Source organism: Rhipicephalus microplus, chromosome 10, assembly GCF_043290135.1.
Source record: "Rhipicephalus microplus isolate Deutch F79 chromosome 10, USDA_Rmic, whole genome shotgun sequence".
NCBI classification, from domain to species: Eukaryota; Metazoa; Arthropoda; class Arachnida; order Ixodida; family Ixodidae; genus Rhipicephalus; species Rhipicephalus microplus.
In genome coordinates this window covers 25,806,267-25,877,886 of record NC_134709.1, presented here as the reverse complement: position 1 = coordinate 25,877,886, position 71,620 = coordinate 25,806,267, and the positions used below count along the sequence as shown (strand labels likewise).

The window sequence follows — 71,620 nt, the reverse complement described above, 5'->3', positions numbered from 1 at the left end:
ACTGGCTCCAACAGTGCGGAGTATGAAAACTGTGAAAACCAGTCCAGCGAAGCACCGGCCAAACACCACAGAGGAAGGAAGAAAGCATTCCCGTGCTATACCCGTGCCAAACACTGCCACCTTCGCCTTGTGGAAGAAAGCACAATAAATTCTGTAGCGGACAAAGTAGCGATGCCATGCCAAACATGACGTCACACAGACCGTGTTGCCAATAATTCTAGCAAGTGAGGTGAGCTTTTTGAGGCAAACTTTAAAATTCATTTGCAAACGATCAGTGCATCTCTCAAACCTGTGATTTGGCATAAAGGACGAAAATGTGCAAAGGAACATACCCAGCGAATTTCATTGAGATTCATTCGCCTAAAAAAATCGCCGGAGTAGGCCTTTAAGGGGTAATAAAACGGGGAATATACTCGAGGGATTTAAAGGTGGAGCCTAGTGACGTCCTCCCCTTCATAAGGACAAGGTGAAAAAGGAAAGAGAGAGACAAGACTATTTTCGTGGCTTATACCAAGATGCATGCTGCTGCCTTATGCATAATGCACATCGGAGCTGTAGGAGCAACTGCGCCAAATATGTGCTCTAAAATACTTTTTGTTCCTTACCGCTAGGGGACCGTTTGTCCCGTCGGGGAAAACGTCCCCGTCTCCTACGAAAGCGTGCGGGGTGGTCGCGCCCACTCGCTAATCCGTGACGTCGTTATCATGTGATCTGCAATCTCTGCATCACCCCGGCGTATTTGTCCCTCGTGGCAATACCTATTTACAGATGAGCTTGTAGCCAAATTTAGCCCTATTGTGCAAAATTTATCTGGACTGCTACACTAGCAACTTGTGCCGCCGTTTCAGGAAGGTAGCTAATTAGATCATATGCTCTGGCAATGCCCATCATCACATGGCACCATAAAACTAACCAAGCCTAGTGGTGCTTCACCATAAGAAGACCCAATGGTAGGGATGAGCCTGAAGTCGTTCAGAGAGCCTACGATGTGACGGTGTAGCTTATAGCCTGGTTGTCCCGATTTGGCAGCAACCAACTGCGTGTTAATAGCATCTCTTGGGACTAACAATAGAGTTTTAACAATGAACCCTGCTCTCAGGGAAATCAGTATCTCATCACGCAGAAAAGAAATCACATGTGCTGTTCTCTCCGGACACTTGCAGGTAAAATGGAACAGCCAAGCACACAGCAGCAAGAGTTTGCACCTGTCGAAGGAGGAGCAGGAGCAGAAACTGCATCGGTCAGCGAGGCCAGTGAAGCGGCTGCGCCGGCACAGGCAGAAGCAGCTTTCCCCCCTGAGACGACGACCTCGTGTACCAGCCCAAATGCCGAGCAGCCACCGCAGTCCGTGTACCACATCAAGTGGGTGCGGTGGAACAATCAGAAAACGCCCATTGTCACACAGGCAAGGACAATTTTCTTTGCGCTATCCAAGCTGAGAAGTTTGGCAGACTCTCATTGGACAGAACTTGAAGGGAGCCACAAAGTGTGTTCCATTTAAAAAGATTTCTGTGAAATATAAACAAAGCTGCAGACTTTAAGAATATAACCAAGAATTATTATAGACGGCTGTTTAAGCAGCAGTTCTGTTTAAGAGATTTTTGTTTACACACTCGGGTAGGTATAAGGAGAATAAGTGAATGCAGGAACAGCGCGACCTAGAAGTAGTTACTTCGTAACTGCGGAAGCAAAAAAACAAGGACAGTTATGTCCTACCAACTTGCCCAAGTTTCCACCCTTCAGAGAATAAGTGGATGCATGAATATGATGCGTGAATGCGTCAAGATGCAGAATCGGTCAAGTACGGCCCGAGTTAGAAGGGTCTGTCGCATGCTCTAAGCGCTTTCTCCTTTCATGATATCAATTGTACTCAAAGCTACATAGGAGGAAAGGAGATGACCAAGCGACAAGAGCGGCATTATGAGCACATTATGGCTTTGAGCAATTTCTTTTCTTATTTTCATTGAATGCATATGCGGACAACGTATAAATGTTGGCCGCAGCTTCCTAGCCAGTGTTGTGGCACGGGTGCGTCACGACTACCGTAAGTAGGCAGTTCACAGTGCTCATATCAGACTGTGTCCATGGTTTTTGTGTTGACGACAGGGTCGCTTTGGATTATGGCATCATTTGCCAATCGAAGAGCGATCATTTACTAGTCGACATTGAAATTTAATTGCAAATTGCCTGCAATGTGCTGCACTATGTTTGGCTCAAATGCTGCCAGAAGACAGCTACTAGCGACCGGCGGCATTATCCGACCATCTTCATAAAGTGTTGCAAGGCCCCTTTAATATGTGCGCTTAATGTGCATCGCCTGAGAAAAAGCTGTCTAAAACACCTAACCAAACGTTAACTTAGTTTTCTTGTGTCCTCCACAGAACGAGAATGGGCCCTGTCCCTTGATTGCCATCATCAACGTCCTCACCCTGAAAGGTCTCGTCAAGCTTCCACAAACACTCGATATTGTGACCGTTGAACAGCTCATGGAGCATCTGGGGGACTGCATACTGTCCTCTATACCGAAGGTACGCACAGGACTAAGTTACTGTAGGCGTTGCATGTGGGAGTATTCATTTGACTATTTTTTCTCCGACTGTAGGCACTGCTGTGTTGTGTGTAAACTGTAAAAGAAATCGTGTTTGTTAGTAACCCTGTCTAAGCGCAGTTTCACATCAATGAATATGAGCTAAATTTGAAATCTTAGGTTGAGTCATTGGGAGTGTACTTTTGAGAAGAATGATAATATATAGTGTTTGATCTTGAACTTGGTTTGTTTGCAGTGATTGCTTAAGTGGTCACTAATGTGTTAACTTGTTTTCCCGCATACAAAATTGCAATTTGGAGTTCTGTATTTAGTTTTGTGTGCGGCAAATTGAGGCAGCAAGCTCAGCCTAGCATGTAGAACACGAGTTTGGCCTAGTTCGTTCCTACTGCTAATGAACCGTTGCCGAGATTACATCACTTGAAAGTTTACTGGTCGTGTCATGGAGTTCACTCAGACTCTCGAACTTAGAGTCAAACTTTTCGCAGTCGGACTCACTGGCGCTCAAACTAACGAAAGTTTTACTCACCTGGACTCACTCACGAACTGAGACTCGTGGCTCGATCAGAGTCTCAGCGAGTCAACTGATCAGCGAGTTTACCAACCTATGATTAGCAGTCAGTATGCCAATCAATGAGTAATAGTTTTAAACTGCATTGACAAGTTTATACTGAAGTGTGCCATAAGACATTGATGATTATTGATTAATTTGCAGGACATTCCAGAAAGTGCGCAGCTTAATTACGAGCAAAACATGCACGATGCCATTGCCATCCTGCCGAAGCTGCAAACGGGGTTGGACGTAAACGTTCGATTCACAGGGTAAGTTTGTGTATTCACGTCTCCCATTTCATGCTACGTTTCCACGACTGTTGCAAATTGTCGATCGCGCATAGATGTTTGTCCCAGACTCGTGACTATGAGCTTGTGATTTCAACGTGTGCATACCGCACAGTTATGACCTTCAAGGCTTCTTAGTGAATGTTCCGTACATTCAGTTCAGTAGCAGTGAACACATTAGCTATGTAGTGCTATTTGTAATTATACTTGATAATGCAGTAGGTGGCTACCAAAAAAGCGAAGCAGACAGCATGCCAGTTGTACATGTCGTGCTTGTGGATTTAAGCGCAACATGGAAACACTTAGTATGAATCGGTATGTGCAATCGCTCGTGATAACCCTGTCATGTCGCTACAAATCCGGCCGCTAAAGGTAATGTTGGCTCAGATGTAAGTGTTCGAGTCGAAATGACGGCAATGTTATACACAAACTGAAGACCATGCAGACTAAAGCACGTGAGTTGCCTCACCCTTAATTCTCGTGCTTCAACCGCGAGCAGTGTGCTTTCAGTAGTGTCAAGCTCTGTATGTGTTATAGCCTGCTGTTGAAGTGAATACAGTGTTAAAGATCACTCCTCCCTCTAATGTGAATATTCAATGCCATGTCTCCTCGTGACAAATCTCTAGTGCTCGTTTGCCCCTTTCAGTGTAAAGGATTTCGAGTACACGCCCGAGTGCATCGTGTTCGATCTGCTGCGAATTCCTCTGTACCACGGTTGGCTGCTCGACCCCGAGTCACCAGAGATCTTTGCAGCGGTCGGCAGCTGCAGCTACAACCAACTCGTGGAAAAGATAATCAACAACAAGTCTTCTACAAAGCCAGAAATGGTCACTGAAGGCATGTCTTGTTTCATTCCTAATGTTTTGCCCCGATTGATTTGGTGCAGCCACTTTGTACATGTTACTACCGTTGCTGCCAGCATGTCATTTGACGCAGGTAACAATGTTAATGGTCCCTAGTTGTTTTAGGGGCGAAGCTCCTTAGGGCGTGGGCTGTGCGTCCCCTGTAGCCTGTATGTAGCCACCTCTAGTTTAGTTCTTGCAGTGTTCACTAGATGGCGGTACCGTCCCCTGTATCTAGCCACCTCTAGTTTAGTTCTTGCAGTGTTCACTAGATGGCAGTACCGTCTCCTGTATGTAGCCACCTCTCGTTTAGTTCTTGTAGTGTTTACTAGATGGTGGTACTTGTAGCTGATGATGAAAAGATGCAAGATGTTATAAACTAGAAAGCGGTACTTGTAGTTGATGAAAGACGCGAGATCTTATAAAATAGGAATGATGTCACATATAGCGCGTGTCATTGGTTGAAGGCAATCGTTCGATTTAGTGCGGCGACGTACGCTAGGGGGAGCGATGTAATAAAATCGAGTGGGCAAAATGTACAGAGGATTCATGGTTTACCAGGTTTACCTCCGGAGCTTCGCCCACTCATTATCATTCACTTCGTGGATATGGCGGAATTTTTTTATCTCGGCTTTTTCACATAGACATGGTTGTCAATTACTAGTACTTTTAAGAGCACAGTAGTGAGGTCATGACACCAGTTATACCGTTGTCAGTACCAGTTTGCTGTAATTAAGTGGACACAGCAACTGGTACTCATGCGCCAACGAGTACCAGTTGCTGTGTCTACTCAATTACAGTTAACAATGCACATACACTATCCCAGATGCTAAGACAGAACATTTAGCTGTCTTCCAACAGGACTATTGTTCTGCGAGACTAAAAATATATTTTGGCTAACATTCACTTCTTCCTTTCTGCAGCACTGTTAGCTGAAGCTTTCCTGGAGCGAACAGCATCACAGCTGACCTACCACGGCCTGTGCGAGTTGAACTCCACGCTAACGGAAGACGAACTGTGTGTCCTCTTTCGCAATAACCACTTTATCACCTTGTATAAACGAAAGGTAAATCACCATTCCATTTATTATTATTGCTATTTTCATATTTCATTTCAAACAAATTTCATAAGGAAGCTTCATTGTAGCTACACTGTTCAGGACTAGGTCGAAAATATAGCTGTAAAAGTGGTACGCAATGTCTGTCCCTTTTGTCCTCCTATCACAACAGGACCGTCTGTATCAGCTGGTAACGGATCAAGGATTCCTGAATGAGCCAGATGTAGTCTGGGAGTCATTGATCAACGTCGAGGGCGACGGCCAGTTTGCAGATTCCGACTTCATCGTGAACCCGCCCAAGCCTCGGTGCCTCACCACCGAGCAGCAAATCGATCGGGAGTGAGTGGCGAGTCTTTTTACTGCATCATTATGCTTTGGGGGTGCTGTATAACCATTTAAGGTGTGTGTTCGAGAACCCACAAAACTGCAGCCACCTCAAAAGTATTTGTTCCTTGCTGGCAAGTAGGTTCCGGAATGTCTTTTCCTTGTTGTACACCCCCCTGCCCCCCCCCCCAAAAAAAAAAGAAAATGGCAGGCACAGCTCTGTCTCTGCTATTACAAGAGAACGTACAGCATTAAGAAAATGATAGTTATGTACTTGTGCACCAGCTAGACCTGACTGTGAGCCTGCAAGCTATCCTGCGTCTTGCTGGCTTTTTACCGATTTACCAGTGAAATTAAGAGGTCGAAATGCGTGCCTAAATACCAAAGCAGCACCATTTCAGTTTTCTTATCTTGTGATAATAAAATCCAAGAATACAACTTTTCAAACGGGATGTCACTCCAGTTCACACTTTTCAATTTGGAAAAATTATGTACGTACTTCCTGGTTCAAACTGAGAGAAGTAAGGACGAGAGTACATAAATTCAAAACTAGTACTTTTGTACAAATACTTATGCACTGTTGAAGCTGAATTTCGCTTTGAATTACCTGTTAATTTCTGGGATTCAGAGAGAGAGGTGTGCTGAAGCTCTTCCTCACGAACACTTTTGTTGATCAGCCAAAAACAGTTTTTAGAGCCATCCAGTAACATACTATAAATGTGATACACATTTGTGCCTACCTCTTAAACATTGTGCTTGACTATGACTCGTTAGAACACTATGCCCATTAACACAGGATTTGATTGGAAGCTACTAGTGATGAAAAGCTGTCTATACCACAGTAATATCAATACTGTTGATAGCAAGTGATTATTATACTACGATATTACAATAGCCATCTATGCTAAGGTTGACAGCATACCAATTAATACTGACTGTACCACCCAGTATAATACAAGCGACAATGTCAGATTTCCCAACATAGTTTGTGTCAACCCTGCAGCACAAGCTTGTTGACATTCTCCTGTTTTCAGCTACATAAATTGAGTGTTGCCGATGGTGGCTGAAGCATCGTAAAGTTTTAGGTACCATTGCAGAACTAATGCGGTACTGTTAGTTCCAGCGATAGCATAACAAAAGCTACTGATAACACTATCAATAGCTTACTAGTGGGATGCGTATTGCAATACCCCTGAGACAGTCGACAGCCAATTAACCGATAACTCTGGATCATTAAAAGCTATGCATGTGGAACTGAATCAATGCTATATAAGTCAACTTTTCGCAGTTCCCAAGGAACATCTGTATTGAAAGAAATTCACCGCGTCTGGCTTGTGTGTCTACAAATTATTGCTCACTTCATTAATAGCATATTTTTCTCTCGAGTCTCGCATTATAACTGCTGGAACTCGAGGATGAAGACAGTAGGGATACAAATGAACAATGCAACCAGCAGAGCAGGCGATGCGATTCATGTGCAGGAAAGAACAATGAAAACTTTAGAAGATTGTGCATGTACCGTGACAGTTGAATAACGGCAATGCCATGAAGTGCCCTTTTGAATGGGTGCTGACACGAAAATAACATTCCGTGCGTCAATTGAAAGGCTGTGCAATCGAGAGCCTAGGCAATGCACTGGTAAGCCCCAATGCACACTGAAAAAGTAATTGGCGCAGTATGTGTTTAAAAGCTTATAACAAGAAGGTACGAGTTTCTCATGCGCTTGCTCAAGACGTCGCGTCGTGACAGTACGCTTGCTTTTCACGCTTGCTTCATTGCAGGCTCTGTTAGCGATCTACAAGTGGTTGTTTTGAACGTTTTTGGTGACGCACAAGCCAGCATATTAAATGTTTAGTACCGGAGGCCATCACAACTAGCGATACTGGAGCGTGAAGTCACCAGGATTCACACTGCAGCCCGACGTCACGACAGTGTCGATGTCAGTACTAGGTGCGCAATTACGACAGTAGACTTCAGTGCTCAAGCGAAACATCTTATTAGCATTCACCGGGCTTCATTCACACTTAAGGAGGGACATCTCTGTGCACAAGAGATTTGTATGGCAGAGCAAACGCACACGTAAATTGACATCAGTACTCCATCGTGGGGTTCGTACGCATTTTTTGGCGCTTTAGAAACATGTGCCAGAGTGGTAGCCCAAGTGTTTCGGCCCAGCTGAGGCTTGAGCCATGGTTTTTTGCAGTTACCTGGTTGCCTTAAGCTTGCACCACGAGCAAGTGCACCATGAGCAAACGAAAAACGACGCTTTGCAGTCCTTCGTCCAACCTGTTGAGCCACTCGACCACAACGCCATCCGCGCAGAGTAAGCGGAGAAGGGGCCACGGCTGCACGTCACACACCGCTGCACGAGTCCCCCCTTGTTCGACATGAGCATGCGCTGGCTTGGCCGTCTCATCGTTGGAAAAAAAACACATCTCGCTGAAAATTCACAGTTCAATGCATGCAGTGATTGAGGTAGGGGCTTGGGAGAATGCAGCCAATGTGAGGCTTCTTAGACCCTACCTAGGGACACAGAATAAGAAGGCTGACAGCTGCCACCAAAAGGAGCATAAAACCTGCTTACTCTTAAAGGAGGATGGAATAAGTTGTGAAAATAGTGATCAGAGGGAAGAAAACAGGCAATGAATAGATGATGATGGAGACTGGGACAGAAATTGGTAGAACACTGATGAATGCCTATAAATAGTGGCCGTACCAGTTTTCTTCAGGAATGGTGGAGGCACTGACCATGCATGCATGATTTTTCGTCATTCTTGATGTAAAAGTATGAGACGCGCATGCAAAGGACCAAAAGGAATTCGAAATAGTTTACGATTAGTGTTATGCCTAAAATATTTTGCAAAGAATGCAGCTGTTTCTAGAATGTAAGCCAGCAACGGGTAGTGATGACATTCTCCCATCCACATTGCTCAATCAATTCGCTCGTGTCGACAAGGTTTGATTGATGACGACACCCTAGTCAGATGCTTCTCATGTCACATGTGTGCAAGTTTGTGTAGTGCGATCCGTTGTTTTTTTGGTTTTGTCCTGCACCGAAAGTGACATGCTGGCATCGTTCATTGTTGTCCATTTCAACATTGTTTCGTGGCTGCTTGTGTAGTCGCTACACCAGTCACTGGTTTCGTTGTTTTGCGGAATTTACTTTCTTGCTTTTTGGCTTGTGACCCATCACAGCCTGTCGCTGTTCGTTTGCAAGATTTTTGTAGGCATGGTTGTACGTGTGTGTTTTCCTTTTTTAGTTCAATTGTGGACAGTCACTTATTGGTCTGTTGTTATAGCTTCTCAAAAAAGAAATGAATTTTTTTTTTGTTAGTGCCCTCTCGTTGCCGTAACATAAAATTTTTATTTGCAAAGCGGTGTGCTTCATCATTCACCTCCCATGTTCATTTTCGTGTTATTGGCAAATTGGGATGCTTTTAATGGTCAGGGCTTGGCGTGAAATTCCAGGCAGGATAGTATGCAGTGTCAACAAATGTACATCTATACTGTAAAGCTTTCTGCAGAGTGCAACTTATTTTACCATTCTTGCAAGTACAATTTACAATTTTCTCTGTTTACTGCAAAGCACTGAGGAAATCACCCATGAATGCACTAATTGCACTGCTCAGTGTCTTGTCCGCTGAGTAAAAGACAGCTGTGGTTTCAGAAAGTTTTTGGCACGCATTTACTTCGAGCAATTCTGTTTGACTGTTATAAGTCCAGCAGAATTGACGAGACTGCCTCGGCAGCGCATTTCAATGGACGCCGCTTTCTGGATGTTGCAGCGAGGAGCTCGCGAAGCAGCTTCAGGAGGAAGAGCACCACAGGGCACTGTCGCGTCCCCCCACGCGCAACGCATCAGGTTCAGCGCAGGACGCTGTCGAATCAACGGGGCGGCAAAGGCAAAGCAACAGTAGCCCACCGTCCAAGAAAGACGTAAGTTCTGTGAATGCTGCTGTAGATTACACTTTATAATCTTTGGCTGAGCACCGATTTCAGAATCCCCGAGAAGTTCACCAGGACACTCAAGTTTCCCATCTTGAACCAGCAACACAACTGTGTGTCTGGGGGAACTGTCGTAAGCACTCAAGGAATGCTTCGTCACAAAAATGAGTTAGTGCTATTGGGTGGAGCTTGTGTACTAATTTTCTGTGCGAGGGACTGAGATAGTTGTCGGTGGAGCCGGTATCTTTTTGTGCAGTGTCTTCTTTAGATTTGCTGTAGATATGTTGCCTGGTTTGTAATAGCTCATTGCATCGAGGTTCTACTGTGCTACATCAGATGCCATTGCCACTTTGCCTGGAGTTCAAAATTCACGGTGTTATCCATCTCCTCTCTCTTTCAGTGTTCAATCCTGTAGGTGGGCCTCCTCACTATGATGCAAATCATGCCAGAATGCAAACACATCTTCCTCCTCCTGGTGCCGCTGTTGCCATTTACTACGCATTGTACATAGGACAAGCAGGGACACCTGTCGTCTTCTCTGCAATCGAGATTGCTGCGCTCGGAAACCAGGCCAACATGGTGGATGTTGTACTGACAGACAGGCCAAGGGCTCCCAGCTTTACTATAGACTAGGAGTGGGGAGGGGGATAAAACTACCTCTTCCGTGTTGACAGCTTGCAATCGTCGAGAACACAGCAAAGACCAGTTAGCCAGGACAATACGCGGTCGCCGCAGTGCCGTGCCGGTGGTCTTATTAACCGCGAATTATAGAAGTATGATAATATATGGCGCCCTACATATATATGTGTATAAATTAACACGTGGGTTAGCAAAGAGGTGTCTGGGGGCAAAATGCAGCCTTCTGCGTGGTAAGCAGAGCCGTTACCCGTTCCGTTTCTTTGTATCACGTTGATGTTATTATTAAAGCCCATGATTGATGCACAATGTTCTGAAGTAGGCACTCTTATTTCACATCAACTGCACTCCAAATGCTCTAATGAGCCCAGTACGATTATGATTTAAAGAAGTTTTGCAACACGTTTTCAGCGTGGTCATGAAACACGGCTGATGGGTAGTCGAGGTTCTTGAGAACATAAGCCCAACATTAAAGTGCCGCACGCGGCATGGAATTTCTAATCAATTTTTAAAGTCTGCTAGATATCGCTCCTTCTTTTCCTGACAAAGGATGCCACCGACCAAAATGACTGCACTATAAACTCAAGTTCACGCCCGTTGGTCGATTTCAGCACTGTGAGCTTTACAGTTACTGTGGCCACCACAAGATGCCACCACATGTCTGCACACTCAGTCACACTGAAAGTAAGTCACTGGTTCAAATAAAAAAAAGGGAAAAAACCAAGGTCATGCAAGCTTTCGAATGGCCGTATCATCTTGCCACTTTATCTTACTCCTCCCTGCGTAGCTTTCAGCGCACTCAATGCGAAAGGAGAAAGCGCTTGAAGCTTGCAACAAACCCCTGCATTAATTCTGCTCTTACTTGGTGTATTCTAAAAACTTTTGCCGTAGTCGATTCCTGAGGCAATAAGCTTTTAATGAAGCCATTCAATTAATTGGAAGTGTGGCAGGTCCCCTTTAAAAGACGGCTTCTGTTCCTGCTGTACATCGATGCCACAACATGGTACGAACCTCAGCGCTATGGTTTATACCCTTATCTCTTGGTTCGTATTCTAGGCACTCTGTATTTTAATATGTTCAAGAGAATGGCTCCGCTGGTACATACAAGGGACATATGACAGGTTTTGGTACCTTACATAATCACAACTGGTGCATGAAGTCACCAGAATGGACACTCCAGTCCTACGTCAAGCTAGTGTGTAGTTCAGCAGGTGAGCCATGCGAAAATTGGCTTTAATGTCAAAATTAAATATTGTATCGGCACTTACTGAGCTTTCGCTTGATTAGAGGTGTCTCTGAACATAGATTTGTATAGCAAAGTAAACTCGATTACGATAATTGCTGTCAGTGCCCCTCTAAATATCTGCCGAGACATTGCGGGCAAATCTGCTTCAGAGTCCAGAAGCTTACGCTAGGTTCCATTTCAGGTGGGGGCAAATGCTCACTGCAGCGTCCCCTCTTCCTATGTACAGGCTGTACATACTTGAGCGCTGGCATTGCTATGTGACTAGCGATGCAATCGCGTGCCGGCATCAGCTCACGCATGCGCAGATGCTTCAAGGGTGTAGGGTTGAACCGCGTCATCTGCTACGGCAGTGTGCGTGCCGTATTGTGGATATCCCACATGGCGTAGACATTTGCAAACAAAGCTTGGACAAGCCGACAAGGCGCAATGGCCCCTCACATAGGAAGTCTCACGGCAGTTTTCAACAAAGAACACCTGCCACAACAATGCCACGCCGTCCCGCTGCAGCGTCACTTACAGAGCGCAGGCAAGCGTTATTCAGGAGCGATGTTCTCAAGCCACCCACGTCCACTCGTACCGTTCACACAAAGAGGAGGGATCAACCATGGGCTTGTTTCTTTTGTTAGTCGCGACCTAATGAAATATTTATGAAAAAATTGAGAGCTAATGGTAGAGCCTTTAGTAAAAGCTGTGCTTTTTTTGAGATCGCAGAGAAAAAAAATATCGGGCAACTTGACATTTGTGGTGCCAAGTCTGAAGTGCATAGTTAGGTCGGCTTTTCTTCACATTCTTTTGCTCTATACTTTTTTATGCCTTTTTATTTTGTCTATTTCCATTACTATCTACATATTTTTCTTTCTCCCTTTCTTCCCTTCCTGTTTCTCACTTCCTCTCTTTCTATTTCAGTACATTTGTCTCTGATACTTTATCTTTACTTGTATTTCTCTATGCTATGCTTTACCCTTCCCTCCTACTCATCCCCCTCTTCACTTTCCCACGCCGTTACTATACTATACAATGCAAGAGCATGTTAGGCTCAGTAAGTGCCTCTACAGTGGAGCGGTTATGATGCTCGCCTTCGGATCGACGGTACCGAGGCTTGAATCCTACGCATCTGGCTCTGCAAATGCGTGGGTTCGCTCTGCTCGTCGGAAGAGTGCTAATACCCTTCACCTCATTCGTCGCATCTCTCAAAAGATTGGAGATGCCTGTTCTGAAATGGCCCGTGTGTTGGTGCGATCAATCCTACAATCTCGGCTTGTTTATCAAGCTCAGTTTCAACGACTGACATTGAGATATTGAGACTTGCTCAAAACCACCAACCGAGATTCCATGAGGGCGATTACATGCCTTCCTCGTACAACACCTACCGCGACCCTCCAGGCGGAAGTGCAGCTCAACACTATCAAGGAAATTGTACACCAGCGTCGAGTCGTTCGCTACCTATAGAGTCAAGCTGTTCCTGCGGCGGTGGCTCTAGCTCACTACTATAATTCAACACTGCCACAGCCTGATGCACCCTTGGCAGAAGTTCCACCATGACTCAAGGCACAGGCCAGCGATAACCGACCACTGGCCCGTCTGCGACAATCCACCCGACAAGTGGCGCAGGAGGGCGTCTCCATTACCATCGACAACTCTCTAGCGCTATGTATACATAGACGCAGCTATCGATAACTGCGTTCGGCACACTAGTCTCGTATGCCCCGCGTTACCTGAAACTCAACATATCTGCTCTTACGTAACAGAGGCACAGTTCCCATCAGTATTAGCGGAGCTCACTGCAATACGGGTGGGGTTAACAGTAATGATATCCAAAATGGATTTTTTTTGTCACACGATAAACTGCTTGTATATACGGACTCCACGCAGGCAGTTCGAGAGTTGTGAAAAGTGACCAGCTCCCACGATATAGCCTCTGATATACACCGACTGATTCACTCACGTGACTGTCCTGTCCGCGTATAGTAGACCCGCCGGTCTGCACCGGCTCAATTGGAAGCAGACGCCGCTTGCCATCCAGCGGCTGTTCAACACCCGCTGCCTCTACTTCGTTTGTCCCCGAAGGGCAGCTTGCTTGTGCACAAAGAAACCCCTCCAGCGCTCCACGCGTGCACTCATTCCTCTGCGTGGACCAGACCTTCCCCGTGGCTTAACTCGCCTAGAGGAGGTTGCGCTCAGGAAGATTCGTGTGGGCGCCGCCTTGACTCCTGCAATCCGGGCTACATGGACGTGCGGTGCACAGCCTCCCCCAATAACATGCTCATTCTGCGTTGCCCCAGCCACAGAGGCAACGCTCGATCACCCATTGGGAACCTGTCCGGGCCTGCACCAGGCTTGCACTCGCCACCTATGCGGCCTTCCCCACCACCCCGGCCGACCACCTGGCTTGACGCGTTGGACGCACACAGTTCACTGCATCGACCACTCCTAGCCTTCATACAGGAAACATAACTTTTTCTTTTTTATTTAACTGATGCCGTAGGGAACACTGGCACAAAAAAAAAAAATGACCCCACCTCAATAAATTTTTTCCAGCAAAAATTTCTCTCTCTGTACTCACAATAAAGTTGCGTTCTCTCTTTATCTCTCTACTCATTCTTCCACACATCGAGCAAATCAGAACATGAAGTGGACAAAGATAGTGTGTGCCTGTTCATATTTTCTCAACACAAAAACGACTTACGGATACAGAACACAGCGGCAACGGCAAAAACCCATCGAGTGCGTCTGTATAATTGCTATAACAATAACAATGCAGTTTTTTATTACTAAATCAAGTGTTTTGGGTGAGCTCCACCTTCAGTTCCCTTTTCTTTAATTTGTGAATTTATCTTTGAAATATTTGAGCTGAAACTGCATATAACAAAAACCTGTTTATAACAAACTTTCTTTGGAAGGTTATCAATTTTCTGATACCCAGGTTTAAGCCACGCGAATCTTAATACACTGAAGCATGGGCCCATAGTTGCTCGCTCTCGGACACCGAGCTAGACCATCGTTGATGTTAATGAGAACAACCCTTCCCGAGTCTATACAACACCGATTTCGTTGTCAGTGACAACCCCGAGAGTAAAAGAAACTTCTAACAGCCTTTAGAAAAACCATCTCCAGAGTGATGCGGCAACGCTGGATGAAATTTTATTTCCTGCTGGTCTTCAGCCATCTGCAACACTCCACCACACCATGCTACACATGCTTGTTGTCAAGTTCTTACGCATTTCTTTTTTGTTAATGCATTTGAGTAGATTTTTGCTACGAGGACATGGAACGAGAGAAGATTTCGAGTGATCCCTGAAGTGCTACGCTTCGGAGGTTCTCACATGTTCCTGTCGGGGCCGTCTGGCTCGGAGGGGTCGCGGTTACCTGCGTTGTTGTTCATCTGGCGCCGGAGCTGCTCCACCAGCTCGGGATTCGCCGCCTGCATTTGAGACGCTAGCTGCTGCCCTCTGCATTGAACAACAGCAGCAGGTCTTAGGAAGCAGTCACAAATTGAAAATTAAAAAAAAAATAATGCCAGCACAACCAAACTAGGTTCAGTGCCTGAGGGATTGTACCAGTAATGTTTGTACCAGTGCTCTAGAAGGACCAGACCTTGCTGGATTGTATCTCAAGCCAGTAATTTAGCATATCAAGAGAGGATGAGCATCTCAAATTAGCAAGAAATCATAAAAAGTGCTCATCATCAATTACGATTTTGAAGCCTTTATGTATGCATCTCTGGCAAAAAAAAAAATTATGCATTAGCAAAATAGCCTTTCTTAAAAGCTCAACAGATAAGGTTACAAATGCTGCCAAAACTTCAAACACAATTTCCTAGACTTTGCTATTTTTGGAAGTGCATCTGCCCTATCTAAGTTTTTTTTTTTTTTTAAGTTTCCATGAACAGCTTTTGACAGACTTGGTAGTATTATCTTTTTCAGGAACAAGTGAACTAAAGGCTAACATTTTCTTGTTTGTAATCTTCATGCAACTAATTTCATTGGGTATTTTAATTAATCAAAGCTAATTTTACCTTTTAAGTTTTGAAAACAATGAGTGATCAATGAAACTGTGACATTCAATCAGCTGTAGCCTGTGGGGTGGACGTTTTGGAACATTGCAGTTCTGAAAAGCATCTTTTATAATCGTAAATTACCATACTGGTGCCCCCAAAATTGGTCAATTACAATGTGGTATTTCACCATAAGTTCTTTTCTAAATGATTGATTTGAAATCTGCTTGCAGATTTGGAATCTTCACGCACTAATGCATTTGCCGTCCAATTGTCATCAATATAGCATAATAAACAAATGCACATGGGTTTTTTTTTTGTTTTTTCAAGACTTTCATTTCATCTTAAAAAAAATATATTGTTCTCTTCACATTTAGAAAAAAAAAAAGGTTAAACGTTAAATGGCGACGTCAGCCATCATGCAGCAGTAGCTCACTTCGAAGACGGGGTTTAAAGATCTCAGAACAAGACTTCAGGCATAAGGTATACAATTAAATAGGTTGGAGGGGCAGGTTAAATATATAATACTATGTAAGGTCCCATAGAGAGCGCATGCGTGTAATTCACACAAACAGCCGTAAATTTGTTCAGTGATGACAATCCTGTATTGGAATTTTTTGTAACCTTGTACACAGTACAGTAGACTCCCTTTAAACGAAACTCTCTTGAACGAAATTGCTGTGTAAATGGAACAACTGCCACTAATATTTTGGTTTCCAACTTGGATATTGTACCCCTTTTTATCTCTCAGTAAACGAAACTCCTCTTAGGAAACACATTTTCCTCGTCCCTTCAGGTTTAGTTTAAAAAGAGTCTACTGTACTTACATATCAAGGAACAACATGACTAACACTCATACCTCAATATAACAAAATATTGGTCATAATGAAGAATAGTCTTGCAGTAGATATAGTGTTGGGAATGTACCTTTACAAGGAATTTTCCATTATAACAAACTTATTCTTGTTTAAGATGCAACTTCCGTGATGATGACGCTTCAGTATACAAGCTCAACTAACACTCTTATCATCTGCCTGCTTCGAGACCTTGTGCAGTTAGCGTCATTCATGAAATACACTCAAACCTCATTATAACAAAGTTGCATCTTACACGAAAATAAGTTTGCTATAGCCAAATATTTATTATAGAGAGTTATTTCTAACACTACTTACTGCAAGACAATTTTTCACTTACTTCGTTATAACTGATATTTCGTTATATCGAGGTTTGAGTGTATTTGACACTCCTCGAATGTGCGAATGTATACAGTGATAGCAAATGCTTACGCTTGAAGGAGCGCATCCAGTCCTCCACCAGTGTTTTGGCTCAGACCACCAGACATGAGTCCGCTCATGCTGCCGAGAAAAGACAAAACACCAAATGTAAACACTTCTCCGATTTGCGCGAGGAAACTTTCATGGCGGCGCCTCTGCTGTTTTAACGAGACTTGCGCTACAGCAGTTAGGCACTCGGCTGCTGACCCAAAAGTTCGAATAGCGACCCCGGCGGTCGCATTTCAAAGAAAATGAAATGGTAAGCCAGTGTACAGTACAGTAGACTCCTTTTAAACGAAACCTGAAGGGACGAGAAAAACGTGTTTCCTTTAAGTGGAGTTTTGTTTACTGAGAGATAAAAAGGCGTACAATATTCAAGTAAGAAACCAAACATATTAGTGGCAGTTCCATTTAAACAGCAATTTCATTTAAGAGAGTTTCGTTTAAAGGGAGTCTACTGTACGATGTCGCTGTGCGGCATCGGACTGTTCACTAGATGGCCTAAATTTAGAGAACCCTCCACGACGGCGTCCCGTGTAATCGAATTGTGATAACATCAATAATTATTATTAGGTTTTTAAGGAGACAGCAGACTTACATGTTTTGCATGCTGGGGTCCTGCATTAGTGTGGCAGCCTGGAAAAAAAATATATCGATTAGCTCCCTCCTTCGCTGCCTACCAGGTTCCAGACACAAGACACAGTAAGACTCCTGATAACTCAAACTTGAAGGGACCTCCAGATTTCGTTTGAATAGTCGGAAGTTCTAAATATGACTCGCAACAACATACTAACTAGCGTTAAGACTTTCGCCGTTTCCCAGTGCCACAGGAACGTCATAGACAGCTCTGCGTGATTTCCAGTAACGTTTTTAGACATGAGCAATCTTACGAACAATGCTTATTATACATGAACATGAACAATGCTTATTATAAAACGCGTGCATGAGAGTGTAAATAAGAGATGAAATGAGTTGGTGTCTCGTCACACCTCAGAGCCACTTTCTATGTTAGGCCGCTTTCCTTCGTGACAACAGTGTATTGAGGAGGAAATGACATTAAAAAGCTTTAAACAAAAACCAGGCAAGCTCCTCTCTCTCTCTCTCTCTTTTTTCTGCTGCCTCCCTCAGCATGCAATCGCTGGCACTTGGTTAGGCTGTAGGAGGGAGATGATTCCCTTTAGCTGAGACTATTAGCAGTAGAAATGCAAATGTTCAGCTAGAAGCAATAAAGGCTGCAGATATTTCCAGGCATGGGTAAGCAAAAAATTCAAATTAATCAAATTTGTGCAATAATCTGTTTGAATTAAATGGCTTAAAACAGATTAAAAGCATAGCAGGCCAGCCAAAAACTTAAGGTTTGTTTGAATTACCTAAAATTGAGTTATTAAGAGTCCAGTGTACAATGAGACTTCTTGATAAATGCGAGAATCTGGGAAACAGTACGCTGCACGCCAATGCACATCTCCTCTTGTGTGTTGTAGCGTTTCCCGATTCACGCATTTATCAGCACGCTATTAAAGCGGACCAACCAGGTCCTCAAGAAGTTCCAACTGGTATGTTGCACAACTTGGGGAATATTTTCTTCCAATACAAGAAAATCGTGATTAATTCCCAGCAAGAATCAATTTGAGAGATACTTTACTTGAGGGGCTCTTATCTCGATTGCCAAGTGAGAGCTTACTGCTCTTACTGGTAACATAAGCAAGTTGTCCACGTTTTCATGGGGAGTTGTGTCGTAATATCGTCGAAACCGTCTGCTTATCGTCATTTTCCGAAAAAAATGAAACTTATCATGTCTCAATAAACGCATTATTGCCACAATCTTGTACATGTATTGAAGCCACTATCTTGTAAATGTACGTAGCCACTATTGTGTTGACCCCACCCTTATGTAATACCTCCCTACGAGGTCTTTAAGGAAAATAAAGTGAAGTGAAGCGAAATGAAGCAAAGTACATCCGAAGCACTCCTGAGCAGGGCACTGCCACTAGTGCAGTCAGTGTTGGAGATACTATGCAAGATCGCAACGCTTTGCAAGATGCACTATGACTGGACCTAGGGCAACAATATGCGACAATTGGATGTTCCCAAGAGACTCCTAAAAGATGAATTTTTTATAGATAATAATTGACTCACCCATCAAAAGTGTCCACCCTAGTTACTTATTATCGGATAGCTGTCGAAGCTCTCATGCGAAATTGTGCTCCACATTCGAGAACATGTCAGTTAATTACAGCTCACAACATTTTTCCTAGTTAACTTTTTTCTGCATTTTGAAGTTACCATGGAAAACAGAAATACTCTGCACCTGCCCATGCCTTCTGTACACCACAGCATCATCCTTAAAAGGCACTGTCATGTTTTTGGCCACGTGGCTCTGACGTCTCGCACACACATTCAAATAGCTGGTTGCTTGCTTGGAGCAGCAGTACACTTGACCTTTTTTCAACAGGGAAACATGCGGTGAATTGCATACAATAGGATGTGGAGCTTCAGATTACGATGCACAGTAAGACATAATGAGCTAGCACCCGAGATAACACACGTCGAGACATTGTAAATATGCATAACAGATCCCCCCCCCCCCATTCCTCTCCACAAAATATGCACTGCCAAGGCAAGGTGATCCACATATGTGCTCCTGTGAAAGTCCATCTTCCCATTGAAAAGGTCTGCTAGAAGAAAGAGTGCACATGGACCATCGCAGCCTACACAAATTCGAGATGCAGGTGGTTGTTGGTTGTTTACAATACAACCAAATAGGTGCAAGGTCACAAAGTGGGGCATTTTGTGTGCATATGTGCAACACGCACCATAAGTGTGTGCTAAATATGTTTTAAGCTATATAAGCCTGGAACATATATAATAGATCATGACTGTCCACACAAAGCTATTGCACCAGTTATCTCACCTTCAAATTTATGTTTCAGTTCTCTTTTGAGGCAGTTGCCAGCAAAACAGCGCTGTTGCCGCCAACATATCTCCATCTTAAGCCTCAACATGTCTTAGCCAAGGTGCTTACCATGTTCATGAGCGTGGGGTTATTCAGTAAGGTCCCAAAGTCTAAACCGCCGCCACCGCCCACACCACCACCTGCGGGCCTGGGTGTATCGCCATTTCCAGGGCTCTGCAAAGCGCGCAGGAGGCCATTAGGTGGCTTTACGCTTTTGCACGGTACTTTTGAAAGGGTCAGCCAAGCAGGACCTCGGTGCCACAAAAAAATAGAGACAGCTGCTTTTTTCGCTCAGCTGCAGTAAAAAACTCACCGACAGCTCACGGAGTTTTTCCTCGGCAACTCGAAGGTTGTTGATATAGCTCTGGTTTTCAGGGTCAAGTTCTACCGCCTTCTGGTAGCATTCCTTTGCCCTTTGGTGCTGGTTCAGACTAGCATATGCTAAACTGCAAGAAACAAAAACCAAACAGTGTAGCAGTACAAATTATATTCAGCCACCTGTTATCACCAGGATCTTTTCTATAACTAATACATGCTACACTCAAACCTCATTAACACAAAGATGCATTTTACAAGAAAATAAGCTTGTTATACTGTATCCAAAAATTCGTTACAAAGGTTATTCCTGGCACGGTATATATCACACGACTGTTTATTGCTTATTTCGTTATAACAAATATTTCGTAATAACCTTGATCGTTATAATGAGGTTTGAGTGTCTTTATACACTCAAACTGCGAACTCGTATACCAGGCAGCAGTTTCGTAGCAACTGATTAAGTCAGATTCCACAATCAGCTAATTAAATAGATAATACAGGCAGAGCACTGCTAAGGTGCTAAGCATTGCCCATTGATTTAACAGTAAAATAAATAGGGGTAAGTCGCAATCAACTTGGAAGATTTAAGTAAAAAAGAAGCACACAATAGCATCTTCAAGAAGCAATAGTGCAACAAGTGTTTGTTAAACACGTTGAATGCCTCATTACCATTCCTATTATAATTGTTTATATTAAAATAAGGTGTCTTGGAGCAGCACTCTCAATAAATCGTATGGTTCATTGCAGCAGGTCGGGAAGCAACAGCCGAGCAGGTGCAAGCGTCACGATGCACCAACCAAGAAAGTCGTCGTCTTTCTGCCTGAGAGCGGTACCCTCTGCCTTTCAGAATAGCACTGATCTTTATTACAATATCATTATTAAACAACTGGTTTGCGTAAGCACTAGTGAATGATGTAGTGATAACAATGGTATAGTGAATGACAATAAATATATGAAAGTGGCCGTACAGCAGCCTAAAGTTATTCACTGTAACTAGCATAAAACGTAAGCACTGGAACAGTGACAATAGTTTACGAGAATGAACACCAATAGGAGAGGTGCAAAACAGATCTAACAAGACTTGCTAGCAGTGTGTAGCCTCTGCAGCAAGTGGCACCTACCCTATTCGGCCGTATGCCTTGCCGTACTTGGGGTCAATCTCCAACGCCCTCTGGCAGTCCTCGATGGCATCCAGGTGGTTATCGAGCTTGCTGTGGGCTGCGGCTCTGTGAAAGTAGTAGATAAACAAACTTGCATTGGTGCCATTCATGAAACAAAAATGCAACACATCCGCGTGACAATCACGCCCCCTGTCGATTCGTGCACACACAAAAATAGTTTGCAGACCCTACGAAACATTATTGGGAATCTCGAACCAATAGATTACACGCAAGAGCCGCATGTGCACTTCGCCATGCACCGCGCGTCTCCCCAAACCAAGATGGGGCCACCACACCCAACCGACCTCCATCGCTTGCTTGCACTATCATACACATTTTCAAAAAATGTGGTTGATCTCTCTCTTCCAGGAATCAGTATAACACAATCAGTGCCCCTCCAGGTAGCAGTTGCCAGCTTGCTCTATGGCTCTTTCCTTTGCATCCCCGTGTATACAAACAAATAATAATAATAATGCATATGAATCGACGAGTCGACTGTGTAGCAAGCGGCAGTCCCGGCAGGTGTTGCGGGCACACGAACGAGGCGGCAGCTGCGGGCGCCGCGGCAGGCGAGGGAGAGAGTGACGTCAACGCCCAGCGGCATTACCTACTTGGCACGGTGCCAACACCTGCAGCGCGTTCTTACAGAGGGACAGCTTTACACAGACTAACCAAAGAGCTGCTTCGCATCTAAAAAAAAAAAAGGCATTTGCACAGGCCTTGTTTTAATTTTTTTTTTCAAGTATTGTGCAGGAAATATGCCCATTTTTATTTATAGTACACAATGTGTAATTAATTGACCAAAATTACTATTCGCTTCAAATTCGCCTCAAACCTAAAATTCACTATTCACACAAGCGTATTTCTTAGATCTAGGTGCACATTGCAGAACTATGAGTGATCGCAATTTCTGGAGCCTTCCCCCACATGGCATCCCATCATGGTTTCGAGACAAAACAAGAACAAATACAGTCGAACCCCTCTATAAGAGACACTGATTTAATAGAAAAAATTGTATAAAAGACACCAGAGTGGCTAGAGTAAAGTATGGGCTGATTTGAAAATGCATATGAGCTACCTTGCTTATAAGAGACATCTCATGTAAAAGACTAAAATTGCTGCTCGGAGCATGCCTCTTATAAAGAGGCTTAACTATACATTATCAGAAGGATTCGCACCTGTTGCAGTAGTAGACAGCATTGCGTCCATCCAGGCTAATGGCCTTCGTATAGCACTCCAGAGCGGCTGTGTACATTTCAAGCTTCATCATGTGGTTGCCTGAAACAAAGAGAGCAGTTGAGACTTCTTCAACACTTTGGGACACTTGTGTGTCTGTAAACAATTTACTGTGACGAATTGGACTCTCGTTACGTAGAACACGAAGAGACCAGGAAAACTAGTTCCACTCAACAGAACTGTCATTTACTCAGATGAACATCAGTGCAGAGTTCAAGTACCTAAGCAGTCATACTAGAGACGATTGCTTCATGTAAGTAGCAGTTCTCAAATTTTCGTTTATTGATAGTCAACTGCAGTGGTTCTCAAATGGGGGTCTGCGAAGCCATTTCTATGATCCGCGAAACTCTCACACGCATTTTTCTTTAAGCGTGGCTGAACTGTCCGAAATGAAGTGATGTGGCACGTTTGTTTGATGTTTTTGACAGCAATAAAAGGCACCTGTTTCACGATCCAGTTGTGTTATTTATTGGTAGCGATAAAAGGCACCTGTTTCACGACCCAGTTGTGTTATTTACCAACGTATCCCGCCCCTCCCTCCCTTCCCTCCGCAGCAAGGGGTCTCCCATCACTTCCAGCAGTCCACAAGGGGTCCCGGACAAATTCATGGCTGAGAACCACTGGTCTAATGTATACAGTAATGAATAAAAATAAACTGAAACAGAACTGAAACTTGCGTCACTGTACTACACCGTGGACAAATGAAAACAAAATGGGAAAATAAAAAGGCAGAACACCATTTGGAAGAGCTCGTGGCGAGAAACAATTATGCCCTGCTGGTAACCGCAGTGGTCCAACTATCTTGGCCGTCAATGTGCCGAACAAGGTGGATTTTAGGTTTTCGGCTGGCCCCAGCTAAATTTATCAGTGGGATTGGTACCTCCCAGTGAATTGTCTCAGCATTTTACCAATTGCAACACTTTTTTTTTCCAGAGGAAATTTATCGTGAGAATGGCTTGGGCTGTGTCAATCCTATACAATAAGAAAACCACGTAGGTTAACAAACTACCGTAACCAGACAGTCCAGCCACTATAACAGTCATGAGCATCGCAAAGTGGTAATACAAAACATTCATAATGAAGGCAAGTGTAACAATGCTATTTTACCTGTCAAGGCCTGTCACATATTCGTGACGTTCCAGTACTGCACAAATTACAGGAAGGACACAATACTTTGATGTGTGCCACCATCCCATAACAAATGTTCCTAGGTTTCATAAGTGCGAGACGTAGAATGCACTACTGATCTTACAAAGAATGATATAGCATGGTTTTTCATAGCCATAAGCTAAGAGTGATAACGATGGACATTGAGTATAAAGTTTCATTTCATGAAAATGAAATAGGTTGGTGTTGTCTCTTCCACATTGTCAGAATTAGAGTCAAAATTTTCTTTCTCAAAATATTGGGTGTGTCTTCAATTTCTGACAAATAACGGCATAGTGGGCACTTCCCAATTTGACAAAAGTTATGATTTATGGCGTAGTGAGTACCTTGGAAGTGTACTCGTATTAGTAGCCCCAATAGAGTTTACAGCAGGCTCTAGAAATGCCGCTCTTTTAGCTTTAACTGTAGCTGTGCTGCAATTTCAGCATAGATCCAGCATATTTTTGTCTACTGCATAAATCAAGCCATCAGAAACTTCTGCTAATTAAAATTCTAATTCTACAGGTCTAGCCAAAGACAAATTAATGAATGTGAACTGTACACAGACTTCATATCCAATTACGAAATGTAAATTATGGAACTAAGTGAGTGCACTAACGTAACTGACACTTTTTTCAAAAACTTACCTTCCTGCTTGTACTTCTCAGCTTCAGCTTTCTGTGCTTCGGTTGGCTCAGGTACATCTTCATAACTAGTCTGTACCTGGGAGCGAGTTGAAAGAGCAGCTAAGCATTCCTTTAAATGTGTAACCTCAAGCCACTAAAAGCATTTCACAGCCTCCCTAGAATGGGCTCATCAGGACGACCTTTAAATGTTTCCGTAGGTTACCAAGCTCATCAAGCTGGTAGTGTAGGTCCTTAAGATCAATAACAAACTGACTTTAGCACTCTCTAAAATGTGCATAATTTATAACAAGGCTTTAGACATGTGCAAGTTGCAGCATGATCATTAGTAAAGCTGCATGAGTTTGCATCATGCCTACAGCTTTCAGCCGGCTGTTTTATTGCGATAGCAATTATATGGACACACTCAGCTGACTTTTGCCATCGTCGTCATGTCCTGGATACATATCTGTAAGTACATATATAAAAGACACACAAAAAATAAACAAGAACGAATTCTAAGGCACTCTACTGGGGATTCAAACCAGCGACCCCTCGCTCATTTGCATGCCGCGTTAACTTGGCCACGCTGCTCACGCTGTCCATCTCACTAACGACGAGCTATATATATATATATACACCATTTACCACTGGCTTAAGGCCAATGAACATGTAGCCACTCGTTGATTATTCAAAATTTTTTGTTCATGTGGCAATTGATTTCTACCTAATCCCTTTTCAAAATTACAAATTTTCTTTATATTAACCGCCGGTTCTATGGCCGATCCCCCGTGGTGGGTGGAAGCCATATACCAAGGAACAAGCAAGCTTCCCCCACAATCCATATGCTTCCCGTGTTGACGCCCACACTGCAATGTCTGGGACAATCTGAGATGAACGTTTTGGTAAAGTGAATTGAAACTGCACTTTTCGCTACCTCCATCGGGATCATCGACGTCGACTGGCACCAAGGAAGGAAACGCCGGACAAACTCCAGCGAGAACGCTCTATGTATTTTGGCCTTTGTGATGCCATCGGGTGTTAAACGAGCACCTGCGCGGAATCTCCAATGGAATGCTAGTCGCCCTCAAGCAAGGCGGGCTCGCATACGTGCCCAGACACCGGAAGAACGTGCTGCTGCGTGTGTGAGAAACGCTGCAGCTCAACGCACACTCGACCGTCTTCACTACTACAATTCGTATGGCTTCTAAATATCCTAGCCTTACTTCATATAACAATCCGATGTGTTGCTATCGCATTCATTGATTGCTTCAGCATTGTGCTGAAACCGACTTTTTTAGACACTCCACTGTATTGGAACGTCACCCCAGCGTATATTATGGTTGGATTTTCATTTGTAAAGGAGGAGAGATCTGCCTGGTGAATGAACTTGCAGCGGCAACTTGTGGTGCACAGATCAACCAAACATGAAGCGTGGAGTTCGCAACCTAGTGAACACTTGCAAAGGATCACATAAAGTGCAACTAAGCCCTGATACCACTCAGCTTGGGTTAGAAAGCGGCTAACCTTGTGGGGTCTGGAAATTTGGCAACATGTTCTCGGAGTGAATGGACACAGCAGACGCGGTTGGACTCAAACCAAACAGCACACATCTATTTTAACTACTTTTAGATCGAAGATATCGTTAGCTGAATAAAATACATCACCCAACACGCTATAAGATCCTTACACAATATTCGAATACACTCAATCAAACATGAGGACAAACAAAAGGTAGCGCAAAAGTGGCGCCACTAACGCTAGACTCACCCCGAGGGCCCATGGCAGGCGATTCGCTGTGCCGTCCCCCTATGGACTCATCGCAGGAGACTTACCTATGTTTTCCCCAGCTGCTACATGCAAGAGAGTCGCCAATCTGTTCTCCCCACACACCTAAACTTGCCGCCAGGCGTCATTGCTGGTGCTACCGCGCTAACTATAATGATGATGATGGTGGTGGTGACGATCGCGTGCGAACATTGCACCACCTACCGCTTAGTGGCTTATCCACGGGACACGTGTGCGCCACGAGGCACAAATCACTTTACAGCAGGTGATAGTACCCCCCCCCCCCCCCAATCTTCAAACGCCCCCAGCTCCCTTGACACAACAACTTGTGTTAAAGTGGGAACGACTTGTGCTAGTTGTTGCCCAATCGTACGCATAGCTTAAAAAAAAGAAAACTAAATTTCAGCCATTTTGATGCCGCAAAAACCATTAGACAGCCAAGTTGTAACTGATTACGTTTGTGCAATTGGCTAGCAAGATCGGGTGGTAGTGTAAATCTGCCACTAGAATTGAAATGCCTGTGCTTACACCCGATTCTGGAAGTGCGGGTGTACAACCCAGTGTTTACAATGCTACCTCTATAGACTCCATGCACTGAGACTGGCGCGCCACCACGTGTCAGAAAAGACAAACGTTGAGAGCCCGAGCAGAACGAAACACTCCCCCAACGTTCGCTAGCACGTAGTTTATCTGAATCATGAACTGCTGCGCAGTCAATTGTACCAACAGGTACACATTGTGTCCTGCGGGAAGAAAGTTTCAGAGTTTCTCGACTTGTCCTTGCTTTATTGGGCAGCACATTAAGTGGATCACGGCTGTGGAACACAAAAAGTGTTTAGTGCCCGTTCCCTCTGCCGTCTCGCGTTCCGCCGATGCGTGCTTGAATTCGCAGGTGTGATGATCTTGCGTAATGTTTGTACTGTCATAGAGCTGGCGAGAAAAGAAATGCTTGCAAGAAATTTTACTACAGATCAAGGCTGATGCAACGTTTTAATGGACCTTAATAATTACTACCTCGCCGTATACCGCTCACAGTTTTGAGGAATGCAATACGATGTCAATTAGTGCTTTCCCGAGTTGATGGGTCCCTCAGTGAAGGGGCAAACTGAGTTACATAGCATTTTACCGTAAAAACAAGTAGCCACCCAACAGCGTATGCGCACTCAATAGGATCAAGCCAGGACGCCAGTTGAATGGTTGGTCCTTATTAAACTGGCGCAAGGCACCATGAAGGATCGGCCATGAAATGGGCGGGGCCTTGTTATATAAATAATTTTGTTCGTAAATCTAAAAATCTCTAGCAATAAATCATTTTCTAAATAACTAATTAGCTTGATTCACAAAAAAAGCGTAATGCCAATGAAGAATAAGTTTCACTAACATAACCTTACAATTCAATTCGTTTCGTTTTACGTAGCAAACCACATATGGCATCGCAAACGCTCCTATGTCTAAAACCAAGTGCTGTAGCTCCAAAAGAAATAACCGCTGGAAGTGATCAATTGAATCCCAACCTTCGGATTCGGTTCATTCAAAAGCCTTTTTCTTTCATCGTTAAACAAGGGAAGCGAAAGGCGGCACAAAGCATGCACTGTCCTCTCTAGACTAAATCTTCTCGCACTCTCTTTTTCGCCCGTGCCTTAAGCTTAGCATGGGCAGCGCGAGCGGAGAGGTAAAACTATCATCATGATGAGCGAAGAGGATGCCGCGACAATTTAAAGCAAAGCACTTCACGAAACTTTGTGATTGAAAATCGCCGTGGCACGACGCTGCAACAAACGAGCACGCCATTTTCCACGGTCAGTGGCCGTGGAGCCTTCGATATTTCTAAACGCTCCGAGTATTTTGCAAGTACGCGGGTGATGGGCATAGCGCCAATAATATTCTAAGTTCAAAAGAATGACAGCTTGCCGCCATAGTTATGCAGCAAGCCTCATGCATTATGCACACCTGACACACACGTTTAGCCGTCATTCCTGGCGACGGGAGCAAAGCGCTCACAAAAGTGGAAAACGTGGCCGCTTTCGTGCAGGTTTTTCCATTTATTCATGGTGGCATCGCGGAAGATTATCCCTCTGCGATATCTTTAAATTCTGCTCGAAGCACGCACTAGCACGCCGGCCGCGGGCGCTTGTGCCACCATAGCTATCAAATCAATTAGATGCTGCTGTCTGCTACGACTCTCAACGTTGCGCGCCTGCAACACCACAAGTGGCGCTGCGCGCGCGTTTTAAGGCACCCCTTATAGGTCCTGCACGCAGTGTATAACCATGAGGACCCAGTTTCAAACACTGACTCACTAAGAAAATTTATTTAGCTTGTTAGCACACAAGTGTTTCATGCCAAGGTTCATCAAAAATTCACTGACATATTTTCACGACGGAAATTGCGTAGAAAAAATTAGCATGATCAAATGACAAAGAAAAAAAGCTCCATCAATGGGAGTCGAACCCATGAGCCATTGGTTCGTAAAACAGATGTCAGGGACGCTACCCACCTTGCCATGATCATGCATTTTGGAGGGGTTACAAATGCCCCTTTTATATCTCACACTTTCTTTTCACAAGGCTCTTGGTCGACCGAGTGGTGTTGCCCTCTGGGAGCGATAAAGTGAAGTAATGTATAATGACTGTGCCCTCCGCAATTAGCTCCTGCACCACATAATTGCTACGGATCCCTTTCATTAACCGTGTTTTCAATGGGAGAAGTGCTATTTAGTCATTGCCTTAAGACCACGAGGTGGTGACCTTAGCCCGAGCCTTGCTTCCGGTCCCCCCCCCCCCCCCCCAAAAGCATTGATCCATATTAAAGATACCTTTGGGACACGTGCTTGCAATGCCCGACAGTAACAACACCACCATAACACCACGTTCCCCACCTGCGCTTTGTGTTCCCCCGACGCGCATTGTGTTTCGCTCTAGTCCTGCCATCGTGCTTAACATATCGCGGAAGGCGACCTCAGCCCAATTTTCAAGTCCAGTCAGCGGCGCTCTTCTGGCTGTCACACCGCTTTCTCCGATTAAGCTCTCATCGTTAACTACTACAGTTACCACAAAAATTTTTTTTAATCACTGATAAGGGATGTTAGTCGTCCACCAAGCGTCACTGTGGCCGCATACACATTAATGGTGCTACAGCTGCCAAGCACTGACAGACTTTGTGCAAGCTCTGTTATTTTAATGTACCATAAATATTCAACTACTTCTGTACAGACAAGGATTAGTTTCGTATCATACCGATTCATATGACAGAGATATCAAACTTTTATTGTTTTTTTTTTCTATTTACTCTTAGTACTACAACGATGACAGGGTAGACTTAAGAAATCTTCACTGCAATGAAGTGATGGAGAATGGTGCAGTAAATTGAGTAGTGGGTTCGATACTGTCATGCGATCTGCGCAATGCCTACTACTACTACTGCTGCTTCTATTACTGCAACTAGTGCTGCTGCTACCACTAGTACTATTGTTGCTACTAGTGCTACTGCTACTACAGTCAAACCGCACTACAATGAAACTGAAGGGGTGCGGAAAAAATTTTGTTGAAGTGAAAATTTTGTTGCAGTGAAATCGAAAAAATATAGCTGATCTGAGCTCGCGAAACAAAGGAGCGTTTATTCTCATAATTCAAAAAATGTCCGCTGCCTCCTATTCTTTGCCAGCAGCTTCGCGACGCGATTCTCACCCATGCATAGCGAGGCCATGCTGAAAAGCACGCTGAAATAACGCCTACAACCGCTTTCGTGAGCGAACCAAACAGCTGCATTAACACATTAACACTAGCAGCTGTCCGCCGTCAAAGTGTATCCGACAATGCTGCGATGGAAGCAGGGTATCGTAGAGCGGTGACTTTTGCCTTATTCTATGCCATTCTTATCATCCACCACACGTGGTTAGCTGAACTTGTTAATGAGGACGAATAACTGCTCCGATTAGTTACCACAATGTTCAAGCACGAACGAAATGATATGCATTGGCATCGAAAAAGGCATCGTTCCGCACAGCTGCGTGAAAAGAAACCATGAACTGAGCGACTGAGCTTCAGCTTCGTATCGTCTGCGGCTAAAAAGCAAGCCAGTTGCAAAAACAGGGCAGTTTCATTGCCATCGCTATCGAGCAATGGCGGCACCCATGCTTGCTGAACAGCAGCAGTTTATGGAGGTGCCAGCGCATTTTTTAGACTTCGTCGACGTATTTTCAGGTTCTAAAAATGCATCAAAATGATAAAAATTGTGTGTACTGTATAGCAATAATTATCTGAGCTTGCATTGCATCGTGAAATTTTTTTAAAGCAGGACAGCAGAAGAAAAAGTGTTCGTTGTGGCGACAATATTTATGCTTTGACTCCTTAACTGCTGACAAGGAACCGTGAATTTTTTGTTGTAGCGGAAATATCGTTGAAGCGGCGTTCGTTGTAGCAGGCTTCGACTGCACTAATATTACTGCTACTAAAACTACTACTACTACTGTGATTATGGCACAAGTTAGACAAAGCCTTGCTGCAAAAATAGTTTTAGTTTCAGGATTCCTTTGAAGATGAACACAAATAGGCGCCACATGAGTACCATCTCTCAGTGTCTTTTTTTTTTTTTAACCCTTAGGGCACACTAATTCTGTTTTATATAGCGGGCAATGCTACTGAAGTTATAGGGAAAGAGAAAGCAAAGCAGAGATGAAAAACTCTTACATGTTCTCGAGGAAGCGCGTCCCGGAAGATTTCTAGCAACGGCCGCGACACTACCAGGCTCTCATTTGAAAGGTCCTCGGGGCTGACTCCGTAGGCAGTCTCCAGACACTGTACAGCAACTGCACAGTTGAAGCACAAACGAGAACAGAAACTTCATATGCCACACTTTTTTTTTTTTGCTGCAGCATTGCTAACTGACAAACTGCTTGAAAAAAGACAAGTAAAGACCAACGAAATATTTTGAAAATATTAGTTTCACTGTCAGGGGCACTATCACAGTCACTCACAGTGACACAAAAGTAGGTTTAAAAAATATTTTATCTGTATAACCGATTTAAATTCAATATATTACTTTGAACGGTAAAAGAGCAAAGGTAGGGCAAACTTCGATGCCTTGACTATTGTTAGATGCAAAAACGATGATGATTCGGGAGACGGGAGGGAGAAGACTGACAAAGAAACAACGGTTAGTTCGAGAAAACTACGTTTATTTAGGGTAAAGTAAAGAAAATTGCTGGAGAGACAAGAATACGGTGCCTCTCCAGTTGCAAAGCAGTTCCTCTTCTGCCTTGACTCAGAACCCGCGCACAGTCGCATACTCGCGCTCGCCACAGGGGTTCACTTTGGTGTCACATAACAGCTCCGGCCTCCGGCCGGCTTGGCTCACGCAGTGGCCTGGTGCCATCTTTTGAGTTCCGTATCGTGCAACAAGGGAGCGCACACTATCGTGTTGTAACTCTGGAGCCAATACATTGATGCAATGCACACTTTTCAAAGTACCATAACCCTTCAACAAACAAGAAGCCTGTGACATGGCTCACAGAATGTAGAATATTCGATTTCCAATTTTATACAATGACCCCAGCCCTTGAACATCAATGTGACATCACAAATTTTAGTGCAATTTAAGAAACAATGTCCTCTTCGCCCACAACAATCACTGTATCTCCCACAGAGAATTTGCTTAAGTGCTCCGTCCCATAGCGCTCAGTCATTTTTGAAAGGTCAAACTTTTTTGGCATTTTATATAGCTAATTTACACATTTGTGACGCTAGTTTTAAGTAAAAAACTAATGTTGTGACAGCTTTTGTGGGGTATTCTGAAATCCCTGCTCAACTAAACATAACTTTGCAGATAGTAACGATGAGCCTTCAATTCTTAATATCCATGGTATTCACGTTAGCCAAGAAAAGGTTGAAACGAAAACTGCAGCAATGCAGTTCTGTGGGCGGAACTGCTTTTTTCCCCCCTTTTTTTTGCTTTTGTTATGTTGTATCAGAGTATAACGCAACTGACTTAATAGTCCTCTTCGGCGTCCCTTTTAAGGCGACTGTATTCATGCAGACATTTCAAATGAACAACAAACCTTCCAAGCTCTCCTTGGCGTCGATGGTCAAGTCAGCGGTCTGGAGTTGCTGACGCAGGAACTGGACTATGGAAAGCACGAGCCTCTTGACGTGCGACATTCCCGACGGCTGTGAAAATTGCTTTTGTCCTGGTCACCAGTCGTTCACCAATCTTTAGCAGGATACAGAGAGGAAATGCAGGCAATTAGAAAAAGATACACATAAAGAAGCAAGGGCACACAGTGGCCGTTGTCCGCATTCACAAACTTGCCGACTTTACATTCAATGTGGTATACATCCGTCATGATGATGAACAGTGCGGCTTAAAAATGAACACAAGATTTTTACAGCTACGGGGATAATCCTGCTCAAGATATTTTCGATATCCTCAAAATGACGTGCAAGCATGTGTTAGCGTGTTTTAGTGCTTCATCACTTATCCTAGTTGACAAAAAGTACAGCTTTCTCCACCCATAACCATGCTGAGCCACACTTTATTTTATAGCCTCACCCGTGTGCAACAGCGAAAATTTTCCTCCATCTGCCATCCTCTCTTTCACCAGCCACATAATCATACACGCACAATAAATGCATTCGCTGGCCAGTGCTCGTCCTTGAGCGTTCCTTCTTGTACACATTATCAAGCAGAGTTCTCCACGATTAACTTGGCCAAGAAAATAAGATAAAATCTAATTTCGAAACTTTATGTTTAAGAAATTACTACACTATAATGAAGCCTGCCTTAGAGGTAACTCCGGAATGACCTTGACCACCTGAGGTTCTTCAATTGCACCGAAATTTGAGTACATGAGAGTGTTTTACATTTTACCACCACTTAAATGCCACCATTGCTGCTGTATTTGAACACACTACCATTAGTTCAGTGGCAGTTGGCGCAGCCCAAAAGTCAAACAGACATACATCATCATCATCATCATCAGCCTGTCTACGTCCACTGCAGGACAAAGGCCTCTCCCATGTTCCGCCAGTTAACCCGGTCCTGTGGTTGCTGTTGCCAATTTATACCCGCAAACTTCTTAATCTCATTTGCCCACCTAACCTTCTGTCTCCCCCTACCCCGCTTCCCTTCTCTGGGAATCCAGTTGGTGACCCTTAATGACCAGCGGTTATCCTGTCTACGTGCTACATGCCCGGCCCATGTCCATTTCCTCTTCTTTATTGCAGCTATGATATCCTTAACTCCCGTTTGTCCCCTAATCCACTCTGCTCTCTTCTTGTCTCTTAAGGTTACACCTACCATTTTTCTTTCCATTGCTCGCTGCGTCGTCCTCAATTTAAGTTGAACCCTCTTTGTGAGTCTCCAGGTTAGACATACATATTAGCAACAAATGGCCTCCGAATATTTCATGGCAAGCTGATCAATGAAGGACCACACACTGAAAGAATATTTTCAGCACAAGGGGCCGGTGTGCGTGTGCACTGATCAGTCGTAACTCCATAGTGTTCTTTGCACACACAAATCCTGCATCCACGTGATACCTCAAAATATGCTAGCTTCGAACTTTTTATTAATAGATGTCTTGCACTAACGTGACTGAAACCACCACGCTGATGCACCACATGGCAGGCGCGAGGTTTGAGACGTCGCGGGTTAATGCCATCATTACATCAGTGGCAGGTTCTCTCGTTATCAACACACAGAGCCCAATGAAATTCTGACTGTGTCAGTGTCATATTGAAGTAGACCCCAATGTAATTATGGCGCCTTTACGTCATCAAGACCGCCCTGGTGAACCAGTACAATATGAACCTGCGGCTATGACGTGACGTGCAATCTATTCATAATGAAAATTCACTTCACTGCATTCTCAAAGCAAAACTTCCCTTTCTCAATTTCCCTCACGCACTAAGTGAAGCGATGACGTCACTGCGCACCATCAGAGATTTCGTAATATTTCCTTGAACGGGGAAGTTTTTTTTTCTTCTTAATTTTCCACGGTACACGCCTACAAACAAAATGTTTCCATTTTTCAAATGAACTAAAACCTTCCACTGACAGCCAGCAGCGACAGCTACACTGAACGCAGAAATCTCAACGTGGCGTCGCCACTAGTCGTGTGTGGTCTTTCTGTCAATTATAGCAGGCGTTTCCGCCGTAAACAGAAGTGATACACTCGCGACCCTACAATCGTAATGTGCTAACAAGCTCTTCGTTGTTCCTATAATAATAAAGATTACGTTCGAAATTCGCTCAAGGATCACGAGCCATCGCAAGTCAAATTGCGGCTCGGTGCTCGTGAAAGCGGAAAACCGGCGCAAAATTACATCAGCGAATAGGGCCACAAACTTACACAGTAAAGATGCGCAGTTTCACCACACAGCACCCATATGCTGCACTGACCACCTGCGTTGGACGGCGAAACCGATTTCGTCACTGCTATGTGTTGAACCATCGCTAATGAAAGCAGGTGCCATTCGCTTCGAGCGGATTTTTCTTTCGCTTATTCGCTCAACTACCAACCACTTAAGGACACGTGTTAAAACCACTCGGCTAAGCACGTTGAAGTTTGGAAACCGCAGTTTTAAACGTAGAAACGTACGAAGAACGCGCTCAATAGCGGCATTTTGTCTGATAGACGTCACAAATTTAACAAAACTAGCTGAAAGTTTTGCGATGGGGCACCTGCAATTCCGGGTTCCAGCGTTTCTAAACGAACGTAAACACGGATCGTTCTATAGAGCAGCGTCGTCTTTAAAAGTAATGCAAGCGTTTAAAGGTTTCGACGCGGGTTCCACAACTACCGCAAAACGACGATGCTAGGAGCTCTGCGAGCGCACATCATAACACCCAATATCGAAAATAATAACCAAAAAAAAAAAATGGAATGACCGCAGCATGTGAAGTCGCTACCCCGACAGCGGAGAGTTTTTAATTTGGTGTCGCTTCCTAATGAAGCGCCGTCGGCACACTTTACCAGAACGGTCAGTAAGTACACAAATGTAAAGACTGACGATTAATTCTCCACTGCAGAGACACTCACGGAAGTTTGTAACGATGTTACAAAATGCACCAACATACCTTGCTCGGTCAAGCCGGGTGCACAAAATACTATGGACTCTAAATGACCAGGCTTGACCTTACGTTTGTTTCATTAGCAATTTGAGCCAAGTAGCTTAGCAGCACTGTCGCATAACCAAAGAAACTTAAAAATTTTCATTTTGCCTTCTATCGGTATGCAAGCATTGAGAAAAAAGTCGTAAATTGTGATTTACGTTTGCTATTTACTTCCAGCCAGTGATAACATATAGTTTTCTAATGGTGATAAGACATGCTGAACTGCTTTATATATCGCACGCTGATATAAAAAAATTGCAGCAATGCAGTACATTTTTGTGATTAAACGCAGGCGATGCATATTGGTTTGGTCATTCTTGCAGAGTTGTTAATGCACATTTTTTACAACTTAAAAAAAAAAAACAAAGCCTGACTAGCTACTAGTGTCACCTATGTGACAAGCTGCTTTATGAAAGACATACAACGGTAACGCCTAACAATCACAAGAGGCTAGCGTAAGATGTTTTGTTTTGTTTATTGAAAAAGCAGCTCCGTGAAAGCTGCTTTCGGTACAGTGTTCTTACTTTCGGCAATGGGGCAAAGTTAACGGAAGCCGTGTTACGAGCCGCGAAGTCACTTTCGTGTAAATTAGCGAGCCTAGGTTGAATATTGTTTACTAGACAAGATACGAGGCGAGAAATTCTCGTTGACCGACCTTAGCTGTTGGTGTTTCGTGTCAACCTGCTGATATGTCACACCCCAGACAAGGCAGCGCCTTGCCCGAGCTCGGTGTTCGTGCGATCGACTTATAGCTGGGGTTTCGTTGTTTTCCCGTTATCGGCGTCGGCGCGCCGATTGAACAACCATGTTTAACGGTGCCGACGTACTCGCCAGGCGCACGGCACAGACCACGGCGCCCAACTTACCGCCGATGTTCCCGTTCTGCGACCACGCGCCCAACTCCAACCAGATCGTCGTACGACATCGGCGCACCAGCTCCTCTGACGACCTGAGGTTCGTCGAGGACGAGCGACAGCAGTCTATCTCGTCTTCGCTGTCGTCTTCGTTCGGGTCGTTGTTCAGCGCTTCGATACCGGCACCGGGGTCCGCGGCCGCAGCTTCAGAACAGCGTCCGCCGTCGCCAGAAAAGGTCAAGACTAAGTTGATGTCGGTGTGGAACAACGTTCGCTACGGCTGGACGATGCGCAAGAAGGCCAACTTCAGCGACGAAGAGGCCATCTGGCTTTTGGGGATCATGTACCACCGAAAGATACAGACGAAGCGTTCCGCACCCCTCTGGTCGTCCGTGGCCTCGCAGAAACCCCGGAGCCCCGTGGCGCACGGGTCTAGGACGACCAGGGGCCAGGCGGCGGTGACGCAGGAAGACGACGGCAGGCTCGCGAGCTACGAACTCTTTCTGGAGGACTTCTCGAGCCGCCTGTGGTTCACGTACAGGCGCGAGTTCCCGCCCATCCCGGGCACGGACATCACGTCCGACTGCGGTTGGGGTTGCATGCTTCGCAGTAGCCAGATGATGCTCGCGCAAGCCGTCGTGACGCACGTACTGGGCCGTCAGTGGCGCTACCGCAGGAACCAGACCGAGGCTTCCGACTACGTCCACCGTCAGGTCGTCAGGTCAGTTCGCGCGCTCCGAAAGCTTTGCCCGTGAAGGCTGGTTATTCCGAATCGGTTCCGCAGCGATGTGATGCGATTATTTTGCTCTGCTATTTCACTGTGTGTTGGTGTGTCTCTTCGACACGTTGGTGTGCGTTGTGCATTGAATTGGCACCTGATTCGTTTTACCGAGTATTTCGTGTCGATCCGATTCGCTGTATCGAGGTTTTTTTATGTGCACTTGCTTGCTAGAGTGCCGTTTGATGTCGCCAAAAGCGGCTTACGTGCTTTCTACAACAGCCTCACGGGCGTATCAAACCATCAAAATTTCTTCTGTTTCATGTTTGGTGTGCCACTTCGTGTGTATGTCTGTTGTGTTCATACCTGCAATACTGTACTGCACATCATTAAGCAAGAGCTGCTGCGAGACCATAAAAACAGCCGATTTTGATGGCATGGTTGACTGCCACTATTTTCTGTAACCACAGTCACACACAGGAACAACAACAACAAAAAAGAAGAAATCGGAAATGACCGGTACTGGAACATGGGCCCTCTGCATGGCAGCCAAATATTCTTCCACGTGGTCACAATACTGCTTGAAACTCTTTCACAAGAAGACCTTATACTGGCATCATTTCTTGCAAAGAATCATGTTAACAAGTTTATCGTAGCATGTTTGAAGAGTAAAATAATGACCAAGCGTCACATGAGGCGAATTGAATTACGAGTGTGTGGTTTAAAGCTTCTCACCCGTTACAAAGAGCTCAGCCATAAATCTTAAGCTACAGCATTAACAAAGTATAATGTGTTATAGACGCATAGTGGTACTTGTACTACTCTGCACAATTGTAGATAGTAGCGTAGTGGGTAACCTTCGAATAATTATAATGTTTGGCATAATGGATACCTTGCAGCTGTATTTGCCTTATTCACCCCAAGGGCGTTAACAATGGACTCGCGGAACGCTGCTCTTCCGGCTTTCGCTGTGGCCGTGCCACGTGTTCCATGCAAGCCTGACGTTTTATCGATGCGCTGTACCAACCTCTCGGTGTTCATTAAAAAGTGACATTTGGAAGAGTTGCTCCTAGCTGAACATTGTGATGGGGTCGCACGAAAAGAAGAAATCCACAATTCTGATTTATTGATACATGGGGTTTAACGTCCCAAAACCACCATATGATTATGAAAGACGCTGTAGTGGAGGGCTCCGGAAATTTTGGCCACCTGGGATTCTTAACGTGCACCCAAATCTGAGCACACAGGCCTACAACATTTCCGCCTCCATCGGAAATACAGCCGCCGCAGCTGGGATTTGATCCCGCGACCTGCGGGTCCACAGCCGAGTACCTTAGCCACTAGACCACCGCAATGGGGCATGCACAATGCTATACACTGTTCCTTCCTGCCTCGTGTCTTTATTAGTTGTGGCACTTCATTAACATGTTCTAGTGACTATGCATTACAACAGGCTCTGACTTGGTGTACTGGCTTTTGTTTAGAGGCATGTTTCTGGAAGAAACTCGCGAAGTCATAATAGAGTGCTCCTGTTCAGGAAGTGTGATAGTGCAGCACGCAGCTGCTCATATAGTTATGACGTACGTGTGTGTGCTTTGCTCGTACACGCAAGCACCGTGTTCAATACTTGCAACACTGTTGTGTACTGCTAAACTTTTGACGCAAAAGAAGTGTACAGTTTGTTATCTATGAGCAAGATAAATAAGACAAAGGAAATGGATACTAAGAGAAGAAGTATATGAGATGAATGCTTGTCCTCGAGCCTACTTGTCTCTTTCTCTCCCATCTTTTACAAACTGCTTACAAGATTCATTTAACAATGGAGTGTGCATAAACAACCACACTTAAACCTCATTATAACAAAGTTGCATCTTACATGAAAATAAGTTCGTGATATCCAAAAATTTGTTGTGAAGGCCTGTTCCAAACACTATATTTATTGTAAGACTATTTTTTGTTTACTTCATTATAACCAATACTTCGTTATATCCAGCTTCATTATATCTGGGGTTTGAGTGTACTCCTGATGTTAGCCATTGGTGCTCATTCTTGCTCATTGATGCTTAAGGTATTTTGGCTAAATTAGCTCGTTCAACGAAGTGCATGGAAGTACCGCTATGTTATACAAGTTTTTACAATTGTAACACTGTCAGAAAATTATGAAAAGGAAATGCTACATCACTTCATGTTAGTGACAGCCAGCTGTAGTGACACGTGAGCCCACGCACAGATTAAACCATGCTTTGGTTATATTAAAAAAAAAAAAACGAGATTAAAAGCTGAAATCGTTGTGTGCTAGTTCCAAGAAACATTACCCAACTGCATTTTTGTTTGCATAGAAATAAAATGAAAGTGTTGATTTTTCTGTAATCAGTGGTTGAGTATGGTAGTACTACACAAATTTAATATTAGGGGCCATATTAGTGTTCAGTCACTTCATTCTTTCACCTTATCAACTTTTCTGGTAATTTTGTTATTTATTTAGATTGAACATGATTGATTCAAGACACAGTCCTAGGACACGCTACAATCGTGGAAGCTGGTACTGTGTTGCTGCATAATTTTTTTTTTTCACCTTCAATTGTGACATCTACATTATTCAAGCTCCAAGCTATCATTGACTCAACTTGAAGCCATTTTTCATAAAAGTAAATGAAGTTGTGTTAGTCAAATATGCTAGTACAGTACCAAGAAAATGTTTTCTTACTATAACAAGAAGCGCAAAAAAAAGTAAAAGCTAGGTAGCTGCTTGCTGCAACTCCAGGCTATGTATTTTTACAGTCCGTTAAGAGTCCACATGGCTGTTTATCGGTAAAGGAACACCAAATTTTACTCTAAGTGCCGAAGACTGAATTCGGTAACTGAATTGCGGGCAAGAAATGTAAATATAGCCCCGCCGCGGTGGTCTAGTGGGTAAGGTACTCGGCTGCTGACCCTCAGGTCGCGGGTTCGATTCCCAGCTGCGGCGGCTGCATTTCCGATGGAGGCAGAAATGTTGTAGGCCCGTGTACTCAGATTTGGGTGCACGTTAAAGAACCCCAGGTGGTCAAAATTTCCGGAGCCCTCCACTACGGCGTCTCTCATAATCAAATGGTGATTTTGGGACGTTAAACCCCACAAATCAATCAAGAAATGTAAATATAGCCTAAATATAAAGTTCATTTATTTAGTGTTGCTCTCATGGTTTTTGCAAGCTCTGTATAATAACACATGCCATTAATTGCAGTTAGGACTCTCATACCACTAACATGTCCCGATTGTAAATTTTTTTTTAAAAAGTAAGCCACAAAAACTACCGTTTACCTCTGTTTGACAACCCTGCCAACGTCCTCAGTGTGTCAAAAATCTGGTTAACATTGTCTGCAATGAATTTAATGCTCCAAATTCCTCCGCCCCACTGTAAATCTTGGATGTACTGGTCTATACAGTACATCAAAGCATCTGTACCTCAACTATCTTCAGATATAGACCACAGCAATAGGCTTGTCATCGAGTGGTTTTTGTCTTGCCGTGCATTCTAGGAAGAACGAGCCATTATCTGCCGTGACCACCCTGAGAAGGCAGGAGATTACAGGTGCTTCCTGTATTCGCCAAACAAAACACTTGTGTCAGCTGTTCGCGTCACCGTTGTTGGGCCATGTGGAGAACAACTCCTGCTGTCAGTGTTTTTTGTTCTTTTTGTTTGTTAGCTTCATCAAGCCCCTGGGCTTGATGAAAAGGAAGCAGGTAGGAATGGTATGTTAATATGCTCTATTAATGAATAGAACCCATTTGAAAGAATGGAAACATTGCATTTTGGAACTGCAACATGAATGAGGAAATATTCACGCACTTACTTGCAGACCAGGTTTGTCAAACCATGTTGTAGATCAGTTACATCCACAGCATAGTAGTTGTACTGTGGTTCATCTTCCACAGAACCTTTTACTTTCCTTAAATATTTGTTTTTAAATTTTATATACCAAGTTCATGAGTAATCATACTAGATTCAATGTGAAAACTTCACAATTTTAATATACCCCGTTATTTGAAGCTAACGTTTTACACCAGTGCTGGTCTCTCTATGCCATACCCTTTATTGTGGCCGAGTAAAAGAAAGCTGTAAATTTTAACTATGCAGCTTTGTAAGAATTCAATGTAGTCAACTTTTAGTGATGAAAAAGTGAATAGGGCGTAACATATGTCATAATTCACGCCAGTGTGATGAGCTGGTGCAAGAACTCAAAGGCGCCACCGCCTGCCTGTCAATTATGCATTGTGCAATGGCACTTCAGCTCATGTTATATTTAAGGGGGTCGTGAAACGTTTTCAGAAGCTTTTCAACTGTATGTGTCCTTGGAATACTGGTCATTCATTCAATTATATGCTTTGATTTGTTTCATCCTCCAGTTCCATTTAATGGCTTTAAAAGCATAATTCAATTTCCCAGCCTGTGTTTCCCTCAAGTCTTCAGCCCTTATCAACTTATTCAGCCAATCAAAAGTCTATGTCGTTGGCAAAAGATGGCAATTCAGCGAAGCCTGCTGAGATATGTTTGGTATGGTTCAAAGGGTGATACCATTTTAATTGTGGCGCCGTTAAGAATTCGGGCAAATAAACTGTGTCCACCATCTGACTTTCGCGGGCTGAAGCATCATATGCCAGCCTTTCCGAGCTGCTGCATTGTGCCCTGAACCAATGTGGTCCAGATGAGCGCACTATCTGATAGAAACTGCAACAAGCTGGTGTGGGCGTCGTTCAGACACCACCGACTTTCCTCCACCGGGGTCAGAATGCAGTAACTTTTAGACTGTGAGCTGAAAAATTGATGTAATATTTTTTGTTACGCCCTAGCTGTTTTATAAGTGTATTAGCACAAGTAAAAGTTAATAACAAGTGTCTTAAGACGCCATCATCATGTTAGTACTTATGGCGGCCAGTGTCATTTTAGCATTGTCATTTTAGGAGCACAAGAATGCTAGAATTTCAAACGAGTGTTACAAAATATAGATTGAATATTGCGCAACCCCTTTAATATTCAAGCATTCTTTGGGAAAGCGTGTGTGTTTGCCACAGCACGAAGGCAGAATGAACACGTTTGGCACTGAAAATAGTCCACTAAAGCTCTAGTGTTCTAGAATAATTTACTAAAACTGTAAGCGACTTACCATTGTAGTATGGACTGGTGTTGGCTAAAAATGGCTTGCATTGGCTAATACCAGTGTCGCACAGTCACTTTTGATCACAGCTGTGCCTGATACGTATCGAATTTCGAGCTTGTGATTGGCTCTTTTAAGCAAACTGCTTCAAAAAGCCGATCAGTGTTTTTAAATTCTGTTTGGATAGAACCTAATCATGTGCACCATGTGACAGCAGTATAAGTTTTAGCTAAACTGCTGCTAATGTAGACTAGTTCTGGATAAATAACTTCTATTGTAGGCAACAGTTGGCTTAATTCAGCAACAGCTGGTTTACTGCCCGCATGGTTCTGATATCGAACATTTACACAACATCAACCAATTTATCCAAAGTTACGTTACTTCAACATCTAACCTTATTTGCATGGGTGATTTTAATGGTTGTCTATGACAGTCACTGGACACGAAGTATCCATTGGAAGAGAGCTACTCAACATTTCGTTGTCATGTGGCCTTCACCAAGTCGTTAAGCAATCAACTCATAATGGTGCTGTCTTTGATCTGGTTTTCCTCACTACATCCTTAGCTATGTCTGGTTTTGAATGGGATAATATTGATGGCACATCCGATCATAATGCTGTATTGTTCTCAGTTCCTGGTGTCGTCCCAAAATGCCGTTACACTTACTGCATGTTTTGTGATTTTAATTGCACTGATGATCAAGCAATTACCATTACCCTTTACGACTCTTTTCAATAATTTGAGCTGAAAAGCACAACCAGTGATGTCAATACATTATCTTTTTTTTTTTCAAAAGAAAGCCTTGTCAGTGAGTGTATCAATAGTTTTATTCTTCTGAAAACAAAGAAAACTAACACTGACCTATTCTGGATGACTAGGGATATCTTACATTTGTCATATCGTGTGGCCAGACTATGTCGATCAAAGTGCTCTGGTGACTCGACAAAGCTTCAACAGTTCATTAGCGCGAAAAAAGAACTGTCTGCTAAAATGGAGGCTGCTAAAGAACATTATTACAAAGTGACCTTGCCGATGCTAATGAAAGCGAATCCCCGTAAATTCTGGAAGGCTATTCTACCATCTGGTTCTTCATCGCACACAATGACAATTAACAATGTTGCAGTTTCTGATCCAGAGATAATCGCTTCAGCCTTTAACACCTACTTCCACTCAGTCTGTGCCACTGACAGCTCGGACATTCCTGCTTTTCATTTTGAATTTCGTCCTGGAATTGACAATGTGTCAGTGTCACTTGAGGGCGTACTCAATCTAATTTTAAACTTGGACACCAAAAAAACCATGCGGTCTCGATGGCATCCCGACAGCTTTCCTAGTTAGATACGCTCTTTGGTGTAGCAGATATCTTACAATTATTTTTAAGAAATCTCTTTCGTCAGCGACACTTCTATTCTGATGTAAATGTGCTTCCATCTTTCCCTTATTTAAATCAGGTAATGTTAAATTATTAAACAATTATAGATCCATCTCTTTAACACCACATTCTTGTAAAATGCTAGAACATATTATTTTCAAACATATCATGGAATTCCTTGAAACGAATAATATTTTGGGCACTTTTTCAGCATGGCTTCAGACGTGGTTTTAGCACCATTACTCAACTGACAGAATTTGTTCGTGACATCAGCAGCTCTTTAGACATAGGTGACCATGTTTATACCATATTTATCGATTTTACCAAGGCCTCTGACACTGTATCTCATCCTAAACTATTGTACAAATTGTTTGTCATACTGAAAAATGCATCATTGGTTGGTTGGATATCCGACTTTCTTTTGCAGCATTCACAATATGGTTGCTTCAATTTTACTACCTCACCTTCGATTCCGGTTTCATCAGGAGTTCCCCAGGGTTCTGTGTTAGGACCCCTCTTATTCCTACTTTACATGAATGACCTCTCTTTGCAGGCTTCTGTGAAAATATGCCTTTTCGCAGATGACTGCGTCCTCTATCATGCTGTTAAAGCGCCACTGGATCATGTTATTTTCAACGATTCATTTTACGATTGTTGTAGGTGGTCCAAATCTTGGCAAATGAATATTAACTTTTCCACGACAGTTATGTCATTCACCAGACATTCATGCCCATTGACTTTTGACTATGGTTTTAACAATGTTAGTCTGTATAGGGTGTCATATCTCAAAATTTCCAGACCTTTGTTTACGAGACATGAGCATGCCCTTAACATTGCAACTTCTTTCACCCACACTGACGTGTGGGTGAAAGACTTCACTTCAAGAATTTTTGGAAGCCTGCTCATTAATGTTCATTTGTTCTTGTTGTTTTTGTTTTTTCCCGCCCCTGCAATAGCCTCATTGAGGCTGCATTATGTAGAACTAAATAGAATAAAATAAAATAAAATTATGGCTTATGCTGGCTAGTGTCGACTACTGTTGCCATCTGCTAGTTAAGAGATGCAGTTAGAAATAATGGTTTTGTGTCATATGACAATTTCTCAGTAAGAAGATTAAGCTGCAAAATAATTTTCGTTTTACGTTTCCAAAAGTCCTTGTGATGATGGTTTGTGCACTTTGAACAGGTGGTTTGGTGACCAGATGGCCGACACGAGCCCCTTCTCGCTGCACAAGCTAGTGCAGATGGGCTACGAGAGCGGCAAACAGGCGGGCGACTGGTACGGTCCATCCAGCGCCGCGTACATCCTCAAGGAGGCCCTGAAGGGTGCCTGCCAGACGGATCAGCGGCTGTCAGACCTGCGCATCTATGTCGCCCAGGACTGCACCATCTACCTGGAGGACGTGCGGACCTTGTGCAGGGGCACCAGGTCCAATGGGACGCCGCTGTGGCGCTCTCTCATCATCCTAGTGCCCGTGCGCCTGGGTGGTGAACAGCTGAACACCACATACATCCCGTGCATCAAGGGCATGCTTTCACACCCCAACTGCATAGGTGTCATAGGAGGCCGACCGCGCCACTCGCTCTACTTTCTAGGATGGCAGGGTATGTTCGTGTTGGAATGAGAGGAAAAAAAAAAGAATGTGAGGAGTGCTGAAGCAGTCTCAGCACTTGCATGCCACAGTCAGTTATGCACAGAGTTTTTTAATCATACAAGTTGTCAAACGCGTAGAATATAAATACTCGCAGAGTCTCATGCATTCGCCCAAAACAAATTGAAGGTGAAAGGATGAGGGTTTCTTTTTTTCTTGTGTTAATAAATCCTTTCATGCCCCTCTTCGAGAGCTGTATACACTTAATGCGGTATTGCACAGCTTTCGTGATTGGCCTAACATTGACCAAGCGGTGACGTCGTGCGATAATGTCGTGTCATTATAACGTCCCATTCGGGCTATTTGTAATTTCATGATAACGTCACAAATTTTTGGCAGTCTGTTCTGTCATGGTAATGTTCTGTGATAATGATGCTTTGCATCACTCATACCGATGCCGCCGACTGTCAATGTTTGCATTTATTTGATAAGGCATCGAAGACTACTGCTTTGGTGATCGCTGAGGTTTTGCGTCCTAAAACCACAATATGGTTACGAGAGACACGTCACTGAAGGGCTCCAGAAATTTCGACCAGCTCAGGTTTTCTTAAGCTGCACCTAAATCTAGGTGCACGAACCTCTAGCATTTCACCTTCATCTGAATGTTGCCTCCATGGCCAGGATTCGATGCCGCAACTATTGTGTCAACGTTGGAGCGCCATAACTACCAATCGTTCTCGGGGGGTTTATAGGCACATGTTTCATAATTAAGGTACACCATTGGCGAGAATTATAGAGGTTTGCTCTTTGTGATGCCACCTGTAGATGTAAAAACCGCCTAGTAAATGGCATTTTGGCATAGTGTAGCTGGAGCCTGCAAGCAGTGCCACATTTACGAAGGGAGCAGTGTGTTTGTTTGTAGCTTACAAATAATAGAAAATAATGCAGCCATAATACTCCTTGTCTTCTCCCAAAAATACTTTTCCTAGTTCTTGTTATGACAACTTGAACACTGATAGCCAAGACTTCAGTGATTAGGCACAGTGTGCGGCTATTTATTTCATCACTCCCAGTTGGGCGCATCAGTTTGCTGCCCTTCAAAAGCTTCTTCATCGGCACATATGGATTTGGCAGCGCAGTTTCGCATCTGGTGCGATTAAAGATCTCTGGTTATCGGGGGAGGGGATGCTGGCGAGGCACTCGCTGTACTGCTTCAAAAGCGATGGCACTGCCCCTTAGTGCTAAGCAAGGGGGTTTAGGTTTGACTCTTTGAAGACATAAGTATAATGTTGCTGCTTATCAAAACATGAATTTTTTTTGCATTATTTCAGGTGAAAAGGTGATCTACCTGGACCCTCACTATGTTCAAGAAGCAGTGGATGTAGGCACATGCGATTTTTCCCTAGATGTACGTAAAACCTTGCATATTCTTTAACACTGAGTTTCATGTGCACTCTGTATTGTAACCTTTGTGAACCAGTTATACGGTTGGATGCAGTTAAACTCAGATGGGATTGACTCTTGTCAATCGGAACATCGAGAGATGGAAAATTTCATTGAATTGTTTGAAACGTCCATTAGCTCACACCAGTAAAAGGAATAAGTGAACTATGATGAGGAAGAGCTCAAAGAAGGATTTGTTGGAAACGAGGTTAACGTGTACACATCACTGTTATAATGAGCCTTTGTATCTCAACTAGTCCGGGAGCTTTCTACACATCAAAAACTTCAGAAAGATTTGATTACCTTTTATAATAATGATCGACTGGGTTTAACGTCCCAAAACCACGACATGATTAGGAGGCGCCGTAGTGGAAGGCTCCGGAAATTTCGACTGCATGGTAACATGCATCTAAATCTAATTACATGGGTCATGAGCAGTTTTGCTTTCATCAAAAGAGTGGTGGCCGCTGCTGGGATCCCGTTCCGCAACCTGTGGGTGAGCAGTCGAGCACCGCAACCACTGGACCATCGTGGCGGGTGTTTCAGTTACCCTCTTTAGCCCCTATTTTGTGTTTCGCTCTACCCATTATGGGCCAATAGTTAGCTCAATTGTGTTTAAATAGATTTCACAAACTTACGTGGTGCCTAGCTTTCTACTAATAATGAATTAGACATTTTCCAAAGCCTCTTACAAGGCTGCTATGGTCACCAGTGGTCCAACGGTGCTGGTGGTACAAGCGGTTACCCTTCCTAAAGTGCCTACAAGGGCAGAGAACATTTAATCATAAACATTTATAGTTTAGCCTGTGCGATACAAGTCCAAGTTGTATAGTCAAAGCAAAATCAACTTCCAGCTCACTGCAAACAACACACAAAAGCAGTAAGAGCAGCTTGAAAAAAAAACATGATCCGAGTTATCATTGTGAATAATAAATTCTGCAATTCGAACTGTGGTATCTCCGATTATGTCACTGTTTCTCTGAGATGATATGACATGTGAGCTATAATGTCCTAAAACCACCATATGATTATGAGAGACACCGTAGCGAAGGGCTCCGGAATTTTCGACCACCTAGGGTTCTTTAACGTGCACTCAAATCTGAGCCCACAGGCTTACAGCATTTTTGCCTCGATCGAAATTGCAGCTGCTGCAGCAACGGGGATTCGATCCCGCGACCTGCGGGTCAGCTGTTTTTCTGGGATGTTGAACTTAGTATGTCAAACATTCCTTCAAATTGGGAGTAGCCTCCCATTCACTGCTTTTGATGGCCGTGTTGGCGTCAATGCTAAACTAATCGATAGTTATAGCGCGAGAACAAAACGACGACACAGAGACAAGAAGGACGCGAAAGACACGAGCACATGTACAAGAATACAGTAGTATGTCTGCAACCTTGCACCTCATAGCTTCGTATTGGGATTTTTTTTCTCTGTCACAGTCCTTTCACTGTTCGTGGCCACGCAAGATGTCCTTTTACAAGATGGATCCAAGCTGCACCATGGGTTTCTACTGCAAAACGGAGGACGAGTTTGATCATTTTGTAAAGGATGCCAAGCAGGTGAGTGAAGCTATGTTTCCTTGATGGTATTCTCAAGTTGGCACTTTTCAAGATACAATTACCTTTGCCTAAGTTTATGCAATATATTATGCGTAATTTTCGGTCCAGCATAGGACCATGCCAGCATCTATCTCGACGCTGTGCCACATATCCCTTTTTTTTACAGCTTTTTGGCATTGAACTAGTAATGCGTGAAAACAGGTTTAAAAAGATGTACATTAGCAGACCTGCGTACTATCTACATAGTCGGAGTACAACCTTTTGCTTCGTTGACTGTGTATAAGTGTGTGAAATTTGCACAATTTCATGGCAATGTTGAGATATTTAAAGCAAGTGGAAGTTTTAAAATAAATTATGGTATATTTTGCAGCCAATAATTGTAACTACAACAAAAATGATCTACTTGTTGCACAGTCAGTCATGCCACATTTCTTCATAAACCAAACAAACTACCCGCTCAGCTCAAATTAAGTTCATTATGCCCGAAAATTTGTTATAAAGATATATTCCTAACATTATATTTATTGCATTATAAGTGATATTTCATTATATCCGTGTTTGTTACATTGAAATTTGAGTGTAGTACAGTGTCTTAATGTTATGCACGACGTAGTTACGATCCATTTTTCGCTCTCTCTCAATCCTCTCAGTTGGCCGTGCCGACGGAGTCGCGGCACGAGTACCCAGTCTTCCTCGTGTCCGAAGGTAGCTGCGCAGATCACACGGACACATCGGGAGCTGGCGGGACGAACTTTGCCCATTACCTTCAGGGCCCAAGGGAGAGCCTGGACCACCGGCACTCCGAAGAGTACATCATACTCTGAGCATTGATTTGGACTACATTCTATCGTTTGCCCAGTGCCTGCTCATCTCCTTTGCTGCCATCTCGGCTGAAAAAATGCCGACCGTAAATATGGGTTTGTCTATCAATAAAACAAAACCACACATCATGTGACCTCTGTATCTAATATTATCCCCTCTATAGCATGTATTATACAAAAATTTAGGACTTTCTTGTAAGAACTTCTGTTATTACACTAGACATCTTATGTGATTGTCTGGTTGTACTGTATTATGCTGCGTACATGTGTGCCTCCATAACCTCCAGACATGATATTTCGAACTTTTTTTACCCATTTTGACATTGTTTAATACTGTTATCACTTTGTGTAACCATGCGTGATTACTCGGATATCCAAACGGCATTGTCACGAGTTCTTAACCAGGATTATGTTTTGGATACACTACAATAAAAAAAGCACCTGTGTAATCCAACGCCACTATTTATATCGCCTTCTTTTTCTGGTATAAAGAAGTTTTTATTCAGGATTTTTAGTAGAAACTCTTTTTGAAGTTTCACTACACGGTCAAAAGGAATTACGGCATACATAGGTCACATGGTGTGTGTTTATTAATAGGGTTGCAGCTTCGTGGCCGCATAAGACTGTGCAGAAACTGCATTACCTCTTGCCAAGATGACGGGGCGCAGTTGATGTTAAGGCAAGTTGACGATTTTGCAGTGCGGCAGTAAAAAGGAAACCATCATGGAGAAACCTGGTTTCAGCATTTCATCGTTCATTTGCCTTTTGTTATAATGCAAGGGAACTGGTAAGGTCCAGTGCTTGCGTAACTGTGCTGCATACATGCCAAGGTATGCTGGTATTGTTCCACCACTATTTTGAGAGCACTGTGGAACTGTAAAGAGAGAGCTACCGATCGTCTAGTTATATACTTCTATTGTTTATGTTGGTTACATTAAAATAGGTTTATAAATGAAATTTTCCCTACCATACGTTTCCCCTTCTTTTTGTTTGTTTCTTTGCTAGAAGGTCTGTTGTTTTAGTTATAAATGCTTGTTTCACCAAAGTAACATGAAATAAATAATTATAGTGTATGTTGTTGCGATGCACTGGACTTTGAAAAATTCTTGCTGGGATGCATGTGTGGCAACGTGTTGTATCTGCACCGCTTTCGTTACAGGCATGAGAATGGCCATGGTGATATAATGCTGTTCTGTACAAAGAAGTACAATTTAATGCTATGTTATTCCAGAGGTACACATTAATTGTATGTTAATCTCGAGAAACGTTATCAAATGCCATATTTTATCCAGAGGAACATTACAAGAGGCAATTTTGATGCAAGAAACGTTTTTTTTTATGTTCTTTGAATTTTTATGTAGAGGGAGCTTTGACGTCATTTGGTAAGCTCACCAGATGCATCGCACCATTGTGAAGTGCATACATTTATGTACCGCAGCCATTAGCGAGACCTTTGTTCACTACTTTGCTCAGCCATCGTAAGTGTCACAGTGCATATTTTTACACACCTTTTGGTTCTAATGAATATTTATCTAAACACTTTTTCATAAGTTTTATTTTCAAGGTTTTATTGTTACTTTTAAAATCGACAAAACAAGCTGGTCGAATGTTTAGGAGAGTTTTATATTTCTCGAGTGTTGCGAGGAGTTAAAGCACGTTTGACGCAGATATCCGATGCAGACCTTGTCTTTCAATTTTCTTTCGCATCTTTCGCCACGTTAAGATCAGGATCTCTGTCGATGCTGCTTTTGAGGGGGTCCCTCCAACACAGATTAAAATTCTGAGTCTCGTTTCTTATTTGTGTGGTGATGTGATTGTAGATATTCAGCATTTGTGTCAGCTACAGTGCTAAATTACCTGGACGACGAGCAAGAATAGCCTTGTAAACTTGGGTTTAGGCGCTTACGTTAAACATTCCCAAATGGTTCTGGCATGTAAAACACTAGTGTAAAAAAGGGACTCTAATTTTAGGACAGTGATTAAGTTCACATTGATAAGTTGTACTGTGAGAATTCTTATGTCAATTTGATCATTTTAAGTTTATCAATAAAAGTGAAAATTAGGGTCAAAGTTTAATTCTTGAATTTCGTGTTGAAATCGCAGTACGTCACGTCACCGATTTCTAAGTGCGTTTTTCATATCATGCCAACATTGACTCAACGAAATTTTGTGCTACTTGTTATATGAAGTCTATGGCCCTCTCGGAGGACACTGTACTCTATTTTTACTGATTAGGACGTGCTCAAAACCTGTGACGCCAGGACGTCTGGTGCTGGAGCATCAATAGGGCAATGACATCCACATTTTCTTTTTGCATGTTTTCTCGCTTGCCAAGCATAATCTCGTGGCAGGCACAGTGATTTAGGAATTGTGAAAGAGTAATTTACTATTGTGAGAGAAATTCTCTATCTATGTAGTGTCCCTTCTAACTCCTCATTTCGTCCGACAAATAAAGATTTTGTCGGTGGGGACACCATGCCAAGATGTCTTTCCCTTCTCACTGCTCATGGAAATACATGCCAACGTCGTCAATAGCACCTTTACCTCTTCGTTGAATATTGATAAATTTTACCTTTTTTTTCTTAAGCTGTTACAATTCTTGTAGGCGCTTGAGAAATGCTGAAAAACGGTACACTCAAACCTCATTATATAACAAGTATCACCTACCACGAGAATACTTCGTTATATTCGAAACTTCTTTATAAACGTATATTCTTAAGATTGTATCTATGACAAAACTGTTCTTCACTTCATTATAACTGACATTTTGTTATACCCGGATTCATTATATGTAGCTCTGGGTGTATTGCTGTTAAATATTGTATAGAGGTCCTTGAAGACATCCTATAAAGAATTTATAAATCTCTAGGAACCTGGTGGATTATGCCATACTTGATGATAATCAAAGTACCACCTGCAGGAACAAGAAGTTGTCCACTAACAAAGAAAGTGTGGCTGATGCTTGAAACAAAAAAAGACTTGTCTTTTTGCAACATTCAGATGTGGCATCAATGTTTACTTCAGTCTTTCTCCCAAACATCTTTGGTTTGAAGGAAGAATTGTATGGCATCGCTTCTAACTGCTGGGGTACAGGACGACCACATACAAGGCACCGGTGGCATGTAAGCTTGCCGCATTTTTTTTGCGTATAACCCACATCAAAAAATATAAACAGAGTGCTTAAGTAGTGCGGGTTATGTGTATGGTTTATATGCTTTTTTTTTTGCATACCAAGTTAAAGGTGCGGGCTATGTGTTGAGAAATACAATAATTTGGTTTGAGTGCTCATTCGGAATTTTGTAGTGTTGCCATGTTGATTTGATTGATTGATATGTGGGGTTTAACGTCCCAAAACCACGCTATGATTACCAGAGACGCCGTAGTGGAAGGCTCCGGAAATTTCGACCGCCTAGGGTTCTTTAACGTGCACACAAACCTGAGCACACGAGCCTACAACATTTCCGCCTTCATCGGAAATGCAGCCGCCGCAGCCGGGATACGAACCCGCGACCTTAGTGTTGCCGTGTGCCATTCTAAAATTCTCTACACATTTTTCGCTAAGCAGCTGGAGATGAGGCAATCGAGATAAAGTGCACCTTACCGCTGTGCTAGCTGTAGTTGATACAGCCAGTTTTATCTATCAGATTGTGGCAAAATTTGTTTACATTCATTGAAATCAGTCGGCCAGAAGAAAGTGCATTATTATTTACTCGAAAAGATCTTTGAGACAGAATTTACGTAATTGAAAGCGCCTTGATCACTTGTTTTCATTTCGAATTTCTTAGATTGTCAATTGCTGTCTTGTTGTTTTTTTAGATTCTTTCTCATTTTGTTGCACCTTTTGAAATACAAGCTAACGATTTAACTGCAGCGCAGTAGTGGTTTTCATAGTGGGTATTTTTAGCTTTATTGTTTGTTTGTTTATCAATACTGTCAAACCACAAGCTGGGGTTTTTACAGGAATGGCATACACTTAAATGCTGAAAATTGAGTGAAAAAAAAATAAATAAAAGAAATGGGCATGAAATACGTTACAAAATAGAGACATACAGCGAACAAAGGCATTTACACTAAAAGAAAAAATTAAACACAGGCATGTAGATTTACATTCTGTGCAAATTAACAAAGATTGAGCTACACACGTGCAGTTTTATTGACTGTTATTGCCGGTCGAGCCTATTTACTTTCAGCCAAATCCACCTTACTATTATTGCTTACTTTTTAAATTTAAATGGATTTGCTTTGCTGTAGGTGTGATCTAGCTTGGGAATATCTTCACTGCTGTCATTTTCATAACGTAGCCATTGACTGCAGTTGACAAATGTTACTTCAAACGAGTGCCGACACATTGATTTCGGCTTGTCATTCTTGTGTTAAATGAGTCCAAGCACTCAGCACCCTGAATATGAAAGCATAGAAGAATGGTCATTAGCATGTTCTCAAGACGAACCATGCGCAATTATTGTGCAATGCCTCAGAACTGGGAACCTGAGAGCCCTTGATACGCAGCATGCCGAAATTACTTAAGTTTCAAAGTTTCAAGTAAAAACTTGTGAAGGATGTAAAAAAAAATTATGTTGTGTAAAGAGTTTGAGACCCTCCTTTCAACACTTGTAATGGCCAAAACACCATAACCTTAAGCTCCTGTGCCAAGGCTAGAGGTTCTTTACGACCTGATCTCATTCTGAATAAAAATTCTTTTGTTTTGCAATATTTATTTATTTATTATACCCTCAGGGCCAGAGGCATTACAGAGGGGAGTGGTACAGAACAAAGGCATAACATGAGGTAGCATGGTTACAAAAAACGTTGTGTACATAAAAGGAAAAGGAAAGACAAAACAAATTAGTATTATTGCAACAATGTGGTCACACAAACACAGATTAAACATCAGATACTTCTGCATATACAATATTGGCTAAGGCAGCACGGAACAGTCGGTTATCGGTGATACCCGCAATTTCAGCGGGAAGGTGGTTCCATTCCCGGGACGAACGGGGCAAGAATGACTGAGTGGCAGATTTTGTATGATAGTTAATGCCAACCTTGTGACGGTGGTCAATGCGATGGGAAATGTATAGTGGTTGGGGTAAGAGTTCGTTGCGCAGGAAGGAATGATAATATATTTTATGTAGCATGGTTAACCGAAAAAGTTTCCTGCGTGATGATAAAGAGGGAAGGGAAAGGCTGCTTTTCATTGAAGATATGCTGGCAGTACGATTATAGTTTGACAGGATAAAGCGAGCGGAATTATTTTGAACAAGCTCGAGAGAAGCGATTAGATTTTCTTGGCTTGGATCCCATACTGATGCTGCGTACTCTAACTTGGGGCGTATTAAGGATTTGTAAAGCGATAATTTTAGTGACGATGGGGCTCTAGAAAAATTGCGGCGTAAATACCCTAACATAATATAAGTGCAGGTATGGTGCAGAGGCTATCGTGCTCCTTTCTCGCTATTGTCTTCAAACATGCAGTACCAGGATAATGTAATGGTTCGAACAGTCTATTCTTTACATGTTTTGCCACCAGGTTCTTTATTTTGCAGTGTGATATCTATCAGTGCTTTTTGCAGTTGCCCGAGTGATGGTCTGCTCTCATTATTCGTGACCTCGAGTGACAGATCATATCGGCATAAAAATGTTTGGAGGAAACTGCTACAAATTAGTGGACCGAGTTAGCCAGCTGTTATTAGTGTACAGTGAGGAAGCGATTGAACTTAGCTAGAGAAATTCACACATTGTACCGGCACATGAGTTTATGCTTCTTGTAAAAGCATTTTCATGCCCTTTTGTGGTTCCTTTATTTATCTTTTTCCACTGAGTAGCATCGATTAGCAGACTTCATTCGTGGCTACTTTTTATATTTTTGCCTCGGAGTCATTTAGTTTAACATGATAATGTAAAGTCACGAAATGATGGACGTCTTTCAAGTGTTATTTGTAGTGATATGCAGATTGATGGAAGCAAATTTCCAGATGCTCAGATCATTGCATATTTCATCAGAAGAAGCGCGAGCTAATCGCTAGATTCAATTCATTTCTGCTGTCAATGATATAGCTCTAGTCACTGCCTTTTTGCGGAAAGGTGTCCGTGGTGTTGTGGAGGGCTTCTCGATTCACCTCCGCTGAGCTACAACTGTAGTTATAGGCTCTCCTATAGTACCCTGAAATAAAGGGTAACATTACACGATGTGTTGCCTTATGAAATCAAGAGTTTCATTTACTGCATTAACATTCTAGGCCAAGCGCTGTGTACAATTTTAGCCGAGTATTTTTGGTTTTCTATGTGTGATAAAAAAACGATTACAGTGTGGCAAACAGAACCGTGCAAAGTAGTTGGAATTTTTCACATCTTCTGAAGTGTAATTTTGCTGTACAAAGAGGTATTTACGATACATTACCTGTTATTAATAAAGGGTCTGAACCTCGTGTATACACATTGCTGTTGCCACGTGATTGTGATAATGGGCATGTCACTGGAAACAACAGTGTCACTGATTCTGTCTTCAAGTGTACTGTGTTAATCTTTTTTCATGTTGGGATAATAACTGGCCTCTTGTAGAAGCAAGAAACACTGTAGGACCACTACACTTACATAATGCAGATGAAAATGCTATGCGAGTGGATAAGTTCAAGCCAGTCATACACATGGCAAAGTACTGCACATGTAATGTAGGAAATGTGGTTTTGGCTCCTACTTGTCATAGGTTGCCTTTTCATTAACTTCCGTGTCTATTTCCCTAAATGTTTCTGCATCTCAGTTAAGTGTAATAGCCAACTCCCCATATAACTTTTATTACTTCGTCATGTGCTTGCTTCTTGTGGCCGTAACTGAAAAAAATTTTAGACACCTTTGTACCCCTTATCTTTCTTGTTCTCTACTGAACTGTGTTGCACATTTCTGGGTCAGGTGGGGGGGGCAGAGCTACGCTGCTAAAGATGAAAGACACTAATAACCAGCACCTGTTGCTTAGCAACAGGAGTCTAAAAAAAGTAATCGCTATTGTAGATAAAGAGCACTATGATGGTGAGCTTTTTTTCCTTCTTTCCGGGAAGACATGATACCAATGCTGACATTGCTTTTGTCTATTTCATGTATGCACTGTCCATGTTCTTGTTTCTCATGCCCTGTGTGTTCAGCGATGAAATAGTAGCAACTATCTTGATAACAGAAAGCCTTAGTACTCCATTTCGTGCGTACATAGGAGCACCGCGTATCACATGTTGTGCAGGAGCGGAAGTTCTGTGCACATGCTCTGTGCAAAACATTGCACTTTTGCACACCTGACACCACTACGGACGCTACGAACACAATATTGTAACTCGATACTGCGCGTTTTTAAACTATAATAAAAGATGTAGTCTCGAGAAATAAGTGCGCCCCGAATAATACGTCGTCTCTTGGAATGTTAAGTGCAGCAAACGGTTTCATTGTTCGGTCTTTTTATTATGTAATTTTCAATGCTACACGTATAGGAAACAATTTATCTATTTTCTTGTGCGTGTTGATATTAAATCATAGAAATAATATATAATATCTTAATATGTCTATTGTTTATCACATGTTATGAAGATGCCTCTATATATTTCTAGTGCAACCGCTCATTATACAGTAAATCAATTACTAATAAAACTGAGGGACAATACTCTGTGGATTGTTGTTTCTTAAGTAGTACATGCTTTGCAAAGAGTCTGCAGATTTTATTTTTATTTCAATTAACGGTTGTCATGCGCACTCTTGTTCCTTTGTATGAACATGAACAGCATGAATTGCATTCGTTACAGTCAATGCGGGGTTAAACAAGGTGTGATAGAGGTGACAAACAAGACGGTTCGAGCCTCCCTCGGGAGCTCTACTTTGTATGCATGTAAGTAAAACCTCAATGATGCGTTCCCGTTTCGTATGATTTCCCAGTGCTGATGTTTGCGACATCGTTATCAAATGAAACTGCATGATGTTTTTGGCGAATCCTGATCTTTTTAAAATTGCTTTTAAAAAGTGTACGAACAAAGTTGAAGCACAATTGCAGTTCGGCTTAATTGGAACATATCTAGATGTTCTTGCGTGAGCACACGTGGACAAAGATGAGAAACACACAGACGTTTTTCATCTTTGTCCCCGTGTGCTGGCGCAAAAACTTCAAGAAGAACGAGGCGGTATTGTATGTATCAGTGGCACACTGACGGAAACATGTGTTTCGGGAGTTACCAGATGTTTCGACGCTGTCTTTCCTGCTCTTCCAGGGGCACCTACCATTGAATCGCTTACGATAAGAACGCGATGAAAAACGAAGTGGATGGGGTAGGGTGCACCACTTTGCTCTCGCCTATGGGCACCCCTATATATGCACGCACGTGCATGTACAGCCGTTTTTATGAAAGGGAACACGCGAGCGCGTGGCCTGCGTGTTCCAGCGGCTGCTTGCCGAGCGTTCAAGCAGGAGTGAGAGAAACCACAGCCTTTTTTCATGTCATCCCACAGCGAGAAAAAATAGAACCCAGGAGGATTAAAAAAAAAATGGCTGAAGTGGAAGCTCCCGCAACGCCTTGCCAGCAGAAGTGCAGCCAGCTTTCGCCCACCAAAGATCTCGGAAACATGCTTTTTTTTCTGTTGGTGGCCTACTAGATATCAATTGGCTTTGATCTGTCTGTCGCTGCATTAAAGGCCAACTCCGACCCCGCCGCAGTGGTATAGTGACTGAGGTACTCGGCTGCTGACCCGTAGGTCGCGGACTGGAAACCCGGCTGCGGCGGCCGCATTTCCGATGGAGGCGGAAATGTGTTAGGCCCCTGTGCCCAGATTTGGGTGCACGCTAAAGAACCCCAGGTGGTCGAAGTTTCCGGAGCTCTCCACTACGGCGTCTGTCACAATCATATGGTGGTTTTGGGACGTTGAACCCCACATATCAATCAAGGCTAACTCTGGCGATTTTTTTTTACCAGGTTAGGATAATGCTGCTGTAATGTTCCTGAAACACTCTTGTCACGCGCCCAATATCTGAAATGCTCGACAAATTCGTAAATAATATTCAATAAGCGAAAAACCGCAATACCGAAACTCAACAGAGTGCGCTTCTACGTGTGACGTAACCATTTGCCCGAACCTGTCTGACAGCGCATATTGCCCGCCAGATGGCAATACCTGTCCCCGCCGTTCAAGTTTGTGCCTGAGGCTGTCGGCTAACACGATTACGCTGTTATGGTGAAAAGTCACAGCTTTGCCGCATAGGCGAAGCAATGAACGCAATAGCAACAAATCGGAAGGCCACGCGCAAAATTGCAAGCAGATCTAAACGTGCTCCGCGTTTCTTTCACACAAAAGACGCACAAAACATACTCATAGGTACAGATTAACGCGAATAAGCGTCTCAGTTGTTACGTCGCTGTGTCTGCAAAGCGCGCTCTTTTCGCAAACGGAGGCTGTGCAACGATTGCAGTGACCTTTGTGCGCCCGGTAACTACAACACAATCGTTCCGACGAAACTCAAAGGCTAGCCAAGGCGTACGATTCTCCCCACTGCAAGATAAAAGCGCGCGATCGAGCGTACACCTTCTTTTTCTCTACGGCCAGTGACACGCTGAAGTGTCGGTGTCCTTTTCGGCACGTTTTCGAAGAACACTTCCTGGGCGCTTACATAATCAGCCGTGACCCCCCTGCTCACAACTAAAAAAGAAAATAGTATGCACGTGCAAGTGCGATTTTGCTGCGTCTACTCGCTAGGCTACGCATTGGAAGACTCGGTTTTGCTGCACCTACTTGCTAGCCTGTGTGTTCTGGCGCTACCATCAGATCTCGGAAACTGCATTACCGGGTGCCTATTCACCTTTTCATAAACGCCTCCCTGGGCGCCGCCATAGCCCTCCTTGGGCTGTGCAAATTGGCGCGTCCCCTCGAAAATGCACTGGCAACGCTGCGCCCTTAGCCTTTGCACTCCCGCGCACAGCCCATCGTGGCGGTGTTTTTTTTTTTTTTCCTTCCTGTGAAAAGGTGTATTGCATCTTCTCGGAAACGCGCTCAGAAGCACGTGTGACGGAAGAAGTCGCACCCGTTAGGTGGCGTCGCATCACCACACCTCCTTAAATTAAGGCGGACCAATGATGTCCACTGAAGAGAGAGCGTTTGCACTGCCACGAAAAAAAAAAAGAAAACGTAGAAGACGATGGGAGTAGTAAGTTGCCACTGCATTTTCCAATTGTGTTTATAAAAAAAATGACAGTTCCCACGTACAGTGGGTATTGATGATATGCGAAGCACGAATGAGAAATGTTGATATATGTCACTTGAAAATCAGCACAACGTTACAAGGTGGAGGTAAATGGTGCCGTACATGATTTCCGTGTCATGATTATCATGTTTGGATGTGTCGTTTACCTTCGTCATCTATTCACGTCACGTGATAAAAAATTTAATGTATGTGAAGCCAGCAAAACGGTCACGAGCACGCTATGAGCGTGTATTGTTGTGATGTTCTTGCATGACGCGCGTGTCAGGACTATCATGTTTGCACCAGTCTATATTACGTCATTCATTGACATAACGTAACACCTAATTTGGTATATGTGGAGCTAGCAAAACGGCCGCGAGCGCATCATGAAGGACCAAATATACTTCAATTTAGCGTTGACGCACGCACGCGCACGCTGGGCACAGTGACGCTACGTTAGCAAAACGCGAGCACTCTATAGTCTGACGCCAGGCGCGACCAGCGTTTGTCGGCGCGGCCCGACGGCAACCGGCGCGATATTCGACATGCTGCATTTCGCGCCGATGCGTTACCAAGACAACACTGCGTCTCCCTCCTTTCGTGACGGAGGGACGCCGGACACGCTGAAACGCGCATGCGTCAAAGCAACGCAGCGCGGCGCGCACCTGCGAGTATATGGCAGAACCAGCACCTGGCGTGGCCACGCCGGTGTGACGCGACGAAATGAACGTCGGCGAGCACGCGCACCGCGTCACATCGAAATGTAGTGGCGCCTTGACTGTGGCATGTAGTCATGTTCTCACATGACACGCATCTCATGGTTATCATGTTTGCACCAGTCACATACCTTCGTCGTCCATTGGCGTCACGTAATAGCAAATTTGGCATATATGAAGCTAGCGAAACGGCCGCGAGCGCATCATCAGTGTGGCATGTAGTCATGTGGTTGCATGACACGCATGTCGTGATAATCATGTTTGAATGTGTCATTTACCTATGCCGTCCGTTCGCGTCGTGTAATGCCGAGTTTGGTACTTGTGAAGCTAGCAAAACGGCCGCTAGCGCCTCATCAGTGTGGCATGTAGTCATGTTATTACATGGCACGTATCTCAAGATTATCATGTGTGCACCAGTCACATACCTTCGTCATTCATTCACGTCGCGTAATACTAAATTTGGTATAAGTGAAGCTAGCGAAACGGCTGCCAGCGCTTCCTGAGCGTGGCATGTAGTCATGTTCTTACATGAAACGCATCTCATGAATATCATGTTCGCACCAGTCACATACCTTCTTCATTCGTTCACGTCCCGTAATACCAAATTTGGTAAATGCGAAGCTAGCGAAACGGCCGCGAGCGCATCATGAGTGTGGCATATAGTCATGTTGTTACATGACACACGTCATGATTTTCATGTTAGGCTCTGTCGCTTATGTTTGCCATGCAATATTGCAATGCCATACCAGTTTTTCAACATGTCATGTGAACGAAACCACCGCAAGAGCTGCAGGACCATGAAATGTAAATCACGACATTCAGGACATACATGTCATGATATTCATGTTATGAGTAGCCAAATATGTTCTCCGTACAGTCATGTTAAGTCACACCAAGTTTGGTATCGATACCATTATCGAAACGGCCAGGATAGCTAAAAGTCGTAGGCGGCTGGATGGATGGATAAATGGATGGACGGACGGACGGACGGACGGACGGACGGACGGACGGACGGATGGACGGACGGACGGATGGATGGATGGATGGATGGATGGATGGATGGATGGATGGATGGATGGATGGATGGATGGATGGATACGCTCAAAGTCGCCAAAGTTCGCTAAGAAATGCTTCGCATTTAAGAAATTGAGATCTATTAACAGCGATATATTGATTAACTAGGCTAATGTTGACGAGAACCAACCATAAACGAGTTCACTGATTTGTTTTTTAATGTGTGACGATGTAGAGTGCTTATTATAAGTACTATACAATCAATGTTGTCGGTAAGGGGATGCAACAGAAGCACCCCCCCCCCCTCCTCCCTAGGCAAAATTCTGTTGACATCAATGTCTACAATGCTTCCTGAGCCGATGTCAGGTCTTTCGACAAAGCTAGCTCTACGGCATGAAGGCTTCCTTGCCTAAATGAGTGCAGGGCAAAGAACTGTTTGGCGATTTCAGTTTACAATAAATTGTGAATGTTTCGAAACACTTTATTTGCTTCGACACATAAGCTACGCGTACGAACCTTGAAGTGCGTTTAAAACAAATATTAGACGACATAGAGAACAATGTACTCTACTATGGGAGAGCAATAAGAAGTCCCAGTTCACAAGGAATATGTGTTTAGTAACAGTTATTAACGATTAAGTGTACTTGCAAGGGTACTCTACAATAGGAGAACAAAATGCCGTCCCGTAGGCCTGACATTTCATGAGACCGTGCCGTCTCTGGTTTAAGAGAATTTTATTTCCGGATATATCTTACAAAGCTTATGTGCACACAGAAAAATGGACAGTGGTTATCAATGCGTATACAATGCAAGCTGTTATATACAGCGAAAAGAACTTATTTGCGTATGAAGTGATGTACAATGCAAAAATTGTACAACAAAGACAGGTAATTCATGGCCATGGAGATGATTAAACTTAAATAAACAGTAAGGCTATATGAACAAACAAGGGGGGGGGGGTCACCCACAGTGTAGGGTGATGTTTTTGCATTCACCTGTGAGGACAGTTTGCTCTCGCGTTTAAGAACAATATTGCACAAAAAGGACATGTTTCTAAAGAAGAAAAGAAAAATACACACTGTAATGTCACAGTGGTACAAGCTCTAGCCCACCTCCTCAATAGGGGAGGAAAGGCATGGACACTCTGTTGTTTTTTTTACAATAATAAATCGCGTAGACCAGCGTCGGAGGAAAGCCTCCTCTATCAGCATGACTAGTTGTGTTGAGATGCATAAGCATTACGTTTCTTAGCCGATGTAGCAGAGGAAACACGGCTCTCTGAGGGCCTCCCCTCAGGCGGGCCAGTTCCCTCCGCTTCCATAAGACGAAGGCTCCGATAGCCATTAAGAGTTCGACAAAGTTATCCCTGTGGCAGGACTTCCACTGCATACTTATTTCGAACATACTGGTAACCATGCGCCAAAAGGTGCGCGCTACTATACATTTATGAAAGACATGGTTTAGCGTTTCGACACGGCCGCTTTGCGGGCATGTGGCGGAGGGTGCCACGCCACACGCCGCAAGGCAGTCGGCCGTTGGTAAAGCCTCCCATTCCCTAAGCCTGTTTAGGTCACGGACTTCGGAGGGGAGGGACGTAGTTGTAAGCGTCCAACGTCTTTTCGCGCGGCATTTCCAGCGCTGTTCCTCAGTTAGACTTATAAAAGCTGTTTGTTCACTCATGTCGGTGGGAGACATTTGCATCAGTTCATGGACTGGAAAATCATTTCGCCATTGTTGCAAAGATTTTACCACATGCGTGTAGTACATCGGTGCCTGTTCAGCAGCTGGTCCCTTTTTCTTTGTTAAGCCAAAAAACCTTCTAGAGGTACCTAGCAGATACACTACAAGTTACCTTTCTCGATACGATGAGTTCTCTAAGAGTGCCCAGGTGTTTTTGAGAGCCAACATGTGGCACATTACATCAAAATTTGGCAAATTGAACCCTCCCCTTTTACTGGTAGGCGGACCAAGGCTCTAGCAACAGCTTCAGCGTGGCCATCCCAAAAAAAGGAGCCGCACGCAGTAGCCACTCTCAGCAAAACCCGACGAGGTGGCCGAGCAATTCTGGCTACATAATGCAGTGGCGCTGTTATGCTGGAATTAATTAGATAGGCTCTTTCAGTAAAAGGTAGTTGAAAAGTTCTGGCGACTTCAATGCGTCTGTCCACTTTGCGTTGGATCTCTTTCCATGTGGTGCGGGCTACCTCGCCAGTCGAAAGGAAAGTTACACCTAAGACTAACTCCTTGGACGATTTGGACGCCATCAGGAAACTATTTGATGTGCATTCCAAAGCACAAAGCCTTGCTTTTTCCGGGGTTAAGACGTGCTCCCGACAGGTAACTATACGTGTGAAATATTCGCAAAAAGGCTCTGTGTGCTGTCTCTGATGTACGTTTCTCAACGTTTCTCGATGTGTTTAGAAGTACTCGATACTCTACTATAGGAGAGCATAAAGCCGTCCCGTGGGTGTGAGATTAGAGATCTATATATGATTTTGTGTTTCATATGTTTCTTAATGTTTCTACGATAAACCACCGCAATTGACCGCTTTGCACTATCAAGCCTTACTATACAACCTCCGCACTGGCACTGGCCGCGAACACAGATTCTGTTTTTTTTCTATGCCCGTTTTATATAAAATAAAAAGCTACGTCCTAAAATGAGTAACATATACTACGCAGCCCAAGTGTTTTAACTGAAAAACAACGCAAAAGTATAATCACAAGCTCGAGACGACATTTGTTTGGGCTGATTCGACATATATTGTGCAATGTTCCCCCACGAAATAGCCCTGTGGACGTGGTGAAGTTGGGTGAAGTGTTTGCGAGGAGGCGTTGTGAACAGTGATTTTCCATGCAGAACAAATGAACGAAATGAATGAAATAAACGTAGAGTAAGTTGCTCGGAGGACTTCAAGCTGAGCGCTCGTGCCCGCTCAACCTCCGACGACAGCGTAGCTCCCGCCGACTAGTTCGCCCTCCGCCGTCTCCTGACGCCGTGAAGCTCTCGCTGAGTGGCGCCCGTCCTTAAACTGTTTCGAACGGCTCCCAACTTTCCTATCTCCTTTTCTTTTCCGTGGCTTGCCTTCTCTTTTAGGGGCAAAGCTTTTTACAACGGCACCATTCGTCCCTCGTAGCCGTTGTAGTATGTAACAAGTATAACATTTTGACCTCCAAGGTGGTGCCGGTGAGAGATTTCTTCTGTGCGTTGTTGAACAATAAAAAATAGTGCTCAATGTACATGCCAATGACAGCTAATGGGGAATGAGAGACAGGAGCATTCGGCTCTTAGTTAACGCGCACGCTGCGATCCCCATTAGCAGCCATTGGCATGTACATTGAGCACTATCTGACAAGAAAGGGTTGCTACGTTATACTCGCTGGGTGTAACCTCCCCAGTTTTAGAAAGGCTTAGCGAGCGTTGAGCAGCAGTGTCATGAATACAATGAACTAGTATATACCATGAATGAACTCGAGGTGGTTAAAGGTAGGAAGTAGATACGAAGCGCAAGCCGTAAGAAAGTAAAAGCCGAATTCTCCTTTCTCTCATTTCCCATTAGCAGTCATTTGCATGTACATTGAGCACTATCTGACAGGAAAAGGTTGCTACGTTATACTCGCTGGGCGTAACCTTCTTGGTTTTAGAAAGGCTTAGCGAGCGTTGGGCCGCAGTGCCATGAATACAGTGAACTAGTATATACCATGAACTCGAGGTGGTGAAAGGTGGGAAGTAGACCCGAAGCGCAAGCCGTAAGAAAGTGTACGTGTGCCACATCTCGTTTAGTCCTTGGAATGTCCGCTGGATGGAAGTGCTTCTATATGGGGAATAGGGAGCCTACATGAGCGGCCGTTTTTAGGGTGATGTCAGCCTTTGACCCACTACATGCCGCCAACGCACCGCCGCCCGCCAAAACACAATGTTGCCAGACAGCAACGCCGCGCTGTCGCCCCATATTGGTGCCCGCACTGCGTCTACGCCCGGTTGCGTTTAGTTCTCAAATAATACGGCGTCGAACGTTGCGGTAGCGTGTTAAACGCTGCCGGTGAAGCCTTAGAATGACTGGATGCTGTGTACCGCTCTGCACTAACCACAACAGAAAGGGGGTGCGAATGTTCCGCTTCCCAGCGAGCCCTGGCCGACGACAACTATGGCTGGCTCAAGTGAAGCGAGACGGCTGGGAGCCAACCAGTGCGTCTCGTATTTGCTCTGTGAGTACTGCGTATTTCGTTCACTGTTTTTTTCCTGCGGCACACGTATATGTGTTTCGCGGTGTTCGCGAATGAGTAGATAACCGAAGTTGTCGTTGCTGCGTCCACGCATTGCGAGTAGGAAGCCCACAAACGGGACGCGTCCGCGCGTTCGTACGGAGACGCGCTCGCTAGTCTGAGCTGTTGCCACGCTTGCGTTCGTGTCAGCGTAACCTCAGTATTATGTCGCAAGTGTTTGTGTGTGGGCTGCGAATTTCTTCGTGCGCTCACTTTGAGAACTGGGTCGCTTACACGACCCTGAGAACCGCCGCTGTCAAAAGCCCAGGTGTTATGTGTTGTTACAAGGGCTGGGCACTGTTATGCCAGCGAGTCCTCGTCAAACGTCCGTGCCTCTGAAAAAGGCAATCTGGGTCAAGGCCAGCCCGCAGTCCGCCTGTCGCGAACAACTCAACGGCGTAAACACGCGCGGCGCATCTCTGGCCCACGTGCAGTGAGTCAGCAGCGCACGTGACAGCGAGCCGGCGTCTTCGTGTCTGGGGGTCTGACGTGGCCCAGCGGCGACCCCATTGGAGGAATCTGCCCGACGACCAGCGGCGCTTCTGATTGGACATTTTGGTTGGACCCGGTGTAAATAAAAGAAGCCCTGCGGCGCGTCGCGATCGGCGGTCCTATGGAGAGGAGTCCCCGTGTCGGAGAGCCGACATGTGTGTGAGTCGGCGGTTTTAGGCGAAAAGCTGACCTATGTGTTAGAGAGGAGAGCTCGGCTCTTCGAGTCTCTGTCGGCCCCAGTGCCGAAATTGTAACGCTTCTGTATATATGCTGTACATAAACCTTGTTTAACTCACCGTCGTCTCGTCCGCTCGTCTTATCAGCTCTGCGCAGAAGCAGTCGCGAGCTGAGAAACATACGCTACCAAACGGCTGGTGACCTTCCCGGCGGAGTAGAAAGCAGTGGCGCCTGTGGGACCGGGTTGGCGTCGCCGTCTTTCGCAACAGTGGTGGCAGCGGTGGGATCGGCCCGTCGTTCGCAACAGTGGTTGGCAGCTGCGGGATCGGCCCGTCGTTCGCAACAGTGGTGGCAGCGGTGGGATTTCGGAGGTGGCGTTCGCAACAGTGGTTGGCAGCTGCGGGATCGGCCGGCGTCAGCGACATCGATGCGGTGAGTGCCTGATGTTTTCCCCTCAGTTCACCAGACTACTCTAGCTCAGGTTGTAGTAGTTTAGAGAAGGGCTGTGTGAAGCATTGTTGTGAGCTTTGATCGTTTCAAGCAAAGTCGAAGTGCTTTGAAACCAAAGTTAATGCGGAGGGGGTAAACACGGGAGTGTGAAAAATTGCTTGCGCGTCTTGCTAGTAGGCTTATAGTGGGTACGGCAAGTAAATTGTTAACAGGGGCAAACAGCAAGAGGCTAGTGTGAACGATGGAGAACCTTAAAGTGAAGGAACTCATCGAAATTTGTGAGGAACTCGGCATAACTTTGGGCCGTGCGAAACGAAAGCAAGCGATCCTTGAGATCATGAAGGATGAGGGAGTGTCGGCTGAGGAAGTCGATGAGGCCTGGGTGGATATTAAAGCACGCCGCGAGGAGGCTGAAAGGCGGGAAGCTCGCGAACGTGAGGAGGCTGAAAGGCGAGAAGCTCGCGAACGTGAGGAGGCTGAAAGGCGCGAACGTCGCGAGGAGGCCGAGAGACAGGAACGCCTCGAGATGAAACGAATAGAATTGGCAATACTACAGTGTTCACAGGCGCCTAGCGTAGCTTCTCCAACAGTTCAGGTCAGCGGTTTTAGAATTAGGGACCAATTGCCACCGTTCGTAGTAGGCGAGGACATGGCGAAATATCTCGTCAAGTTTGAACACGTCTGTGAGCGAAACGCTTTGGAGCGGTCTCTTTGGGCGCGGAACCTGCTAGCTCTTCTTCCCGGCGAAGTGTCCGACGCGATAACTTGCTTGTCGAGGGAAGCGTTTGAGAGCTATGACGAGGTTAAGGAAGTGCTCTTGAGACGTTATAAGTTGTCACCCGAGGCTTTCAGGCAAAGGTTCCGGTATGCTAAAAAGGGGAATGAGTCACACGTTGACTTCGCGTTTCGTCTTAAAGCCGATTTGATTGAATGGCTCAAGGGCGAAGGTGTTTATGACGACCGCGATAAAGTGGTGGAATGCGTTGCATTGGAGCAATTCTACCGCTGCATCGAGGAGGATGTCAAACTTTGGCTGCAGGACAAACTTGGTGAAGTACGGTTAAACAAGGCAGCTGAGTTACCTGAGGAGTATTATACTCGCCGAAAGTTGCATAGCAGGGCAGTGCGCGTTGAAAAGGATGAAAGGAAAGAGGGCTTTTCAAGGAAACCTGATCAACGGAAACCCGCTCCGCACCGTAATTTCAAGAAGGACCCGTCTCTTACGAAGGACAGTGTAGGGGAAGGGCAAACAGAAGCGGAGAAATCGAGTGAGGTTTCTACCACACAGGCATTTGAATCGGAAAAGAAACGGAAGCCGCTAATCTGCTACAACTGCAAAAAGGAAGGGCACATCGCGAGAAACTGTCAGGGAAAGTTTGCCTTCGCAACGATCCGAGAATCAGAAAAAAACATGCGGTTGTTGGAGCCGTATCTCCAAGAAATTAGGGTGAATGAGAAAACGTGCCGAGCACTTAGAGACTCAGCGGCAACCATGGACGTTGTCCATCCTTCATTGGTGTCTCCGGATGACTTTACAGGAGAATGCGCGTGGATCAGGCAAGTCGCCGAGGAGCAGAGTGTTCGCTTACCAATCGCCACGGTTGTCATTGAAGGCCCGTTCGGTGAGCTTCGCACCGAAGCAGCTGTGTCTGCCGCGCTAAATGATCGTTTTCCTTATCTTTTCTCCAACAACTCGGAGCAGCTTCTCAAAGAGCAGGGCAAATCGTTCTTCCCCAACTTAGCGTGCATGGCCCTCACGCGATCGCAAGCGCGGAAGCTTGACCTTGTTCCAGGCGGTGAACTCTCAAGTGACCTTGTCGGCGGGTCGACGGAACCCCAGAAAGAAAATTTTCCGCGGGAGTCATGGGAGCAGTCACGCGAGCGGCGCGTCGCCGAACCGACCGGCGCGGTTTCCGTAGAAAGGGGAGACGACATGGCGCCATTGAGTCAGAGCGAGAGGGTTGCAACGCTCTCGCCTGTAGCGGAAAGTTGGAGCGAGCTGCCGAGAGTCGATCGAGAGACGCTCATTCGAGAGCAGCGTGAGGATCTCTCGATTGAAGCGCTAGTGGAAAGCCAAATTGAAGCGCTAGTGGAAAGCCACAAAAACGCGGCACAAGTGCTGTCGAAGGAGCACTACGAGAAATCGGTGAAGAAGCGTGCTTTTGAAGTAGGGAGTCAGGTAATGCTGCTGCAGCCGTTCAAAAAGAACAAGCTTGAGGTTGATTGGGAAGGGCCCGCCAAAGTATTATCGAAGCCTTGCGATACAAATTATGAAGTGAAATTAGGAAGGCGGCCGGACAAAATTTACAACTTGATGAAACCTTACGTTCAACATCAAGCGGTCGTAAATCTGTTGTTGAATGCTTCAGAGGAAGAGGAAGCAGAAATTTTGAGTTCTAGTGAGGTAATTGAAGGGGGATCGAAAGTAATCCGGGAGCAGATAAACCTAGAGCCTAGCTTAAGTGAAGGAGGACCTGAGAAAGAGGACCTGAGAAAGATTGGTTCCGAGTTTGAAGACGTGTTTTCGGACCGCCCCGGAAACACGAGGGTGATCGAACACGATATCGAGCTAAGCGGTGAGGAGTCAATCCGTAGCAAGCCGTATCGTTGTTCCCCTGTGCAACGTCGAAAGTGTGAGCCGCTCTTGGTGCCGCATAGGTATCGTCGCCTAAAAGTGGCCGGTTACTGAAGTAGAGCATGTTGCTCCACAGCGCAACTTTGACGTTCGCTATCAAAAAAAAAATAAAGGAAAGGTAAACGCTAATGCAGGTGCATTGAGCAGTGCGTTCCAGCTAGTAACTTCTCAACCTTTCGGTTTCTCGCTGGCGATTCGGGGCAAAATTTTGACCTCATCACGACCTGGGCTGAGCGCTCTCGTTTAGAGTGATCTCAAGGGGCCAACTTTATGTGGTATTCTAATTCGTTGCGTTGTTGTAAGTGTGAAAAAATTCAAGTTCTTACTTTAAGAGTCTTGCGTCCCACATGTGCCTCTTGATGTAAGGGGAACAAAATTCCGATAGACACTTAGCTAGGTATATGTTGTGCTATCATTTGTCTGGTGTTCTGTCGGGTGACCGAGGGCACTTGCGTGTGTCGTGTGTTGTCTGTTGTCGATCCGGTCTTGGCAAGTTGCAGAACCGTCGACAAGTGCTGAAACCGAAGATGGTCAGAAGAGACGAGCGAAGTTGGCCAGCAAGTTGTGGCGACAAGCCAGTGGAGCTGGGATCCGTCGTCAAAAATGGGATGTGTTTCTGGAACAGTCGGGAGCTGTATTCTCCCCATGGCCCTGGTGGCGAACCTGGAGGGACCTGGCGAACGAGCGCACCTGACATCCGAGCCCCGTGGAAGCAGCTCGTCTTTCCGGTGCATTGTCTGGCGGCGGGGGTGCTGTTATGCCAGCGAGTCCTCGTCAAACGTCCGTGCCTCTGAAAAAGGCAATCTGGGTCAAGGCCAGCCCGCAGTCCGCCTGTCGCGAACAACTCAACGGCGTAAACACGCGCGGCGCATCTCTGGCCCACGTGCAGTGAGTCAGCAGCGCACGTGACAGCGAGCCGGCGTCTTCGTGTCTGGGGGTCTGACGTGGCCCAGCGGCGACCCCATTGGAGGAATCTGCCCGACGACCAGCGGCGCTTCTGATTGGACATTTTGGTTGGACCCGGTGTAAATAAAAGAAGCCCTACGGCGCGTCGCGATCGGCGGTCCTATGGAGAGGAGTCCCCGTGTCGGAGAGCCGACATGTGTGTGAGTCGGCGGTTTTAGGCGAAAAGCTGACCTATGTGTTAGAGAGAAGAGCTCGGCTCTTCGAGTCTCTGTCGGTCCCAGTGCCGAAATTGTAACGCTTCTGTATATATGCTGTACATAAACCTTGTTTAACTCACCGTCGTCTCGTCCGCTCGTCTTATCAGCTCTGCGCAGAAGCAGTCGCGAGCTGAGAAACATACGCTACCAAACGGCTGGTGACCTTCCCGGCGGAGTAGAAAGCAGTGGCGCCTGTGGGACCGGGTTGGCGTCGCCGTCTTTCGCAACAGCACCGACGCCGTACGTAGGTATACATGCTCGGTCGACTCCCTACAATAATGCTGAATAGTCCTGCTAAATTAAATTCTAGCTGTTTGTCGCAAATGCATCTGCAGTCAGATGCCAGATGAGTGGTCGACACAATGTTGACGTGCCGATAGAACGTTGTAAGTGAGCGTCCGCAGAAACGATACGGACATGGGCCATAATTCTATATGGCCGGTAACCTGCGTCCGCTGGGCCTAACTAAAACAGTTTGATAACGCGCAGCGTGACTTGGTGAAGCATGAAATGATCTGTAAAAATATATACCCCTCTACCTGCGTCTGTCTCAGGACGCGTAAACTGCGTAGCTGGAGGGAGCGGCGGCTGGCTCCAAAATGGCGGCGCACAAAAAATTATGCTGAATTTGGTGGAAGCTGGCAACAGCGTGCCCCGTTGCCCGCTGGTTTTGGCTGAGTTTCTTGAAGGCACTTATTAATATGTCTCCACCCTAAAAACGGCCGTTCATGTAGGCTCCCTAATGGGGAATATATGATGAAAAGATGTGAAATGGTGGTACTTGGAGTGCTGAATAGATGGACGAACGGACACACAGACAGATTCACGGATGGACGGATGAACGGACGCAGGGGCGGATGCAGGGACGGGCGCACGAACGGACGCACGCACGGACGGGGCAAATTGACGCATGGACGGTCACACAGACGGGCGCATGGACGGACCGAAGCAAGAACGAATGGACGGACGAATGCTTCGCCCCACTCTCCATCATTCACTCCGTGGATATGCTGCCATTTTTTTTCATCGATTTTCTTCTATTCTTTTCATCCCTCCTCCCCTCCACCCTTACAAGGCACTTAGCCATGTCGCCAACGGGCAGACAGAAACTAGTGCCCTTTTTAAAGACGATACTCTTTCTTGGGGACCTTCGACTCAAAAAATTTGATCTGTCTGTCTGTCTGTCTGTCTGTCTGTCTGTCTGTCTGTCTGTCTGTCTGTCTGTCTGTCTGTCTGTCTGTCTGTCTACCGTTACCGCGAACAGGGTACTCTAAACAGCACCAGCCGATACCCCGAACGGCCAACCCCATCCACAGCACCCACAAATGTTGCTCAAGAATCAGCGTTCATACGTGTGCGATTGTCAATTAAAAAGCAATTATTGCGCATATCTGAGGCACCATAACAGCACATATATATTCTGCATGTTCGTCTTTTACTAGAAAAGGCATACATAAGTAATTTTAAGGACCATAGCGTTTATCACGCTGCGCTGACCATGCAACGCTTGCACGAAGAAGCGAGTGTTTCCAACGCTTTGCTAAGACGACACGGTGGTGGAACCTGCCCGTCGCCTTGCGTTCTATACGCCTTATCACCTCTGAGACGGGCGCGCACGCCCGTCTCAGGACCACGCGCTTTGTTTTCCAAATAAAACTGCCAGATGGCGCTCATGTCTCACGTGTGACGTGACTTGATGTGCTCGTTCGCCTTCGCTGCACGCTCGAAGCACTCTAACGAGCGCCTCCGGAATATCATTCACCGATTTTCTTGCGCAGAACATCAAATAAATGTTTCGTTCGCTCTCTCCACACGCAAGACTATCGTCTTTCGACGACATTTGCAGATTACATGCACATACGGGGCCATTTTTTCCTTTCCTTCAAGAATCACCATAAAAGTAAACGAGCGCATACGTTGTGTGCGTAACGGCGTTCCGTAGGTAAACACTGCATTAAGAGCGGATACC

The 71,620-nt window shown here is 44.5% G+C and overlaps 3 protein-coding genes across 5 annotated transcripts in view; 2 read left to right on the top strand and 1 right to left on the bottom strand.

The window, feature by feature from the left end:
* LOC142774652 (ubiquitin carboxyl-terminal hydrolase MINDY-2-like) overlaps positions 1–10,210 on the top strand; it is a 12,185-nt gene extending 1,975 nt beyond the window's left edge. Inside the window, exons 2-10 of one of the 2 annotated variants that reach the window (XM_075875271.1) lie at positions 1,164–1,405; positions 2,382–2,528; positions 3,261–3,367; positions 4,032–4,222; positions 5,151–5,293; positions 5,457–5,623; positions 7,812–7,931; positions 9,394–9,544; positions 9,954–10,210. In XM_075875271.1, the coding sequence (XP_075731386.1) occupies positions 1,169–1,405; positions 2,382–2,528; positions 3,261–3,367; positions 4,032–4,222; positions 5,151–5,293; positions 5,457–5,623; positions 7,812–7,931; positions 9,394–9,544; positions 9,954–9,968 (1,278 nt within the window). In that variant the 5' untranslated portion in view covers positions 1,164–1,168 and the 3' untranslated portion in view covers positions 9,969–10,210. The remainder of the gene's footprint in view (positions 1–1,163; positions 1,406–2,381; positions 2,529–3,260; positions 3,368–4,031; positions 4,223–5,150; positions 5,294–5,456; positions 5,624–7,811; positions 7,932–9,393; positions 9,545–9,953) is intronic. The other variant, XM_075875272.1, reaches the window with a different exon arrangement.
* A 4,319-nt stretch (positions 10,211–14,529) lies between these two features.
* Positions 14,530–35,140, bottom strand: LOC119180939 (small glutamine-rich tetratricopeptide repeat-containing protein beta). 2 transcript variants are annotated; one of them, XM_037432084.2, is made up of 11 exons: positions 35,003–35,139; positions 31,983–32,134; positions 30,616–30,734; positions 24,164–24,239; positions 22,313–22,412; positions 21,096–21,200; positions 19,970–20,102; positions 19,726–19,830; positions 17,302–17,339; positions 16,716–16,784; positions 14,530–14,884 (listed from the first exon to the last, which is right to left on the bottom strand). In XM_037432084.2, exons 2-11 carry the CDS (start codon positions 32,080–32,082, stop codon positions 14,755–14,757), a joined length of 975 nt encoding a protein of 324 aa, XP_037287981.2. In that variant the 5' UTR covers positions 32,083–32,134; positions 35,003–35,139; the 3' UTR covers positions 14,530–14,754. The 2 variants fall into 2 exon arrangements, with proteins under 2 accessions (XP_037287981.2, XP_075731385.1); XM_075875270.1 differs by lacking the exon at positions 19,726–19,830 and having other exon boundaries at positions 35,003–35,140.
* Positions 35,141–35,481: 341 nt separating this feature from the next.
* LOC119180938 (Autophagy-related 4b) lies at positions 35,482–56,179 on the top strand. Its single transcript, XM_037432082.2, has 5 exons — positions 35,482–36,613; positions 44,306–44,724; positions 46,043–46,119; positions 47,594–47,713; positions 48,364–56,179. Exons 1-5 carry the CDS (start codon positions 35,844–35,846, stop codon positions 48,535–48,537), a joined length of 1,560 nt encoding a protein of 519 aa, XP_037287979.2. The 5' UTR covers positions 35,482–35,843; the 3' UTR covers positions 48,538–56,179.
* The last annotated feature ends 15,441 nt before the right edge of the window (positions 56,180–71,620 follow it).

Coding starts and splice junctions, on each gene's coding strand:
- LOC119180939 (XM_037432084.2), bottom strand. CDS start 32,082: ATGTCGCACGTCAAGAGGCTCGTGCTTTCCATAGTCCAGTTCCTGCGT. Junction 17,340..19,725: donor ACCCCACGCTCATGAACATG/GTAAGCACCTTG, acceptor TTTTTTTTCCAG/GCTGCCACACTAATGCAGGA. Junction 14,885..16,715: donor CTGGATGCGCTCCTTCAAGC/GTAAGCATTTGC, acceptor TGTTCAATGCAG/AGGGCAGCAGCTAGCGTCTC.
- LOC119180938 (XM_037432082.2), top strand. CDS start 35,844: ATGTTTAACGGTGCCGACGTACTCGCCAGGCGCACGGCACAGACCACG. Junction 36,614..44,305: donor GTCCACCGTCAGGTCGTCAG/GTCAGTTCGCGC, acceptor CACTTTGAACAG/GTGGTTTGGTGACCAGATGG. Junction 46,120..47,593: donor CATGCGATTTTTCCCTAGAT/GTACGTAAAACC, acceptor TCTCTGTCACAG/TCCTTTCACTGTTCGTGGCC.